This window comes from Vicia villosa, unplaced genomic scaffold (genome assembly GCF_029867415.1).
Source record: "Vicia villosa cultivar HV-30 ecotype Madison, WI unplaced genomic scaffold, Vvil1.0 ctg.000968F_1_1, whole genome shotgun sequence".
NCBI lineage: Eukaryota > Viridiplantae > Streptophyta > Magnoliopsida > Fabales > Fabaceae > Vicia > Vicia villosa.
This window is the reverse complement of record NW_026705435.1, coordinates 29196-101284: the sequence shown is the minus strand read 5'-3', so window position 1 is coordinate 101284 and position 72089 is coordinate 29196. Positions and strand designations below refer to the sequence as shown.

The following is a 72089-nucleotide window of genomic DNA, read 5'->3' as shown; positions in this document are numbered from 1 at the left end:
TGTCAAGTGCCGAAGATAGATGTTGAAAGGACAAAGCTCAAAAGAGGATAAAGCGTGTTAAAATATTTTCATTCCCAAGGAAATAACTTACTAAAACGGATGTATATTATAAATGTAATCAATGAGTTTTAGCAAGATTTCTGGTCAAGATGTAATGATAACTATTAACTGATTTAAATGTCAGGGAGACGTAAGGATTTCCTACTCGAAGACATTAATTCATTTCATATATATACAATCAATGCATAAATAGAGATAGAGTTTAGAAATTCTGACCCGTCAAAGCTTTCCTTTAAACAGCTTGATTCCTTTTTACATTTGATTCTGATAGCTTGATCTTCTGGCTTCCAGATTCAGAACCATACTTGCCGCTTCTTCTTATCCAGAGTCTGATCTAGTCTTTCTTCTACTTGTTAACTCTTCATCCTTCATAAACTTTAAATCTTGGTCTGACAGATGCTTGCGTGCTTTTGATGACAACATCACTTGGGTAATTCTGAATTCCATATCTTTTGATAGTTGAGTTGGAGTCTGAAGTCTTCATTGAAACTATCTTACCAAGATAGCATCAGGCAGTTGGGTTCAACAATAAATGTTGGTTTTAACAGTTTTATAACAACTAAAGTTTCTCTTCCTAGATCTCTCTACACGGTTAAGTATTTGATTCAAAAATCAATATAGAGTCGGAGCTCTGATGCCAATTGAAGGTGGAGAAAAACACAAGAAAGGGGGGTTTGAATTGGGTTTTAATTAATTTCCCTTTCTTTAAAACTCTAACGCGGAAGCTTAAGAGGTTGCTATTTATCAGAAACAGTTTGCCTTCTTAGAGAGTAAAGACTTCTTTGAGCTTCTGATAACTGAAAACATTAAACATTAATAAATAAATGAACACTAGATATATCCTGGTTCACTTGAGAAACACTCAAGCTAATCCAGTCCACCCTTCCGAGGTGATTTCGCCTTGAGCACAAGGACTTAATCCACTATAACCAAACTGATTACAATTGCACGGGCAGCAGCCGGTGACTAACATTTCACAGACAACTCTTGTGACTAACGACCTGCACAGGCAACCCCTGTGACTAACATCCAATGACATGTTCAGTGATCTGAGTTAACAGATATAACATTCATTGTTACCTACACAAACTACCATTTGTGTCTAACACCCTTGCACAGGAAACCCTTGTGACTGACTCCTACACAAGCCACCGCTTGTGACTAACATCCTTGCACAAGAACCACTTATGACTAACCAATAATGAACTATTCAGTGATCTGGTCCACAAATATAACATTCATTGACCCCTTTAGATTCCTGACCTTCACTCGGTCTTCTAAGAGGATTTCCCACACTGACCGCAACCACTGTCTTCTTGAGCTTCTGAATTCACTCGGTCGCTCAAGGAATAATCAACATTCAGTTGATAAACTTGTGTTTACATGAGTGCTTCTTCTAAGCAGATTATACAAAATATTAAGCACAAATTGTTTAACACATTTCCGAGCAACAACTCATGTGTTAGAATAATTTACATGAAATATCCTATACCTAAAACACTATACGAGTAACAACTCTAGTGTTCATTACATTGTTCTATAAAGATGTATATGATAGAAAGTTGGGTAGCATCTTGTAGTGGTCTTTTTATTCATCTTGCTGAGCAAGTTCTGAGCAGCAAATCCTCGCTTCTTTTAATTTCTTCCAAGATGCATATGATGATAGTTGAATGGCATCTTGCTTAATCTTCTTCTTCTGATCAGCTTCAGCTTATCAACTTAGGCTTTAGTAACAGCGCCCAACAGCATTTTGATTGGTATGTGCTTCAACTTCTCATTCTGACATAAGCTTATTGATATCAGCTTGTTAGCATAGTCATTTTCTTCATCAGTGTGTTCATGTTAATCTGTGATGGTTGAGTTCCATTTCAAACCAAAACACAATTAACAACTGCAACGACAACAACCATTATAGTATTATGAACATCAACTGTTACATCTATTTTTGTAGCGATATCGGCGACATCAGAAGCTACTTATAGATGTGATATGAACAACATAGGCGTTGCCAATGTCGTCACCTTTTGTTGGATGATTTGATCTTCTTTTATAATTCTCAAAAGAGAAGTTGAAGGTTAAGAATGTGTTTTGAACAACATAGACGTTGCCAATGTCGTCATCTTTCTGTAGATAGTACTTTCTTTTATCTTGTAGCTTGATACGTGGGAGACAACTTCAGAGAAATAGTACATACACCTGGTTGTAGTGGTTATGATTTACAGTTGCTCTAATTTCTTCTTTCTTTGATCTTATCCTTAATTAATGTACTTCTGATTCTGAAGTAGTAAGCGTGGAGAAGATCAACTTGTATTCTTCTTCCTGATAATGATTCTGATGTGTAGTTCAGAAACTACTTTGAATGAAGAGTAGAATCATTATCTTATGAGAGTCAGAGTCTCGTTTATCAGAATTGATAGCAGTAACTCTTCTAAATGAACAATACTTGACTTCTGATCTAGAGTTGATTTGTGACGATGTAGCTTGTCCATATTCTGTTTCAGAGTCCTCAAAGTTAGAACCTTGCTTTCTAGATATTTAGGCAGCAACCAATCTGAAAACGAGTTCTTCCTTTGATGAAGACACTTCTGATTATTGAAACTTTGGCCTCGGATCTTCAGTATATCCTTGAGTCTGATCTTCATATGCTTGACTTGACGTCTGATGTAACTGATTTATGCTTGAAAGCTCAATCTTGCTTGCTTATTATGATGTTGGAGTACTGGTTCTGACTTTGACTCCTTCTGATTACTTGTGACTTCTGAAGCAGCAACTTGTTGAGAAGTGCACAATAACTACTTCAGCATCAAATAGTATTTCTGAGTTGCCTTGCTTGTTTCTGATGATTCTTTGCGGACAACAATCCAGAATCTCTCTGAACATAATATCTGCACACTCAAGAAAACTATTAGAAACTAAATTGTTACATACAAAATATATGTGTCGTTATCTTCAAAACATAGAGACTTATTGCCTGAACAAATCTTGTTCTTACAGGGTGAACGTCTGAAACGTAGAACTAAATGGTGGATGACCTGATAGTGGAGTGGCCCAATGGATCTTAAATCGGACTTTGATATAATTTTAGAATGTATGGATTGGGCTTAACTCGACCCTAAAAAACCGGCTTTTAGGGTGAGAATTGTCCTCATTTTTAAGCACATGTTCAAACTATATTGTTCGATGTGAGACTTTTAACAGATGCATTAGAAACTCGATGTATTTTTCTCCTTGTTACTAAACCTAATTCAAAACTGATTAGAGCAATTTACTTCATTATCTAATATGAACCATAAAACGAGGGCATAATTTTTTCATTGAGTTTCTTAGCAAGAGATCTCAACATGTAAGTTTACAATCTCAAACAAATCCAGTCGCTTGTGGTCAAGGTTATTTGATATCTAGATTGAACGGCATAAGCTTTCATCTGAGTCTGAGCCTCCACTAAGTTTTCTTTTTAAATCATGGAGAATCTAATTGTAATACCTTAATCCAAAACACTTAATTTTTTAAATAGGCGAAATAATTTACTGAAAGGATGTCACATTTTCTCTGCATAACATCTTTCTTAAATCATATTATAGCAACGGAAATAAATTTTAACACAACTTTCTTTTTCATAACGGCGCACATGTGGGCTATCATAAAAGGTGCCGAGTTCAACGAATTTTGTGTAAGTGTCGTCTATAAGTAAAGAAACTCCTTTGCATTCAATTTATTAGAATTTTCCCGACCAAAAATTGTGTCGACTAATATTTAGCGGAAAACACAAATTGTCGGGTTATGGATTTCAGAGGCCAAGTTACCATTAAAGGATTCGGTGGTAGAACACATTATTTCTTTCCAAAACTTAACATCCTCAATTGCTCATTTTGTGTCTGTCGATGCCTTACACATAACACCTTCCCCGTAAGGAATATGTAGCAACTTTGCAAGCTGGTCAATGGTAAATTCATATTCCACATTAAACATGCATGTAATACGGTGAACTGACTTTTTATCAATCGAAATGTCGCGGTTAAGCATGAGTCGCCACCGACTTTTATTTTATCCAAACAAATTCAGAAAGGCTAAAAGAAACAGAAAAAAACCTTTTAAAGAAATCTAAGTTCGGGGGGTAATTTATGCAAAGGGAAGGTGTAAGGCACCCTTTGCATCCATGGTTTTCCATGGGCTCTTAATTGCTTTGCTTGCTCGTTTTCAGAAAATGTAGATGAAAGAGGAAAAAATGGACTTTAGCTCGTAAATGAGCGTAGCCAGTTTTTTGAAGAATTTTGAGAAAGAATATAGAAAATAGAGCATGGCAAGGCAATTAGGGGCAATTACCTTAAACTCAGATGATAGGTCTCTTTTTAGCCTTTCAGAATGAAAGGGTCAGTCCTTGCCATAAGAGGGCAGGAAGCCTTTCGTTTGGAGGTAGAAGGGTCATCGAAATATCCTTTGCCATAAGACTGTCCCATGCCATAGGAGGGCAGGTAGTCTAAGGTAAGGATCAGAATAAGCCTTATTCGTAGGCAGCCAGAAGATACCTCAGCCTTTTTCGTAGGCAACTTCCGAGGGTCGAGGTCATATTGGTATATCGAAGGCAGCATCATTTAGGATCGCATGACCTTTAGTTATCGAGGCAGCATGGCTGAGGTATCCTCATATTCGAGGGACATGGCTTATTCTGCAAAAAACACAAAGGCAACAGGCAACAAGGCAACAGAGAGGGTTACCCAAAAGCGTGCGTGTGTGCACCAATCACGTGATTATATTCAATTATATTATCTTGTAAATTAGTGAGGCTAATTCAATTTAATGGTTGTCACTCCCTATTTTACTAACCACCCAGTATATAAACAATTATGGGAAGGGGGAAATTGTAACCAGCGGATCCCTTAATAGGGTTTGACATAAGTAATAAAAGGCAAGAAATATTAGGGTTTAGGGTTACCAGTACTCGTAGCTTTGGCAGTCGACAAACCCTGAAAATTGGAAAAGAAAGAAGAGACAGAAAACAGAGAGTGAGTGCATTATCGGTTCGAAGGCGAACTTTATTAACCATAAAAAGGAATGATGAAATTAATAAAATAAATGAATGAAAAGTACTTAGCTTGGCATTTGCCCTGACAGGGTTGGGGGGCAAAGGTTTGCCTGAAGCATTGACTTTTTGTTTGACGTGGCGCATAGTCGGAGTGTATTGGAAAAGCAAACCTGAAAAGGACATAGAAAAATTTTCAGTGTAGGGATGATTCTCGTAAACCCTGATTAGGGCACAAGTTAGCCATGGTTAATAGAATAAAATCAATTTAATTAATTATTGGTATTCTACCTAATTAATTAAATCGATAAAAAAGGATTTTGATTAAATCCTAAACCTAATATCAATGAATAAAAAGCTAATTATAATTTAGTTAAATGAATAATCTAAACAATTTAAATAAGAAAACAATTTAATCACAATTAAAAATATTTTCATGATTTATTATGCCTTTTTAGAAAACAAAGAGAGAAATTAATTTTATGTAAAAAAAAGAAATTTGATAGTTAAAATAAACAGGTAAATAAAAAGAGCTAAAAATAATATAGAAACTTAGCTGAATATTCTGGTGTGGTAGGCTCTTGGAGGTACATGGTGCGTATGCGCTCTCAGGAGCGTTGGATTATCTTTGCCTGAAATCTGATGGCCATTGGTTGGAAGGCGCATGGTGGATCTCGCTCTGACTAACGCACTGGATCGCACGATTTGCAATTGTAAAAAAAATAAGTGACTTTCCTGGGATTCGAACCCAGGTCTTCTCGCTGGCCAACACTAAACGCATTCCTTTGCCATCTGTGCTGTGTTTGTCTCATGATATCATTATGCAACAGTAATTATATAACAAAAACAATTCGAGTGTTTGAATTAAAAAACGCCCAGCCTATCATCCTCTTCGTGGGATTTCCTGGAAGAACAGAGACATTTTAGCAACGTTTTGCATCGTGGTCATGAACCCCCAATCTCAAAACCTGCGAAAATTCATCAATAAACACAAAATAATAGTCCAAATTAATTGTAAACATCATCCCGAGTCCGATTTTGCCCTTAACTTTGCCTAATTTTGCCTCTAACTAAAATTCCTCATTTGAAGAAAGTAAACCCTAGCAATGGCATCTTAGGATTCCTGCATCAAAACTTCAATTAAATGTTTCAAACACTTTGCAAACACGATTATAAACATCAATTATGCAATCGAATTACGTTTATGATGAATGAATTCATGAGATTGAATTTTGAAAGAACATGAGCAAACCGTGATGTTCAGGGGGCGATTCTGACTGCGTGAGACCTTGAGGATAGTCCGGATAGCTTCGTCGGAATCGGAGGGCGTTTGCGGTAGAAGGAAATCCGGTTTCGTCGGCAATCGGAAGGCTTGCGGTTTCGTGTTCTTCTTCTATGAATCCCAATCTCTTTCACTCTACTTTTTTCTCCAGCAAAAAGTATGAACAAGTATGGAATGCTGTTGTTGTAATTTGATGAACAGAAGTGTCGGTTCAATGAATTGAATCGAAAATCCTTTATTTGCCTTCCTTGGAATCTGTAAAAATGTTAAACAAAAAAAACAATGGAAATATAGTTAGTTATCTGATAACCGTACCAATAACTTTGTTGTGGTTTCAAACTCTGGATTATGACTTTTGATGCTTGAAGGTTAGGAATATTGAAATTTTGAGATGATGTTGGTAGAAATTAAAGATGGAATGGTTTGTGTTGGGTATGATTTTGAGTGAAGAGCTTGCAAAAATAATTTGCAGAGGAGGTGAATATGTACAAGGTTTATGTGTGTAGAAAGTCGTGTACGTGAGAGTGATAAAAAATAGGGTTAATTGTTAGTCCCAAAAAACCCTCCAAATGAGGTTTTCGTTGTTGTTATATATACAGAATAATTAGGTTAAAAATGCATGGACCAAAACTAACTAAAATAATTCAAAAGCCCAAAATTATTTGATTAGAGGCTTATGACTATATTTAATCAATCTTTTTCAAATCTTTTATTTTATTTTTGTATATTGTATGAATAAAATAAAAACAAAATTAATATTTTAAAATGCTTAAATAGTAAAAACAAAAATTGAATATTAAAATAATAAAAATGCATTTTTTGTGATTTTTGAATAAATGTGAATAAAGTTAGAAGTAAAATTAAAAACTAAAAAAAAAGAAAGAAATGTTAGAAGTGAGATTCAGACTTGGGGTCTCTCGCTCTTGTACCTTTTACCCGCAAATTCTTACCAACTGTGCTATGTCACTTAATCGAAATAAAATGACATTTGCGATGAGGGCAAATTTTGGGGTATGACAGCTGCCCCTGTTCAATTATCTTAAACCGGAAGATGTAGAGTGGTTTGTATGCCAGTCGGTATCTGAAGGTAGAAGGTGATTGAACACTAGAATACTAAGAAATTTGCCCTAGGGAAGGAGGGACTTTTGTCGGAGATGGGCTTGTAGATGCCATCTGGTAGTTGTTGGAGTATTGATTGTTGCGAGGTTTCTGTTTTTAGTCTTTGAATGTTGAGGAACCGTCTGAGGTATCGACTCAAGTCTGAATTGGATTATTTATGGAACCGTCAAAGGTACCGACTTAATATTCGAAGCATATCATTAAGGCACCGTCAAAGGTATCAACTTAGATATGAAGGTGGATCATTAAGGAACCGTCAAAGGTATCGACTTAACTTCCAAAGGTAGATCATTAAGGAACCGTCAAAGGTATCGACTTAAATCTGAAATGTTGATCATTAAGGAACCGTCAAAGGTATCGACTTAATTCTGAAAGGTCGTTAAGGAACCGTCAAAGGTGTCGACTTAACTTTGAAATGGATTATTAAGGAACCGTCAAAGGTATCGACTTAATTCTGAAAGGTCGTTAAGGAACCGTCAAAGGTGTCGACTTAACTTTGAAATGGATTGTTAAGGAACCGTCAAAGGTATCTACTTAATTCTTGAAAACAGAGACAGCAATATCCTGAAAAGTAAAGGTTAGTTTTCTTATGTCATGATGCATGTGTTATGTAATGAGTACCTCAAAATAAATGAGAGACTTTGTATGTTTATGAGGTGATGTATGCGATGTATGAATATGTTTGTGCCGTATGGTATGCGAAATATGATTTATGTTGTCTTTTTCGAGAAAATAAATCTCTATGTCTTTGTGATTTTGACGTCTGGTCTTGTCTTGAAGATGTTTAGCTGGGGATTTATGATTTCTGCTTGGGGACGATCAGTAACTTGATGTACCCTGATTGGGGATTAGAGATATTAATACACCATGTTGGAGAAGAGCAAAGTGTTGGAGAACCGGTGGCGTTGAAGATGTAAACTTTGTTGGGGAGCCATGTCTTTGTCGAGAGCGTTTGAAGGTATCTTCTTAATGATTACTCTGTGGGGATATGATCTTGTGAACCCGGCTCTGTGGGGAGACATGGGTGAAAGTTGCCCCCAGTATTATAGTAACTACCATTCCTGGATTTGATTCGGACACATCACTAAGTATTGATCAAGATGTCAAAATGGACTTGCATAGATTTGCCCCTGCTGGTAGGGACTTTGGAAAGATTCGCCTCGCGAGGACTTTATGAGATGTGTATCATGGGCGACATGCCCCTAGTAATTATAGGCACAGGACAATGCCCCATGTTGATTTGGGAAATAACTTCAGATCTATTTGGATGCATGCCCCTGATTGTTTTTGCATCCTTGAGAGATTCTCGAAATCTTGACTTGATTGCCCCAGATTGATCGGGAAATAGTTTGAAGTCCACTTGGGATGTATGCCTTTGACTTTTTGGCATTTGAGAGATTCTTCGAATCTTGACTTGATTGCCCCAGATTGATTGGGCAAAGCGTGCCATGCCCCTTGTATACGTAGGAGACATTGCCTTTCAGAGTAATCTTGTCTGTCGGGATAACTTTCAGTCATTAGTTGTACCCTGTGCAAGTTCTTTCTGATGCTAACATTTGAAATTATGTAGCAGAATATGTTTAATAATGAATTCATGAGATGCAATGCATACGTCTGTCTTGAGTTTTTGAAAAAACATTAAAACAAGAGATGTAAAAGCGCGATATTTGTAAAAACATGATATTTGTAACAGCGTGACGTTTGTAAAAGTGGAATATCAACTCAACATTCTTGGTAAACCTTAAGGAGTCAGGATACCCTTTTGGTGACGATATGCTTTTGAACTAACCATGCTTCAATTAGGACTTTCAAGGGTTGTAGTGTGGTTTGGTTCACGGTTTAAGAAGCAAAGGATAAAGGCTCAAAGTTCATTTATACCCACCCCTCTTCGTGATGATCTTCAGTCCTAAACTCAGTTAATTCAACTTATGCATTCGGGTTCCAAGAGATTTCTGGATTTGCGCCTTCAATAATGTTGATGGTTCGTAAACAAAGAGAACATTTGAGATGACAGTCACTTCTTCCTTTTGGTAGTCATAACATCGTGTTGTTCAGGAATTTATTGACTTCTCTTTTTTCATCTTTTTGATATCCCTAACTTTTGCCTGAACTGTCTATTTTGAACTTACAGTCAGCGGGATGCCTTGATTTTTTTTGCCTAAGTCATCTTTTGATTTTTGACTTAGCAGGCTTTTCTTTGTATATATGTTTTTTCATTTTTTTCTTTTTGAAAGATATTGACTGCCTTGTTTAATGATTGACGAAACCTCTTTGGCTCTTGATTGACATCTCCAACACTTCTTTGATGTGTGCGGATGAACGCTTGTGGTTGAAACCTTTGTTGAAAGGTGTACTGAATGATTTCTCTTAAAATAGAATGCAAAGCCAAATTAACTAAGGCCTACCCTGCCCCAGGTTATGATCAAGGGTTTTAGTACGAAAAAAGAAACTTCTACTTCTTAGGCTCAAGAGGGTTGACGAGGGATTAACATCCTTATATCTCCACTGTTTAGGACTTGAAACAATGCCTGTACATCGTCAGCATAGTCCGTTCAAAAGCATATTGTATAAGGTTGCGGTATCGTTTTCGTCCTCCTCCCTCAAAAGGTATACAACTTTAGCAGGAGTTGAATATTACACAACATATGCAAAGTAAAGACATGATTAAACATGAGTGATAACGAAATAATTTATTCAAGACAAACATATGCAATGCACTGATGATGATTATTAAAACAGATAATGTCTATCATAATTTGAATGTTTAAACAAACAGAATAGAAATTGCAAATGAAAGTAAATCTAATGATCTAAAGTTCATCCACTCTGACATTAATCAGTTTTGTCATGACTAGGCGTGGAAACGGTGATCGCCACAGGAGTCTTAGGAAGATTGAACTCAACTTCGCCAGCATCGATCATGTCTTGGATCGTATTCTTCAGTGTCCAACAGTTATTAGTGTCATGTCCAGGACTATTAGAGTGATATGCACACCTTGCATTAGGATTATAACGAGAAGAGGAAGTACTAGGATTCCTCGGAGGGTCCTTCAAAGTGATTAGCCCTTTCTTCAGCAATTGTTGCAACGCTTCGGCCAGAGTCATATTGATCTTTGTGAATTGACGCTTAGGTGTATCTGACTTGCGTCTTTGTTGTGGAACCATTGTAGAGATCAGAATTGTCCCCATAGATTGGTTATGTTCATCGCGACCTTTCCAGTTGTACGCAGCATGAGGTCTCTCAGGTGAGTGGAAATCAATGATCTTGTCATCGATTAAGTCTTGAATTTTGTGCTTTAACTGCCAACAATTTTCTGTGTCATGCCCAGGGCTATCTGAATGATAAGCACATCTCGCATGGTACTTATACCCAGGAGTGGGGTTGGTAGGAAATGAATATGGAGGCAGTAGAGTTATCAAGTTCTGATTGAGCAGTTGTTGGAGAACTTGAGACAATGGTATATGTAATGGAGTAAATGACCGCTTAGACTTGGATCTCTGATTATCTTGACCACCTTGATGCTTATGTCGATTCTTCTCCTTCTCGATCAGAAGTGCCTTCAATTCTTCCTGCCCCTTGGCCAAGTGAAAGATTACTTTTTGGAACTGGTTATTCTGAGCCTGAAGATTTTTGACAGATTGTTCGAGATTCATGATGCTGAAATAAACAGCGAGGAGGTGAGAAACCTGTGGTAGAAACCTGTGATGTGATGTTATGAATGCAGGTGCAATGTTTTTCAAGGATCTTTAGGAATTTAGATAGCAACATTAGAAAGTGATTTGGTCGCGTCTTGTCTGAAGAACGTCCTTCCTTGAGAAATCAAGCTCACCATATCGAGTGGGTCATCGCCTCTGATTCGAAATCCTTCTGAATTTGAAAGTATATGGCTAGAGGAAAGTAAATCCTCTTGCCCCTTGATAGGAACTGTGTCTTTGAATTGTAAGGTATGTGGCTAGAGGAAAATAAATCCTCTTGCCCCTTGATTAGGACATCAACCTTTGATAGAGGTACCTAAAACTGTGCGCCCTAAATCCCTAAGATCCTTGAAAGGGTTAGTTAAATCATGTTATGCTTATGATGTCATGATGTCATGATGTTATGCGGATGCAATGCATCAGGTAAAACGTAAGGTAATAAGGACAAAAAAGTCCTACAAGAAAAACCTGCAAGGAAACGAAAGGGTTAGTAGCACACACAAGCAAGTCACACAAGTGTCCTTAGGTTTAGAGGCTTGCTTGAAGTCCGTAGGTAAGTACCCTCCCCACTGACGTTTAGTTGGTTCAACCTGTCCTAGAATAGTAACCGGGTTCTATGGTGCTCATATCCCTGATCTTTCTCGCAGGCATTGTCTCAACATGGCACTCGATCGGCCAGCCAAAAGCATCCCTAGAGTCCAATCTCAATGAGTGTAGCATCGAGTATCAACCGGCTCCGGTCAGGAATCCAAAGCCAGCTATCTCGCTACTTCCTATAGGCCAAAGTCAAGTTCAACTAAGGTTCTAAGGGCGAATTAGTGCTTGTGACACCACGCGGTAGCCAAATGTCTCCTTGATCATATTCAAAGGCCATCAGGACAAACCAAAGCGTCGCACTAACGGTGGCCACCAGTTCAACCATAACGATACATGTCGTACAGCCTCCCTGGTCTCATGCCACATACCTAAGGTACACTAGATCCGGGTGTAGGATCTTTCACTCAGCAGAATACCCAATACAGCCTTGAAAAATAAAACAAACAAAGCAAACAATAGAAAACATTTAAAGTGAATCCTAAACTTTTAAGGTAACCCCTCTTTTTATTTAGTCCCCAGCAGAGTCGCCAGTTCTGTAATACGGTGAACTGACTTTTTATCGATCGAAATGTCGCGGTTAAGCATGAGTCGCCACCGACTTTTATTTTATCCAAACAAATTCAGAAAGGCTAAAAGAAACAGAAAAAAACCTTTTAAAGAAATCTAAGTTCGGGGGGTAATTTATGCAAAGGGAAGGTGTAAGGCACCCTTTGCATCCATGGTTTTCCATGGGCTCTTAATTGCTTTGCTTGCTCGTTTTCAGAAAATGTAGATGAAAGAGGAAAAAATGGACTTTAGCTCGTAAATGAGCGTAGCCAGTTTTTTGAAGAATTTTGAGAAAGAATATAGAAAATAGAGCATGGCAAGGCAATTAGGGGCAATTACCTTAAACTCAGATGATAGGTCTCTTTTTAGCCTTTCAGAATGAAAGGGTCAGTCCTTGCCATAAGAGGGCAGGAAGCCTTTCGTTTGGAGGTAGAAGGGTCATCGAAATATCCTTTGCCATAAGACTGTCCCATGCCATAGGAGGGCAGGTAGTCTAAGGTAAGGATCAGAATAAGCCTTATTCGTAGGCAGCCAGAAGATACCTCAGCCTTTTTCGTAGGCAACTTCCGAGGGTCGAGGTCATATTGGTGTATCGAAGGCAGCATCATTTAGGATCGCATGACCTTTAGTTATCGAGGCAGCATGGCTGAGGTATCCTCATATTCGAGGGACATGGCTTATTCTGCAAAAAACACAAAGGCAACAGGCAACAAGGCAACAGAGAGGGTTACCCAAAAGCGTGCGTGTGTGCACCAATCACGTGATTATATTCAATTATATTATCTTGTAAATTAGTGAGGCTAATTCAATTTAATGGTTGTCACTCCCTATTTTACTAACCACCCAGTATATAAACAATTATGGGAAGGGGGAAATTGTAACCAGCGGATCCCTTAATAGGGTTTGACATAAGTAATAAAAGGCAAGAAATATTAGGGTTTAGGGTTACCAGTACTCGTAGCTTTGGCAGTCGACAAACCCTGAAAATTGGAAAAGAAAGAAGAGACAGAAAACAGAGAGTGAGTGCATTATCGGTTCGAAGGCGAACTTTATTAACCATAAAAAGGAATGATGAAATTAATAAAATAAATGAATGAAAAGTACTTAGCTTGGCATTTGCCCTGACAGGGTTGGGGGGCAAAGGTTTGCCTGAAGCATTGACTTTTTGTTTGACGTGGCGCATAGTCGGAGTGTATTGGAAAAGCAAACCTGAAAAGGACATAGAAAAATTTTCAGTGTAGGGATGATTCTCGTAAACCCTGATTAGGGCACAAGTTAGCCATGGTTAATAGAATAAAATCAATTTAATTAATTATTGGTATTCTACCTAATTAATTAAATCGATAAAAAAGGGTTTTGATTAAATCCTAAACCTAATATCAATGAATAAAAAGCTAATTATAATTTAGTTAAATGAATAATCTAAACAATTTAAATAAGAAAACAATTTAATCACAATTAAAAATATTTTCATGATTTATTATGCCTTTTTAGAAAACAAAGAGAGAAATTAATTTTATGTAAAAAAAAGAAATTTGATAGTTAAAATAAACAGGTAAATAAAAAGAGCTAAAAATAATATAGAAACTTAGCTGAATATTCTGGTGTGGTAGGCTCTTGGAGGTACATGGTGCGTATGCGCTCTCAGGAGCGTTGGATTATCTTTGCCTGAAATCTGATGGCCATTGGTTGGAAGGCGCATGGTGGATCTCGCTCTGACTAACGCACTGGATCGCACGATTTGCAATTGTAAAAAAAATAAGTGACTTTCCTGGGATTCGAACCCAGGTCTTCTCGCTGGCCAACACTAAACGCATTCCTTTGCCATCTGTGCTGTGTTTGTCTCATGATATCATTATGCAACAGTAATTATATAACAAAAACAATTCGAGTGTTTGAATTAAAAAACGCCCAGCCTATCATCCTCTTCGTGGGATTTCCTGGAAGAACAGAGACATTTTAGCAACGTTTTGCATCGTGGTCATGAACCCCCAATCTCAAAACCTGCGAAAATTCATCAATAAACACAAAATAATAGTCCAAATTAATTGTAAACATCATCCCGAGTCCGATTTTGCCCTTAACTTTGCCTAATTTTGCCTCTAACTAAAATTCCTCATTTGAAGAAAGTAAACCCTAGCAATGGCATCTTAGGATTCCTGCATCAAAACTTCAATTAAATGTTTCAAACACTTTGCAAACACGATTATAAACATCAATTATGCAATCGAATTACGTTTATGATGAATGAATTCATGAGATTGAATTTTGAAAGAACATGAGCAAACCGTGATGTTCAGGGGGCGATTCTGACTGCGTGAGACCTTGAGGATAGTCCGGATAGCTTCGTCGGAATCGGAGGGCGTTTGCGGTAGAAGGAAATCCGGTTTCGTCGGCAATCGGAAGGCTTGCGGTTTCGTGTTCTTCTTCTATGAATCCCAATCTCTTTCACTCTACTTTTTTCTCCAGCAAAAAGTATGAACAAGTATGGAATGCTGTTGTTGTAATTTGATGAACAGAAGTGTCGGTTCAATGAATTGAATCGAAAATCCTTTATTTGCCTTCCTTGGAATCTGTAAAAATGTTAAACAAAAAAAAACAATGGAAATATAGTTAGTTATCTGATAACCGTACCAATAACTTTGTTGTGGTTTCAAACTCTGGATTATGACTTTTGATGCTTGAAGGTTAGGAATATTGAAATTTTGAGATGATGTTGGTAGAAATTAAAGATGGAATGGTTTGTGTTGGGTATGATTTTGAGTGAAGAGCTTGCAAAAATAATTTGCAGAGGAGGTGAATATGTACAAGGTTTATGTGTGTAGAAAGTCGTGTACGTGAGAGTGATAAAAAAATAGGGTTAATTGTTAGTCCCAAAAAACCCTCCAAATGAGGTTTTCGTTGTTGTTATATATACAGAATAATTAGGTTAAAAATGCATGGACCAAAACTAACTAAAATAATTCAAAAGCCCAAAATTATTTGATTAGAGGCTTATGACTATATTTAATCAATCTTTTTCAAATCTTTTATTTTATTTTTGTATATTGTATGAATAAAATAAAAACAAAATTAATATTTTAAAATGCTTAAATAGTAAAAACAAAAATTGAATATTAAAATAATAAAAATGCATTTTTTGTGATTTTTGAATAAATGTGAATAAAGTTAGAAGTAAAATTAAAAACTAAAAAAAAAAGAGAGAAATGTTAGAAGTGAGATTCAGACTTGGGGTCTCTCGCTCTTGTACCTTTTACCCGCAAATTCTTACCAACTGTGCTATGTCACTTAATCGAAATAAAATGACATTTGCGATGAGGGCAAATTTTGGGGTATGACAATGCAGAACCTAAAACCCGAAAGACAAAACCCAAAAGAAGACTTAAAACACTTCGTCCTTTACAAATCCTTTTTCTTTAGGGACTGTATAATGATATATCTGTGAGAGTCTCAAATAAGGGCGACACCAAATCCTCATCTCGTAAGGTAACACATGAGCGCTACCTTTACATGGCATAAATGGCTCGCCCTTAGGATAGACGGCGTGTATAACATCGTTATCTCTCCACTAGTCGCGTAAGTTGAGTCATACCACAACTCCCTTGAAAATAAGTGATCAACATTCTCCCTTAGTCAAAGGGAAGCAATTACCACTTCTTAGGGTTTCCAAACCCTAGGCCTAAGGCCTATATAAATACTTCTTACCTAACTGGAGGGGGACAAATCATTACACCCTGAACATAACACTTATACATAGAGTCTCTCACCTCACGTAATTTGATCCTCTCATACCACAGTAAACACCATAAGCACCACCAAACAAGGCCTCTCGCTGCCACGGGTAAGCCCTTACCACCATCATTTACTAGTGCTTTTGTGTATCCACTACCCGCGTACCGAGTATGCACCCGTACCATACTCTATTTTTTCTCTTTATTCAATTTCGAGTAAAAATTGTGATTTTCTCAAATATCAATATAATATATTTTATTTAAATTTTTTTGTTATTGTATCTTAACCTAATTTTTTCTTTTTAAACTTTTATAATGATGTTTTGTTGTGAGCTTAATAAATTAGTTCTCTAGTCTTACATTTTATAAAAGAAACTCTTAATTTTTTATCAACGTATCGTACCTTTATTTTTATAGAAATATCGTATTTTATACCGGTACCTCGATCGGGTACCGTACCCGTATATATGTATCATATTAATGTAGTTTTTGACTAAGTACTTAATTTATTTCAATATTTTTCGTAAACTTCAAGTGGATTATCATTTGTCTTCGAAGTGTTTGACATAATGAATTACATTACTTCAAACTGAATTTTTTTCTTTGTTTTATATGTTTCTTTTTTCTCCTTAATTGTGCTAGTTTTTCTTTTGTTTTTACTCTTTTATTTATTGTATCATACATAACATTAAAAATCAATTCATTTACATTTGCATTTTTTTTGCCTTATCCTTCCTAATAAAAAACATTGACCGGTAGGTTGATTAATCAAATCCCTCCCTGTCATACAATAGGTACTAATTGTATGAATTTGATTCGCCATTCAAATGCCAATTGGCACCCCAATGATTCAAATGGTCAATTCTAAGGTGTATACGAATTTGCGGTGAACATAATGTTAGAAATTCGGTATAATAATCCTGGATATCTTCGAAGAATCGTGTTCGTTCACTTTCCGAACAAAGTATTTCGACCCTATTGTTGTTTGGGTTCACGAAATCTTTGCGGGGATAATTCTCGAAGAGCAATCTGTTTTCTGACAATAGAGAACAGATCAGAATGTAGAGAGGAAGTATATTTCGTCTTCCAAAATCGAGGCCAAATGACTACTTATATAGGAGACCAATAACAGAAACGAACAGACACACCTTTTCGGAAAAAAACGATCATGTCTGTTGGGAAAGGGTACAACTATTCAAACGAATTTTTCGAACGGGGCGCTGCCCCGCACCCCTCCCGCTGACCTGGCAGCGGGACCCTAGCTAAGGGCGCTGCCCCGCACCCCCGCCAGGGGCTCTGCCCCTTGGACCCTGACGGGGCGCTACCCCGCACCCCGCCAGGGGCTACGCCCCTTGGAACCCCGTTTCTATTATTCGTATTCAGTTACACGTTTGGCTCGACGAGCGTGCACTCCGCACTACCCTAACTCGTTTCAAACTTAACGCATAATTGCATTGGCCTATAGTAAATCACATTACTACCAAAATACATTGATGATACTAAAATCACCAACACATAATTGATTTTAACATAATTGAGTGCATGTTTGGTTTGACTTTTGAAAAGACCAAATGTAATTTTAGAGGTGTATAATTGATTTTGGGTAATTTTAAGATATTTGGTTAAGCAAAAGTAGAATTGACTTTGTCTCCAAAATTGATTCTACTTGAAGTTGGAATTTCTAAATTCTGCCTCTAGAATTGATTTTGAATAGTTTTTCTACTATAATTTATTATTCAACTCATTTTTACATAAATGTATCCAAACATAAATCAATTCTGAAAAAACTCAATTTTGATATAATCAATTCTACCAAACTCAATTTTACTAAAATTAATTATGTTCACCGTCAATTCAAACACACCCTGAGTTTGGTAAAATTGATTCTAACAAAATTGAGTTTAGCAGAATTGATTCTAACAGAATTAAGTTTAGCATAATCAATTTATGTTTGGATACATTTATTTAAAAGTTGGTTGAACAATAAATTGCAGTATAAAAATACCCATAATCAATTCTAAAGATATAAACTACAAATTCTAATTTCAAATAGAATCAATTATGGGAGCAAAATCAATTTTACTTTTGATAAAACAAACACCTCAAAATTATTTAGAATCAATTTTATATCTTTATATTTATAATTGATTTTAGACCTTTCAAAAGAAAATCTAAACATGCTATAAGTGAAATTTCAAAATTAATCAATTTTGTAAAAAACAAAAAGAAATAAAAAGAAAAACGCGCTTCGGACTTTAGATTGTTTCTTCCGTCTTTCATCAAAGTCAAAGTAGGAAACCTGTCCTAATATCTTTTTGTTTTTGGATTCATAGAAGATATAGTACTGGTGCTAACATTTTTATTTTAGTGATGTTTTGATCATGTGTACTAAGTTCTTTCCGTATGTAAAATGAGAAAAGGGGGTCACGCAGCAGTGATTGTGTAAAATATTTTTACACTGTCAACCAATCACCACCATGCATCTAATTAAAATATTTTTTAATTTTAAAAAGAGTTTAAAGGTAGTGCACTGACAGTGTAAACAAACTTTACACATACATTCAATCAAAATACTTACAATTGCCATGTCATATTAGTTTATTTAAATTAAAATTGTATTTTAATTGGATACATGGTTAATATTTTACACTGTCAGTGCATATCCCCTTTTCTCTTTTAAAAAAACTTTAATGACATGGTAGATTGATGACTCTCTATTGAATGATAGTGTAAAACTATTTTACACTCTCAGTACACTATCTTTTAACTCATATAAAATGAATTAACTATTTTGATTAATTTTTTAGTACAAGGAAAAAAACATACTAGTATTTTCTAGAGTTGTATTTATTTTAACAATATTAGTAAAAAGATCTAGTTATACAATCAAACCAAAAAAATACTGAAATTTAGAAATTTTGCTAAAGTAAAACAGTTCCAATAATAAAGTAAAATAATCTAAAAAAATTCATATTTTGCCGATTAAAACAATTTTAAATAATATTTTTTTCAACATTAAATTACTTATTAATAATAAAATAAATATTTTTGAAAATTTAATATATTTATGATTATCTTATACATAAATTAATATATTTATGTATTTTAATTTTGTTGTTGTATTTTAAGACCATTTTTGTTTTTTTTAAGACTATTATAATGATGTTTTCTTGTGAAATAATTTATTTAGTTAGTCATATATTTTGTAAAAAAGATATTTTTTATTAATACCTTTATTTTTTTTTAAAATCCCATACCAATAATAAAACCTGCATTGGATATCAAATTCATATTTATGCATGAGATATTAGATATTATCTTATTTGTAATTTTTTCTTGTAATTTAATTTTTTAATTTATTAGATATTTTATTTGTCATTAAAAACAGAGAGAACTCATATTCGAAATTAAATTCAATAAAAATAAAAATTTTCTGTGAAATTTAGTGCGGATTCTAGCGAGAATATCCACGTGAGTTTTATTGAATTGAATTGTCATTTATTTGAGTTCACTTTTTTTTTGACAAAACAACAAAAGGGAGGGGGGGATTGCAAGGAAAAAGCTTAATATATCCAGAAACAAAAAAATAAAAATAAAAAAATAAAGTCGGTTCCCAATCTAAAATTCAGTGCTATTCTTCGTCTTCCTCTTCTCATCTCACTTTCTTCATTTCTCTCTCGATCGAAATCGCTTCCCAATTCTCCATCTTCTACTTTCACAGGTAAACCAAACTAACCCCCTCTTCTCTTCTTTTCTCTACCGTTCTATCTACCTATAATCGATCCTTTTCAGCTATGGTTGTAAACAGTTCTTCGCCTGTTCAATCTCTTATCTTTTACTCCAATTCGATCTATCCATGCACGATCCTTATTCCCGCGTCTCTTCACCTTCTTCGTTCTCCTATTTCTCCATTTTTCTACTTTTTCAACCATTCACTGTTTTATATTTTACTTCTAGGGGTTTAAGATTTCCGATCAGCTACCAGAATCAATTTTCTTAGTGTCAATTCTTATGCCGATTATTTGACCGTTCCGTTTTTTTTTGTCTGTTTCTACGTTTTGTTTTCTTCATATTGAATTGACTTTCTGGATGTTTGTATTTTAAATTTTAGATTACTTATTAGATAATATGCTTAAAATTGATGCAGTGATGGAGGTTGTATGTTGCTTTATGATGTTATGAGTGGATTTTTGGAACTAATAATATTGTTGATTTGTTTTTGTTTTTTGGGTTTCGATTTGTAGAAGGTTTTGATAGTAAAGGATTTGACTCATTGGAGGCTTAAGTCATGGCTAATAACGCAGCTTCGTGTGCTGAGAGAGCTACCAGTGACTTGCTCATTGGTCCAGATTGGGCTATCAACATAGAATTGTGTGATATCATTAATATGGATCCTAGGTATTGTTTGTTATGCTCATTTTTTTGTTTATGATTGTTTAGACAAGAGTTCTTGGCTGTTTAGATTGTTTAAAAATTTGTATTGTTTGGGACATCATATATGACAAAGTGATCTGTATATCATTTATAGTTTTGTCAACTTTGAAGCTTGTTAAGCCACGGACTTAACTATTTGTGAATAAAATAGCAATATCTACCATCGACATACCCTTTCTTTCAGTTCCTAGGGGATTCATTGAAATTTTTGATAAGATGGGCGATGGGATGGGACAACTATTAACATGTCGCATTTTGAGAATTGAGGTTTGGGCATGTGTGTAGAAGACATATAGGAGTACAATGCTGGAGGGTAAATCATGTGGAAAGTAATCAAATAGTTGGGTAAAGGGAGACTGACAAGATGTCAATCCATTAAGAAGGCTTTGAAATACATGGTCTGCATTAGACATGGTTAGTGCTAAGATAATAAGGTGATGTTTAATCAATGAATCCAACTCCACCTATTGGAGAAATTCTTTGATTGTTGTATCATATTCAACAGACAACAGTGTAACTTGAATGCAAATAGAGTGATGTCAGCAGTAGATGGGGAATTTTTTCTATCAGTTTTAATACTATGGGCATAATATTCTTGAATTAGGGAGACTAAAACCATTTTCTTTTTACAATACGAGGACTAGAAATAAACTGAAGCCATTTTTAATTTTTTCTTTCTTTGCTTTGTAGTTTTGGAACTCAAGTATGTTTGATTTGATTTTTCTCATGGATATTCAATCATCAAAATTTTCCTGATCATTTCTTCTGAGCTAAATTATATTTGCAGGCAAGCAAAGGATGCATTGAAGATACTTAAGAAGCGCTTGGGCAGTAAAAATCCCAAAACACAGCTGCTGGCTCTTTTTGTCAGTGTTATATTCTTTTAATCTTGGATAATTGTTGAATATTTTATCTACTTGGATATACTAGGTTAAAGAGAAACAATAGAAACACATACTCTTTCAAGTATTTATATTTTTTTTCTTCCATGTTCGCCGTGTTGCATTTTAAGCTGCTTGCTACTTGGCTAAATTTGCTATTTCGTCTGGTTCTGATTTTGTTTGGTTTGGATTGAAGAAACCCCTCCTTGTATTTCTGCAGTTGTGGCACTTGATTTATCACCACCTTCTGATTAATAAAATCAGACATTCCAAAAGAAAAAAAAATAGAAACACAAAATCTTTAACACACTTTCTATCAATTATTCTCTTCAAAGTCGACACTCTTTAAAAAAGTGATCTTTTTACGAAGCAACTAAAATGAATTTTTAGAGAACAAACCAATAATAAAGGGTGCATTACTAGCATTACTCATGGGTTAAATCATGTGATATTATTTTTACATTTTCAAACTGTAAGCTATTTAAAAGCCTCAGTCATATTTTATTGTTCCATGGTTAATAAATAATTTTAGATGAATTTGCTGGAGGTAATGAAAAGTAGTGATTACCTGACACGGATACTTTGTATTTGATGTAGGTACTGGAGACCCTTACTAAAAATTGTGGTGAAAGTGTATTTCAGCAGATCATTGAGCGTGATATATTGCACGAAATGGTTAAGATAGTGAAGAAAAAGGTATTTATTGATTTTTGACACTAGATATTTATATTTCACCAATGCCTTTCTGCAACTAAATTTTGCAAGTGGGAGACTTTCTTAATCATGGCTACAATATTTTAACCTGATTGTACAGCCGGATTTAAGTGTGAGAGAAAAGATACTGATTTTAATTGATGCATGGCAAGAAGCTTTTGGAGGCCCAAGTGGAGTTTTCCCCCAATACTATGCAGCATATAACGAACTAAAGGTGATGGCTCGCGAATCTAGACATTAGTTCATTTTCTTAGATTACTTTATACTTCACAACTTATAAGCACTAATTAGATTGTTAAATGATTTGCACAACATTTCTCCTAATGTATAGTTATACTGTAATAAATGTTGCTGTTTACATACCTGTCATATCAGTACTTTCTGCCTGTCTGGAGCAGATTTTTGTATTTGTCGCATTGCATTTATACATGACCAACTTAGCCTTGTAGACATCAGTGTATTTTTCTGGTATTTTTGGTAAGCTGGTTAATGGTTGGTTACATTGTTGTACAAGCTGCATACAATTGTGTACTTGCATTATTGATTATTTGGTAAACAACAATCAAACCTTCACCTCAAACACAATTTATAAAAATTTACAGCTCAAAACTGACGTCTAATTGAGTTGTTACTTTTTGGATTAAAAGGCTGCTGGAGTTGAATTTCCACCAAGAGAAGAAAATAGTGTGCCATTCTTCACACCTCCTCAAACTCAGCCAATTATTCATTCTGCTGCAGAATTTGATGATGCTGCTATTCAGGCTTCTCTTCAATCAGATGCATCTGACCTTAGGTACTTCTTGAACTCCATCATACACTTGTTCTAATTCTTGTGTTTGTTGTGTGGGGTTAATGATTTTATTATACATGTTTCATTATCTAAGATAATAACAGGGTCTTTAGGGACCCCTGTTTTATATATTCGATTATATACAACATTATGACAAATTCTACAATTTCTTTGTATGCTCATACATCATTATGAGAATACAGTAAATTTTTGGTTTTTATATTTTCCATTTACATTTTTTGAACATATCCCCTTTCTTTCTTTCTTTGGGTTCATGGGTTGACCAGTAAGGGTATTTTAGTTCCTCATTGGTTAACCTTAAGGGTTCATTCCTCATATCGGCTTGGTGCATTTAGGAGTATTAGTTTCCCTTGCTATTTGCCCACCTTTAGGGTACATCTCTCATATCGGTCTGGCGTTGGCCCAAGATTTAAGATCTGCATCCGTATTTTGGAACTCCCTTGAGCTAACGATCTTCATTTTTGTTTTTGTTTTTTGTACTCTTCCTTCTGTCAACGTTATTGCTTTATAAAAAAGATCCACTAGTTTTACTTTATCTCTTTCTCTTACTAATTTTGTTTATTATCAGTGTACTAGAGATTAAAAATGCTCAAGGGCTGGCTGATGTTTTGACGGAAATGCTCAGTGCCTTGAATCCGAAAGACCCCGAGGTGATATCATTTTTTTGTTGTAGTTCCATTTTTGTTCAATATGTTGCTTCGCTTTAGTTTTTCTTGTTTATGGGAAATATATGTTTGAACTTAGAAGTTGCTTATTTTGACAACCATGTTTTCAGTTCTGCCAGTCGATGGGTTGTACATTATGGAATTTTGGATCAGGGATTTATCCCATTTTTGCAAAATGAAAATAAGCTGTTGGTGTGAGATTGGAAAAATTCTAGTTAAGAGTTTAAGAATTATGCCTTTTTTCTATGCTGGCTTTGCAGAATTGTGTCTTTTTGGTGAGATTTCATTAAGTTTCTTGATAGATAGGCCTAGTTGGCAGTCAGTGAGTAACTCGGAAATTGCTTGGAAAAGTTAGACGCTTTTGAATATGCATGGAATTGTACACACAGAATTTCTCTAATTAAATTATGTTCCTTCAATCTTTCCCTTGATGCCAGTTGGTTCCTACACGTGAAGAAGTTCTCTAATAAAATTCTGTTCCTTCAAACTTTCCCTTAATACCAGTTGGGGCAGTAGGATCTAGAACATATTGGATCTATGAAAATGCAGGGCTGAGATACGGATAGATAGTACAAACTTGATGCTTTTCCTTTGATATTCAATGTTTTTGTTCCGTACAAATTTGTTGCTTTAAGTTGTTGTTTCTTAACATTCTGAACAAAATATGCCAGGGCCTGAAGGATGAAGTGATTGTTGATCTTGTTGACCAGTGTCGTTCTTACCAGAAACGGGTCATGCTTCTTGTGAGCAATACACTGTAAGTTCTTAATGACTAAACTATATTCTTTGTATAATTAAGAACAACATTAATCGTTACTTGGCTTGCTTTAACCTTAGGGATGAGGAGCTTTTAGGTCTGGGATTAGCACTGAATGACAGCCTTCAGCGAGTACTCAGTCAACATGACAATATTGCAAAAGGAACTGCTAATTCAGGTGCAAGAGAAGTTGAAACTCCAGTTCTGCCGCTTGTAAATGTAAACCATGAAGATGATGACTCAGAAGATGATTTTGGTCAATTAGCCCATAGGTGAACACAAAAGTTCTCGTGTTATATCAAATCCTTCATAGTTGCTTCATCTTTCTCTTTCTTCATAGTTTCGTTGTAGTTATAATATTATTTTTTTAGGATAGTAGCTGTATTGATTTAAATTTAAATACTGCGATTTCAGGTCTTCACGAGATACTCATGCAAAGAATAGGAAACCAGAGTCAGTGAGGACGACCTCACTTATTCCCCCACCACCAGCATCAAAGAGGCCAGTCTATTCTGGTACTGGCATGGTTGACTATCTTAGTGGTGATACGTACAAGGCAGAAGGATCCCTTGAAAACTCAGAACCAACTTCATATGCAGCTCCTCATCATTCTAGCCCTAATCCTACCTCATCAACTATTCCAACAGAGTCTTCACCCCATCCTCATTCGACTACTACCTCATCACCAATTTTTAGCCAACAGCCTATATACGACGAGCCATCTCCCATGAAGTCTTCAGAACAGCTGCCTCCAGCTCCCTGGGATACACAAGCTCCTGTTGTCATTCCGCCCCCACCTTCAAAGTATAATCAGAGACAACAGTTTTTTGAGCAAAAAGGTTCATCTCATTCGAGCAATGGATCAAGTTCGTCTACTGACAGCTTGGTGGGACAAACACAAAATCTCTCTCTGAATCCATCCACCCCAACCAAAGAACAGAAGCCAGAAGATGCACTTTTCAAAGATCTTGTTGATTTTGCAAAATCAAAAACCTCTTCATCTTCTAAACCCAATAGGTTATATTGATTGAGATATAAATATTTTTATTGTTCATATTGCTTGTGTTGGAGTTTATGAATTATGAATGTTCATCTGGCTTTAGCTTGAGGGGTCCATTTTGTGGGTGTGCTTAGAAACATTCAGACATGTGTGTACTTTCTCAATTAAAACACTGTTAGATATACTGCATATACCCATATGTATATGGTTCATATTTATTTTATTGACTCGTGTTTTCAATAATATCAGATCTCTTTTTAGTGTCACAGTTTTCTTCAAATAATCTGATTGGAAAGAAAAAAGGGAGTATATGGTTATCATGTGCAGTTTTAAGCTCTTGCATAGTTCCATCATGGTCCAGCCACTCGGACCAATGCAGCTGATCAGCAAATTAAAACAATATTTTATTTATTTTACATGTTAATTGAAGTTGAATGCTTGTGTCCCAGGCCTCCATGTTTTTTTTTTTCATAGTCTGGTCCCAGTGATTGGTTCCGTCTAATCTGATACTTAATTGAAGTGAATGAATCAGGCACAAATTTTGAAAGGGACAAAAAGGATCTAACAAAACACTTTGCTTTTTTTTGGTAAGATGGAGCAAAGTTTATGTCTATTTTGTCAGTATTTTTTTGTAAGATGGGGTAAAGTTTTAGCTAGTTTCTAATATGTTTGTTCCGAACTATTTTTTTAAGACTTTTATGGGTAGTGGTTTTAAGAAATTTTTTTACAATTTTTAGATTTTAAAGGAGGCAGATCTGTTCTGCCCCAAATTCTTTTTTTTTTTCAGGGAAAAGTTAATGTTAGTCCCGTTTTTTTGAGATCTTTTACAGGGTGTGATAAGACAATTAAGTATATCTCATTGCCGTCAACTCTGCATTGCGAAATTCGTAATTTGTTTGAATTTTGCCATGCAACAGTGTTAAACGCCATTATAGTGTTGCTGTTGCTGTAGTTACTATTTTACAATCCTGGTATACATACACCATTATTATTTCTATATAGATACCATGCATATGCATGGTTATTACTGGATTACAATACATGTGAATATTAACTCATAAATCTGGAGAATGACTTAACTTGAGCTGAACAGAATTGGGTGGCAGAATCTGTACTTAATTTTTCCAAACATAGACACGAACATTCTCCTCTTGATACTTCCTCTAACAGGAGGAAATGAGCTAAATTTTTTGAAGCTCTTGTTTGCTGCTGGCTTATTCGGGTGCACCATTTCCATTCCTGTTTTCTTTTCCATGAAGATCGAGATCCAATGAGTATTATTGCTGGATATGATGAGTAGTGGGATTCTTTCATTTATTTTATGTAGAAAAGTAAGATGTGTGTCTCAAGTATAGTTAGAGTAGGAACCTTCGTGTGTTCGTGCTATCATTACAAAAAATTTGCAATTAGTTCCTTCCTTTTTAAACACCCGAGGACAATAATGCTAGCTTCATGCAAACCCAACTATTTTCCGTACTAGCCTTATTTATTGCTGGGGAGCGTGAGGGTTTTATGGTAAATTAAATTTACTCATGCAAAAACGTACCTAGTACTAGCTTGCTAGAATAAAATTTTGATTCTTGTATGCAGATTACTCTCAACTTCAAGAATGTTATTGGAATGAGTACATAGCAATGCTACAGTCATCTCATCTATATGTTGAATGGGAAATCATTTTGCCTTCATGTCATTGACTTCAAGACCAAAACCAAATGATACTTATTTTAAGCATATTTTTATGCTAATTTTCAAAAATAAAATCTAAAATAGTAGGAGTCCACGCCGGACAATATATGGCTTGAATATGTCCTTATAAGTGAAGGCGATCATCACCCTACAAGCCGATTTTGTAGGGATTAGTTAGGCTCAATCATATTTCTTAACAAAATATCAAGAGTCTCGTTTAAGATTCGGTGGGCCACATGCTATTTGGTTTATGCTATCGGACCATCCACTATTTATTCCCACATTCCAGATGGAATTCTCACCTTACAAGTCAGTTTTGTAGGGATGAGTTAGGCTTAACCACATTTTTAACATAAAAATTTATGAAATTCTTTCTTCCATTCTTAATCACAAATTATTTCGTGATTATTTTTCGAAATCTTGATTGCAGTTGATGTAGTTGTTTGCGTTCCGTGTCGTCTCTTGATTTTGTCTTTGTAATTTTAAATTTTAAGGATTGAGATGGTTGTTGCTCATTTGTGATTTCGAGTTCAGAATTCAGTTGTTGTCTCTTGATTTCGTCTTTGATTGCAACCATGATTTGATGTTTGGTTGCGATCAATTTTGCTTTGTGATCGTGGTTTGGTGTTTGATTGTGATCGATTTTACTTTGTGATTGAGATTCAATGTTTGATTGCGACTTATTATTCTTGATTGTGGCTGATTATGTCTTATGGTTTTGTGTTTGTTTGCATTTGGATTTGGTTATGTGTTTGTTTCGTATTCTATATTCGTGATTGTTTGACTTCTTTATTCCTATTCAATCAGTTGTTGTTTTTAAGAAATCAAATAAACAACGTGCTCCATGTGAGTTTGATTTGTTTTATCTAGTGATAAATCATATTCTAGAGTTTTTCGTGCCACTTGTACTATGACTTCAAAAAATGAGAGAATTTGTTTTTGTGTCTGTTTTACCGGTAAGAATTATCCAATTTGTGAATTTCAATTCAATAACTATGTTAAGAGAAAGGGAGTATGGAGTCACTAGATGACATCTCCAAGACACCAACAAATAAAGTTATATTAGATGCGTGAGAAATAAAAAATGTTCAAATAATCATTTGAATTTTTAATATTATTGATTCTCAAATGATTAATAATTTCCATCCATTTTCAACCGCTGAAAAAATGTGAAACTATTTGAAGAGTATTTCAAATCAAGACAATGCAGCCAAGCTTTTTTTGTTAGAGATAACCAATTACAAGTGATGTAATTTATCCGTTCAACAATATTATTTTGGTTTTTTGAATGTGGATAGAATATTGTACTCTTATACATGTTGATATTCCCAAGACTTCTCTCGTAACTCTCCAAGAGGTCTATAATACTAGTAGTCGAGGTCAGTTTATCATGGAAGAAATCTCATTCCTTCTTTGAATACATGTGTTGGAGAACTTATAAGGTAGGAAGAACATCTCATCACTCAAGGAGCCATGTCTCACGAAGTTATCATTTTTGAGTCTATGGCAGTTGTATATGATGCTTACAGTAGAGGTAAAGGTCGTGATATATTACATGTTCAATGTTTCTCTTGCAAATAATTTGGACATATTTCTTATAGTTGTAATAAGTGTTAGTGCGTGAGGCACTTTTTGTAAGGAGAGAAAGAGAAAGAGAAAGAATAAAACAAATAAGAGTTATATTATTGAATTGAATTGTACAAACTGAATTACAAACTATGTCTATTTATATACAATTAACTTGTATCCTAAGTAGGATAACAAACCCTTATTGGGCTTGAGCTTGGATTACTCAACTTGAATTATATCTAATATCTCAACATACCCTTTATAATCCAAGTTGTAGAACATACACTAATCATATAAATCTGAATTATTCCTAATTTCTTTCTCAAATTCAGGGATTTGTCGATCTTCAACACCAAAGGTTTCTTCACTTCGACTTCGATCTCTTCCAGCACAAATTTGATCCAAATTACTTGACATGCAACATATGATCCTTTTATATATTCAGCTTCACACGATGACAATGCCACCACAGGTTGCTTTCTCGAGCACCATGAGATTGGAGCCCCAAAGACTTGAAAGTAATAACCAGTTGTGTTTCTTCGATCTTCTTTATCTTTACACCATTCAACATCTGAATAACAAGTAATCGAAGCTTCTTTACATTAAGATCTCGTCGAAATAGAATTTCATAGTTTACCGATCCTTTTAAGTATCTTAGGATTCTTCTGCAACATTCATGCGTGACACCCTTGGTTCACTCATGTATCTGCTCACTAATCCGACTGTGAAACCTATATCAAGTCGATTGTTGTACACATACCTCTCAGAGATTCAGCAATTTGTTTGAACAAAGTAACATCGACTTTGTCTTCCTCTTCATGCTTCTCCAACTTCAAATTTAGTTCGACAGGTGAGGATGCAGGATTCGAGTCTTCCATCCTAAATCTCTTAAGTATCTCTTTGACATAATTCCTTTGATATAACATCATACATTGCTTCGATATTTGAAATTCCATGTCTAGGAAGAGATAGAATAAAGCAAATAAGGATTCTATTATTGAATTGAATTATACAAACTGAATTACAAACTATGTTTATTTATATACAAATAACTTAGGCTAACAAACTCTAATTAGACTTGGGCTTCTGATTGTCATGCACGTCATCCACGACCAACACAATGTTTGGTGTAGACATTCCATGCAACTATAAATTCTACACTTGATCCTTCTGTTACTTGTGCATCTAATAGTGGTTCCAATCACATGGTTTATGATCACTACTAGAAAATTCGCTTTTAGTGACTGAATTAGAGACCGAAAAAGCTTTAAAATCAGTCACTAAAACGTTTAGAGACCGATTTAGCGACCATTACTTTTCGGTTGAAAAAGTGCTAGTCGTTAAGCTTTTGCGACGAATTTAGTGACCGAAATTTAGAGACTGAATTTGTGACCGAATTCAGTGACCGATTTTTTTTTTGAGCAAAATTCAGTGACCGATTTTAGAGACCGATTTTAGTGTTCTTTTTCATAAAATAAAATTAAAAATTGTGATACCTAGGAATCAAACTTGTGACCTTTGTGTATTTTAATAACAACTTACCACTACACCACTTAACAACTATTGTTATATTTTATATTTAAACATATATACATATAGTTTTTTATAAATATATTATACGTTAAAACAATAAAAATATGAAAATTTTAGTAAAAATTTAAATTTGAAAGAGAATTAAAATCTTTAAAAAAAAATGGAAAGGAAATAGTAAAATAATAAAGAGGATTAAAAATAGAAAAAGAAAACAAAAAAATATTAGTGACCGACATTTCGGTCTCTAATTTATATATAAAAAATTAAATTGAATATAAAAATATTTTTTGTGACCGATTTAGTGACCACTTAAAATTGGCTCATGAATATTAAATTTTGGTGGCTAATTCGGTCACTATAGTGACCAAAAATTTTTGGTCTCTAATTCGGTCACTAAAAGCGAATTTGCTAGTAGTGGATGTTTCTCATCCATGGTTTCGTGATTCTGATGCTTCCATTCACATGAATGATTCTTTTGAATAATTGCACAACTTACAGTCTTATCATGATAATTAGAAAATTTATCCCATTTAGTACTATTTTTTTTCTAGACTTTTACGAGACGGACTTAAACGGAACGGACATACTCGTTTGCCACCTTAGAGATGGGTAACAAGACTATCAATGAGATTGGGTACCTTGCTTCATAATCACATGCACATGAAGCAGAGAAAGTTCTTTGTCTATAAAGTACTCCAACTCTCCAAGTCACCAAATTAGATTAAAACATACTGTTTTTGATTTGTGTTGTAGGCTTTCAGTGATACAATAAGATGCATTAGAGATGACAAAAGCTTCAATAAATATTTAGCACCCATAAAAACGCAATAAAAGACAAGTATTTGATGGTATACTACTTTTAATAGTTCGAAATGCAAGATAAATAACTCACAACTTAATTCTAGAAGTAACATTAATATTACATTTTCTCCAACATTCTATTAATTACGATAAGTTAATTTGCTGATTAAGTATATAGCAGTGCCGTCAACTCAGCATTGTAAAATTATCATATTATTTGAACTTTGCAATGTAACAGTGTTACATAACCGTTATAATGCTGCTGTAGTTGTTGCTATTTTACAACACTGGTATACATGCACCATTATTAATATTGCTATATAAATACCATACATATGCAAGGTTATTACTGGATTACAATATATGTAAATATTGACTCATAAATATGGAGAATGGCTAACTTGAGCTGAAGAGAATTGGGTGGCAGAAGCCGTACTTAATTTTTCCAAACATAGACATGAACATTCTCCTCTTGATACTTCCTCTAACAGGAGGAAATGAGCTAAATTTTCTGAAGCTCTTGTTTGCTGCTGACTTATTCGGGTGCACCATTTCCATTCCCGTTTTCTTTTCCATGAAGATCGAGATCCAATGAGTTTATATTATTGCTGGATATGATGAGTAGTGGGATTCTTTCATTCATTTTATATAGGAAAGTAAGATGTGTGTGTGTGTGTAAAGTATACCGTTAGAGTAGGAACCTTCGTGTGTTCGTGCCATCATTACAAAAAGTTTGCAATTAGTTTCTTCCTTTAATTAAACACCTCAGGACAATATTGCTACCTTCATGCAAACCTAATTGTTTTCCGTACTAACTTTATTTATTGCTGGTGAGAGAGTGAGGGTTTTATGGTAAATTAAGTTTTACTCATGCAAAAAAAGTACCTAGTACTAGTAGCTTGCTAGAGTATAATTTGATTCTTGCATGCAGATTATCTCAACTTCAAGAACTAAAGAGAATTTCTTTATTAACCCCCCAATGGGGGTGACCCCCAGCGAAAATTCCTAAATACCCATACTTCGGAAATGCATTTTTGAAGTAATTTTTTTTTTAGATTTTTCCAGAGTTCGGAAATGCACTTCCGAAAACATTAAATCGGGGGTGTTTTCGGAAATACACTTCTGAAAACACCCATTTTTGAGAGTTTCGGAAGTACACTTCCGAAAAAAATGCAGAACCTCCATCCACCACTTATAACCTCCCTCCACCACTTACCAACACTCCGAAAAAATGCCGCTATTCGAATATAATAATTATGTGCATCCATGACAGAAGATCTGCAATCTTCTATTCTCCTTTAATTATTTTCCAATTCCAAAATTGTTGCTGCTGAAATTATTTTAATTTTTTGTTGCAAATCTTCGGTTATTTGACTTTTATGAGGCTGAAGGGTTTGATGTTTCTTTTACACCATATTAGCCATTAAAATAAATTATAGATAATTGTTTTGATGAAATAAACATTCCAATTAAATTGAAGAAAAAGGAAACAACATATATTGATGGCCGACAGTGGTGCGTAGGTAGCCGACGATAGGAGATGGCAACAGTGATTTTTTTTTTTTCAAAATGATAGTCAAACACATAGCAGCATTTTTTCAAAACAGACAAAAGTGGTGGATGGAGGTTATAAGTGGTGGATGGAGGTTTGTAATTTTTCGGAAGTGTACTTTCGAAATCTCTAAAAATGAGTGTTTTTGGAAATGCATCTCCGAAAACACCTTCCGTTTGATGTTTTCGGCTATACATTTCCGAATTTTAGGAAAATTTGGAAAAAAATGACTTCGAAAATGCATTTCCGAAACAAGGGGCATTTTGGGGTTTTCGCCACGGGTGACCAAGAAGGTAGGGAGGTAGATAAAGAAATTCTCGAATGTAATTGCTCTGAGTTCGTAGCAATGCTAGAGCCACTTCTTTTATATGTTGAGTGGGAAATTAGTTTTCCTCCATGTCATTGACCATTGGACCAAAACTCAATGATACTTATTTTAAGCAGATTTTTATGTTGTTTTTTCAAAAATAAAATCAAAAAATCTCAAAATTGTTTATTTTTTGAAACCTTGATTGCATTTGTTGTAGCTGCTTGTAGTTTTGTGTCATCTCTTGATTTTGTCATGGTGATTCTCAATTTTAAGAATTGGGATCGTGATTTTGGACGTTTTTCTGAATTGTTGTTCATTTGTGATTCTGAGATCTGAATTTGGCCGCAATCTCTTGATTCGTCTTTGATTGCGACCGTGATTTAGTGTTTGATTATGATCGATTTTGCTATGTGATCATGATTCTGTGTTTGATTGCAACCAATTTTACTTTGTGATCGTGATTCGATGTTTGATTGTGATCTATTGTTCGCGGTTATTACTGATTTCGTATTTTGGTTTTGTGTTTGCGTTTGACCATGGTTTTGGGTTTGTTCGTGATTCCATAATCGTATTTATTTGCCTCGTATGTTCGTATTCAATCAGTTGTACCGTCATAAAAAACAAACAAAAAATAAAAAATAGTATGCACACACTTTTATTCAATGTTTGAATTGAAACTCCAAAATCAGATAATTGTTGATTCATGCAAATGATTGAAGGGGAACTGTCAGATAATAAAATGTACCATGACACTTGTGCATCTAGACAACTATCATTCCGCATGAAAATTCTAAGTCCCTCGAAAATCCTAAATCTCCCTATAAAAGAAGAGAGAAACATCAAATAAATATACACACTTTTTACCCTGAAAACACCTATTACCTCCAATAGAAACTTACTTGAGAAATGGATAACAATTTATTAGTATTGAAAAAATTTCTAATAAATGGAACTCGTAATAATTTGGATTAAAAATCAAGTAGGAATACTTTCACATTTTAGTTGCTTTAGGGATAAAGAGTTAAAGACATACGAGAAAACAAAACTTATAAATAAAATTGATGGATGTTATTGTGAGGCTTATGAATTTGTTCCACATTGAATTATTGTATATACTTTGGCGTTATAGACATACACCAGTAAATAGTATTTTGGTCTCATTTGTTACAACATATGATATCATACTCATGTATTAGGTGAAGTCACTAAACGAATCATTGCCTAACATGTTAATCCACTTTGTTAAAAGTTTTACTCTCAAGTTTTGATTTATAGTTTCTGATTAAGTGACAACCATTAATTATATATTATTTTTGTTCGTTCTTTTCACAATTTTTAAGTTGAAAACCATTATATTACGGTTAATACATTCTATGGTATCATTACTCTTACATTTTACACTTGCTACTCTTACATAGAAAATAGCCAAGAATGACTGCTTAAGCAAGTTTCTACTTGAAAATAATTTTCAAAGAGGAATGGTTTATACAATATTATTTGTAAAAAATATGAGCATGACGTTTTATTTGTGCAAATTTAGGTTGATGATATCATATTTGGTGCTACGGACGAATCTTTGTGTAAGAGTTTTTTTAATATGATAAAAAATAAGTTCGAAATATCATTAATGGGTGAACTTCGGTACTTCCTTGACTTACTAATACATCAAACAAAATCCACCTTCATAAATCAAGCTAAATACTGCAACGGGCAATTGAAAAGATTCAAAATGGAAAAATAAACACCTATATCAACTCCCATGAATACTTTAAGTAACTTAGACAAAGATGAGATAAACAAGCCAGTAAAAGAAATAAAAGATTGATATAAGATCGATTCTTTTCTCTATCTCATTACACCTCTTCTTAATATCATGTTTGTTATCTCTATGTGTGCATGCTTTCAAGAAAACCCTAATAACTCACACATCACTACAAAAAAATGTATTACGAGGTATTTTACTAGCACATGACTAAATGGTGTATGGTACCTTCAAAGGGACTCATTATGCTACGATTGGATACTCTGATTTTGATTTCTCTAATTGTAAGTTGGATTGTAAAAGTACTAGTGGCATGTGTCATTTACTGGGAAATTCACTTGCCTCATAGAACATTAAGAAGTAATTTGTGTTGCATTATCCACAGTTGAAGTAGAATCCGTCATCGTGCACATGTAATCTCGATGAAACAACCGTTAAGACATTATGGTATTAATTTATGATTATATTTTTTTACATGAATAATTTTCTTCTGTCTAAATCTAAAGTGTTTTCTATATTTAAGAAATTTTCCATATGTTGAAACTCAAATTCGAGCAAGTTTTAAAAATTTATGCTTTAATTCTGATGGTGAGTACATGTCTCTTGAGTTTCAAGAGTATCTTCAATAGAAATTTATATTTTTTTCAAAGGTTTTGTCCCAATAACCCAAAAAAATAGGATGGCAGAACACAAGAATCTTCATTTACTTGATGTTACACGCACCTTACTTCTTCAAGCTTCTACGCCATCTTGATTTTGGGTAAAGTCCATGCCCGAAGTTGTCTTTTTGATCAATATCATTCCTTTTTACAATTATTGATTTTGATTCTACATTATTTCATCTATTTAAAACTCAATTTGATTATTGTGATTTACATACTTTTGGATATGTGTGTTTTACAGCTACCTGTGTTTGAAAAACATAAGTTTGGAGCACGGTCTGTTAAGTATGAATTTATGAGGTATAATCACTCTTATAAGGGTTTGTTGTGTTATGATGACTTTAAACATCACTTTCACATTTATAGAAATGTGCCATTTTTTTATAATCAATGTATGTTTCATTGTCTTTCTCATATCATTAATGATATTGCTATTCTTTCCACTATTTCTATTACGCTTCAATCTATAGAACATTATAAATCAGACAATGTATCTCTTAGAAAATACAAACAACAAGTTCCCACTCTCCTTCTCGATATTGATCTTTCACTTGATCTTGTATATGTTGAACAATGTCTGCTGGTTGAATAACTTGAGCACTAATACATATTTACCAAACAAGTATGATTCCTCACATACTTCTTTGACTGCATCACACTCTAGAATATATATTCTACCTATTATTCACAGACTGTTAAAGATGTGCACTACATAAAAGTAATAAACGAGGAGCTTCAGGCTCTTCAAGATAATTTCCCATGGGATTTTGTCTCTTCTCCTCCTAATATTAAACTCATAGGTTACAAATGGGTGTATTTGGTGAAATTCAATTTTTATGGACCCCTCAACCGCTACAAGGCTCGATTGGTTTCCTTTGAAGACAAGCAGAAATATGTAATGTATATTATGATGAGACATTTGCAATGGTTTTGAAAATGACAATTGTTCGCATTCTACTAGCTATAATTGCTTCTAAAAGAAGATATATATATTTCTCAAATGGATTTTAAGAATGTCTTACTTCATGGTTACATGACTGAAGATAGTTATATGACTTTTTCAAAGTCTATTCTCTCCATCTAAGCATGTGTGCAAGCATAAACACTCCTTATACAATTTGAAACAGACGCCCATGGCATGATAAGAAAAAATTTGTTTCACTCTACTTGGACTCTCCTTTACTCAAATTCAATATGATTCCTCACTATTTATTCATAGCACAACTAACAGTATTCTTCTACTTCTTTTGTATGTTGATGATATGGTTATCATTGGTTCTGATCATTCTTCCATTCAGCGAATTAAATAGCAGTCACATGCCTTATTTCATGTGAAAGATATTGGTAATCTATATTATTTTCTTGGTCTTAAGATTTATTATACACCTAAGGGCATCTGTCTCCATCAACACAAGTACGCTACATATTTGATTTCAATGGTTGGTCTCCAATCAAAAAATTGATGGATATTCCTCTTGATATTAATATTAAATATCATAGTTATGATGATGGTCTTTTTTTGGATCCCTTATTGTACCAACAACTTGTGGGTAACCTTAATTAATTAACTAGTACTCGCTCTAGCATATCTTTTGTTGTTCGATAAGTAAATTGAATCATGTATTATCCTTTTCGTTTTCACCTAGCAATAGTTCTTCGTATAATTCACTACTTGAATGGAACATCACATTATGGTTTATTCTTTCTTTCTTTCCATTAACACTTCTGGGCCTCGCTCCCCGAACTTCCCAACAGTGGTATCAGAGTTAGGATGGCTTGATGGGGTGGCAGAAGTGGATCCTAGTGTGGATCAAGGCTAGTGATGTGGGTGAATCACACTTGTGGGGGAGATTATTGGGTTTTAATTATGAAAGTGTTAAAGTCACATATCGACCAAGAATGTATGAAATGTTGGTTTTATAAGAGAGGTGACCCATATCCTCACTGCCTTAAGGTTTTGGGTGGATATGTGGCATCAAGGTCTCTTATGGGAGGGCCTATATGCTAGAAATCACCAGTTTAATCCATAGTATCTATGTCTACAATTGAGGCCGAATACATGGCAAGTTGGAGTTGTCAAGGAATCGTTATGGCTTACAAGGTTAGTGAAAGAGTTGAGTGTTAAGCAAAGTGGAGTTCAGATGCATTGTAATAGTCAGGGTGCTATCTATTTGAAGAAAAATCAGGTGTATCATGCTAGGACCAAGTATATTGATGTGAGGTTTCACAAGATTAAGGAGTTGGTGGTATCCAGACATATATTACTTCAGAAGGTTCACACTTCAGAGATTGCAACTGATATGTTGATCAAGCCAGTCACCAGTAACAAGTTCAAACATTGTTTGAACTTGTTACATGTTTCTCAGTGTTAAGTAAGAATTACACGCCACAAAATTGCTAGGATATGACATTATGTAGTTAATCTTCATAGGGGTTTGATATCCGCCAAGGGGAAGATTGTTGAGTTTGGCTCATAGGTAATGTCAAGTGAGCAAGGGCCGGAGCCGCAGAGTAGTTTAGGGGTATTATTGTAATTTGGATAATTATAATCCATATATATATATATATATATATATATATATATATATATATATATATATATATATATATATATATATATATATATATATATATATATATATATATATATATATATATATATATATATATATATATATATATATATACTTGTAACACTGAAACCTTAAAGTATGTAATTTATAACAAATCAATAAGACAGAACTATAGATGCTCTATAGTCGCAGACGTATGTAATTTGGCCGAACTGTATGAACAAAGTTTTTGTGTGTTTCTCTCTACTCGGATCTGTAATCGCGTACTTGTTCCAACATAAACAAACAAGAGTTTATACATCTTCCATTGAATTAGGGTATCATGCCTTGTCTATTGCTTTTTTGGAAATAATTTAGCTTTCCGGTATTTTGACTCAACTTGGACTTCCTCAAATAGAGCGTATGTCACTTTACGTCATTTGATGCTAACAATACAAGCATCATCCAAATTGTTACAAATCTCATTTTTCATGAAGAGACCAATCATATCGAAGTCGATTGTCATTTATTACCTGATGTCTATGATGATTAACTAATATCACTTCTTAATCTCAATACACAATTTTAGGTTGGAGATATACTTTACAAATCTATTGTGTGTCCACGTCATCAATTTCTTGTTAGCAAATTAATGCTGCTTAATAAGCCATTTGTTGGGAATGTTAATAAACAATAATTTGTTTGTTAATTGTTTATATTTTTCATTCTTAAAATAGATTAGAAAATTTGTACTCCCAACGGGTATATAGAATACTAAGCAATTATTATATATAGAGGCAATGTCGTGAAAGAAAATCATCAAGCCAAAATTAACAAATATATGTATTATGCAATCTTTATCCGACTGTCACTAATGTGGTAATGTGAAAGTGGTACTTAGCCAACTACGGGTGATCCGGATAAAGTGTCTTGCATTTGAAACAATTGATAAGTGGCACATCAATGAATACAAATGTTAAGCACAAATCAATTATAGAAAATAAGACTGAAAAACTAAAATCAAGGCCATATCTTTGAGTGGGATTGAATCCAATCTGTTAATTCCTTTGCTTAATAATTACATAATTCATAAAATGAATTTTCCTTTATTGCACAAGTAATATGTTTTTGTGCAATTTTACAATTTCCTCTTACAGTCATTTTTGCAACCTGACTTCTGCTTCGTCTAAACCCACCCAAAGCTCTAGCTGAGGAAAGAATCGGGATATAAGCAAATCAACCAAGTTACCAGTAATACATTTGAAAGAAGAAAAGCAAAAAGAGCTTGGAATGTGGACATTGGACTTCTCCATTCTTCAGGAGGACGATCTCTGTTTATCAACCCTTGTAACTGATCGCCTCGTCTTCCCTGAAAGCAGAAGAAACATAATCAGATGACAAAACAAAAAGGCAATGTAAAAAAGAAAGTAAAATTACTCATTTCAGAAATATTACCTCCATTGCATCCCTTAAAGGCCCCCAACATTCCATTCTGTTGTATATTTTTGAGCTAGAATGGAAATATACTCGAACGATAGAATCCAGCAATTCTGGATGCTCGTGGAAAAGTGCAGAATCTCCGCATTGAATTGCTTTGAGTACCTGGCATGCTCAAGACAACAATCCAACCATGTGTCATAATACATTTAGGCATAGGACTGCCATTAAAACATAGAAAAAGTGAGAGATTCATCCTTGCAAGACTATGGGAAGAAAATATGTTAATAATTTTAAACAATGATTTGGATACGCTGTTCATGAAAGAAAGTCTTCTCGAGAATTTACTACTAATCCAGTAATCTCCAATTGGAGGACCAATTTACACATTTACCAGTTATAGTATATCACAAGTTCACTAAATTAGGACCCATATATGCAATTTTTCGATTAAGTTGCAATATAGAATACTACCTCCGGACTCAAATGTAAACAATTTCTTGTTCTAGTGGAGAGGGAGGGACATGTTAGAACATATGATTATTTTTTTGCTTATATTTGAGTCAAGAGGGAGAACATGTTAGAACAGTCCTAGTTATAGTTCTCGGATTATTTCTGTTTTGATAGGAATCAGATGCATTAAGGGGATAATATAAAGTAAATACAAACATACCAAAGGCATTTCCTTGGAGAAAATGTGATATCTAAATTCAGCAGTGAGATCTAGGAAGGAATTAGGACCACTAACAAAGCAATGAACATGTAGGCACATTTCATTTTTCACTTTCTTCCATTCAGCTACAACATCATCCTTCTGGTACCACCCTCTCAACTGCCATTTCACACAAGGAATAGAAGACATCAAATATGCGCCAATTAAGCAATGCCAGACAATGCGTCCAAATGTCTACAGGCACTCGTTAGCATTGCCTTCGTTCAAAAAATGCACTAAAGACTAATTTCCACTCGAAACCAGGAAAAGCATAAAGACACAAACCTGCTCGAGTTTGATGACATTGGAAACAGCTAAAGTGAGATTAGCTGTTAAGTCGCAGTGGGATAGAATGTAGGTTCTTGGAATAATACTTGCATATCTGTTTATCTGATCTTCCAATAGAACAACCTTCAGTTTCGAAGCTTCAAATTTCGCTGGAGGACCCAATAGCCTAACAGTCTAAGATAAAAAAAAGGTAAATCTTATAAAATGAACATAATTGATACCAAATAATATTTTTTATGTGAAACAAAAAGGTCCAAAGATGTAAACCCTAATTCAGTCACAACTTTCAGTGCATCAAAGCAGACATAAGAAAACAACAAAAGTGAAAATCTTAAACAAATCTACAGATCATGAAGTAAAATACAAGAAGCACAATTCATTCTACACATTCACATATGAGTAATTAGGTTTCTTATGCATATAGTTTATAGATTGGAATTTCCTACATTAAATTAAGAATGAATGCATAATAATAAGAAAGTGAAAGAGAGAGAGAATTACCTCAAAAACAAGGGAATTGTAGGAAGGTGTGGAATGAGTAGTAATGGAGGAGCATCTGAAAGATGGCTTTAACATGATAGGGAAAAGTTTTGTATGTGAAAATGAAAAGGCATTATGACATAATGATGCCATTGAAGATGCATAATAATAGAATCCTCTTCATGTTTCACATGCCACCACCATTATCTTCTTTCCTTGTTCTTCTATTGTTAAAGAGTGATGTGGGAAATTAGTGTTCTCAGTTTGGTTTGTTCATGTGGACTGTGTGATTCTGTTCAGAAGCCACAAGACTCCAAAATCTCTATCGTTCCATTTCTTCCACACATTTTCTTTCTTTCTTTTTAATTATTTATTTATTAAATTAATCATCAGAAAATTTAAAACACAAACACATTGTACTGGAGAATTGGTGGGATTGAACGTGCTGTGCCACGTCATCAGACAGTTCAAAATTTCGATAGCGTTTGGTGGATGGATAATGTAATGACGTGGCTTTATTTGGGTCGGCTGTTCGGATTCAGAATAACCCAACCCGCCCGGACTTGATTTCTCTATTAATTACTTTTACAAATCTCTCTAATTCCTCAATAAAAATATGTTTTTTAATTTAGCAATTCTTTAGATAAATTAATGGTAAATGATATTAACGTGCGCACAGACACACAAAGTTTTGTGTCCTACACTGACTAGAAGAGCCCGCAGGTCCAATCTAGATAAATTAATAATTCGTCCAAATCACTTGCAGCGTAGGTGTATTATCTTGAGAAAGAAGAAAATAGATTTAGGATCAAGATACATCTAACATCCCTCCATCGTCACAACTCAAAGATAACAAGTGGTTATAACTACTCCTCTATATAAATAAAAAATGTGTCATTCACTTACTCTCAAGTATAAAATTTTAAATTCAAACTTCATTCAACTCATTTATATATTGATTTAAGCGTTGAAATTTTAACCTTACAAGTAAACTCCTCCTTCACCGCTTTATAACTTCAAGTCCGTTATTGCACATTGCAACCGCCGTTCTCCAATTGATTCTGGTTTCATAACGGAAGAGTGGCGCAGTCTATAGGAATGGACTTTTGATTTACGCATTTTCCATGATTATGCATTCTCATTTTGATTCATTGATTTGAAACTCTCTAAATTTATTTGATCAAAGTTCTTGAGATCGAACGTCAGATCCACCGTTTTCAATTTATTCCGATAGCGGATCAACTCTGGTTTCCATAATTTATGAATCAATGATATCTAAATCTTCCAACAATGGTTGGATCTGAAGCCATTTGCTTCGTCGCTCTCCGTGAAAGCAGCTACCTCTCAAACTGCAAGAAATCAGTCGCTTTCTCCTTCTCAAGGCAATTTGGATCAGATTGTTGTAAAATCTCTATTGTATCCATATCTGCTCTAACCTCCTCAGATCGCACGATCTGCTCCGTAGCTTCGACGAGGCGATCATTCTCCCATGCCTCTAGTACCACCATCTGTCTCAAGACCAGAAACCTTGCACGATTTTTTGCTGCGGCAGGCAAACCTCGGAGTACAAGGTGCTAATGAGTTGTTGAATAATATGTATAACATAGTTCGGTAGTAAAAGTCGTAGGCGATAGAAGAAAGATTGCTTCGTCGGAAGAAAGCTTACTCAATGTGCCTCCGAAAGGGAACACCGTGCAAGAAACCATTTCTAGAAGAAGCTGAACTATCGTTCCTGAGTCGTCTGTATCATATAGAGACGAAGATCCACAATCTCATAATCACTAGAAAATCTATAGATATTGAACTTATTCTCAAAGCCCCATAGGAGTCGAGGTAGCCATGTTTCTCCTCGAGAGCATGTAGAGAAACCACCGAAAAAGAATCTGCAGACGCATCCTCTCTGCGCCCTCATCTTGGACAGATAAATATTGAAGCCACTAGATAAGCCTCTCAAACTGAAGGATTACGACAGGAAAGGAAATCCAACGAAGATGTATAACTCGTTGAAGAACGTTTGAACTAATTCCACGCTGATGAAGTTGTCAAGTGCAAACTATTTGCACTAACTTTGACGGGATCGACCAAACTTTAGTTCATAGTTGTATATGATGGGAGCATTGAGTCGTGGACCGACCTGTACGAAAGCTTCACCACTCATTTCACACCCCAAAAAGGAAGCAAATGGCAATAGCTTCCCTAAGCAAGATAACACAGAGAAAGAAAGAGAGCTTATGGTCATACATCGTCTATTTCACGCAAGTAGTTGTTGAAGTAGAAGGAGTTAAAGATGACCTCAAATGTTGGATATTTGAGGACGATCTATTACATGATAGTTTATTCAGGTAGAAACATGGGCGCATGGTGGCCCATAGTGTGAAAGAGTTGTTGAAAAGAAACAACCTTTCATCAACCTAGAAGAGAAACTTAATGCCTGATTAAACAACCTGATTGCGGCAGATATAACTCACAGTCAATCATTCGTAAAAGACTCCAACAGGAAGAGAGATGAATCCGACCTCGGAACCTGTGACATTCACATAAATTATGTTCCTTAGGGGACAGATGTTGCACCTGATGTCTTAACAATTGGTTCAAGAAATTAAACTAGAACCACCACAATTTTCTTGTACAAGATGATGGAACAAAAAAGCAATAAATAACTCAATCAATTGATGACTCAGTTCGGTGGAACCTTCACAACCCAAGAAAGGAAATTCACTATTTAGTAGTTTAGAACAATTATTTTTCTGTATGAACTTTTTCGGTTCAAAATCTTCAATGCTTTCAAAATATCAATCTTTTTGGATATAGCGATTTTAATTACTCTATTTGTTGATGTTCTCTGATTTTAATTACTATATGATTTTGCACGTTTGAGATGCCTCTTTTATGATCCAAATGTGTTATTGATTATGATTGGTTAAGTAACAACACAGAAAAATTATGAAATATGACATTTTAGACCTCACACCAAATGCCAACCATCATATATTACGACAACAAATCTGCTTTGCACATAGCTGTAAATCCAATTTTCCATGAGAGAACAAAAGACAGAAAATTGATTGTCATGTGGTAAAGGATAAAGTAGTAGTTGATGTAGTACATCTCATGCGTGTCACTTAAAAGGAGCAAGTTGCTATATACTCACTAGGTCATTATAGCCGGGTCCATTCAATAATCTTCAAGCCAAGCTAAGAATGATTGATATACATTCTAGCTTGACGAGGGATGTTAAATGTAATGGAGAGAAGAGAGTGTAACCGAACTAATTGATAGAGAATCAAAATTGAAAAAATAACTAATTTCAAGTTAGTTATCAATTAGTTAGTAGTTAGTTACAATTGCTTGATATATAAGCATCTGCATACTCTTGTATCAAGTGAGATTTTTTAGTTATGAGAAGCCTGAATACCATTTCCTTTCATTCATCTTAATGCTTTTGACTGTTTAGCTTGAGTTTTAACATAAACTACTAGACAACAGCTACAAACTATGAATTATCAGTTATCGGCTATCAACTATCAGTTATCTTTATCAAATAATGTCATAGTGTATTAGAATTAAACTATTTGGTATATAATTATCATATTTTTTTATGGAAAATGCTAACCAGTGCCCTTGAGGTATTCTTTAAGTGATTAAAGTAGTAAATTTTTATAAAAGTGCGTGTATCCAATGCATTGAAAATGCATTGGAAATTGAAATATTGACTTTTATAAGAATATTTTTTTATTTAGTATGCTTAAATAGTGCTCAGACCTGAGGGCACTGGTTAGCAAAACTTCTTTTTATTAATTAAAAATTTGAAATAAAACTGTCTCTCTCCTTTATTAAACTAACCACCCCATGATGACAATTAAAAACGAAATTAAATTTTAAATAATTTTTAATTTTTTTATTATTTCTTAAAATATAAATTTAGGTTCGTATCTAAGTATTTCTTAAATTGCAAACGATTCGTGTTGATTGAAAATAAGAATGTCTCGTTTAAAACTTGAAAACAAAAACAACCAAAACATTATTAACACAGGAATGAAAGAGGATGAGATATATTTGACGTAAATATTTTTATATTATTATATAGATGCCTAGTTGGCTAGTTATATCTTTCTCATGAAAGAAATATTCGACCATGGTTAAGCAAGAAAATTCTATAGTATTCATAAAAAAGCTGGATCTATATCGATAAAGCAAAATTAATATAATTAAAAATATTCAATAAAAATATTAAAATAAAATAAAATATCAAACATTCAATCATAGTATCATAAATTATTAGACCATTTACAATAGGGGTGTTGAATAATTTTTTCAATAGTTGAATAATTTTTTTAATAGTTGAATGTTTTTTTTTTTGGAAATAAAGAGGGCCGAAGCCCAAGAGAGAGAACTACACTGGAATCAATCTAGGGATGGAGATCCCTAAAGAATCTTCCTCTAAATAAAAACAGAGAAACTCTGGAGCAATAGTATAATAAATACAATTGTCTTGTATCTTGCAGCCCTCGTTAGCTAGTGCATCGGCACACTTGTTTGCTTCTCGAAAAGTATGGCTGACTTCCACATCCTCATGCATTCCAATTAGCCTAGTAATCTGTCGAATCGGTGAATGTTTTCAATGGTGTGTTGTATGACATGTTGAATATGATGTGAATTAATTGGTGTTGAATATATTCAACATGTTGAATGAGAAGAGAGTGAGGACCACATCATATATTTTGCAAAATTTTATTGGTTGTTTTTATTATTTAGATTTTTATTTTATCATAATCATTTAGAACAATATTTTATAATAAATTAATTTTTCATTTATCTTTATTTTCACCAAAATTCATAATTTTTTGTCTATAAATAGAGATTTGGTTCATTTGATTTGGACACAAAAAAGATTCGACCTTTTACTCTCTAGTTTTTTTTATTTAGCCTCCAATAAATTCTTGTCTGTAGTTCTAAACATCTTTCTAGTAAAATGATCCCAACAATAACCTTTTTAACATTAAAAATTCTATTTTACTGTATTTTATTTTAAATTTTGTAACTTTATTTGTTTTAATAATGATTATCTCTATATCCTCTCTTTATTACTTGCAAGAAAAAAATTAATTAAAAATTCACAATTAAAAAAATAAAATTCAAATAAGTTATTAAAATAGAAAATAAATTAAAATAAATTAAATTAAATTTTAATTATTTTAATTTAATTTAATTTAATAATTGTTAATATATAATCACAAAAAATAAAATACAAAAGAAAGTAAGAATATGAAATAAAAGTGATGGGATAGGAAATTGAATTAAACAAAATTATTGTAGTGAGTTAAAAAGTAGATGATGTGGAGTGTAAAAAGTAAAAAAGAAGAGTGTTGATAGCCTTAGTATTATTTTACTAGTAAAGTTGTTGTAATTATCCAAAAACAACAATTTAGAGACAACAAACAACTGCTATCACAAATGACAATCAACCACAACAACAACAAACAACTGTTTCACTTTCACATACACTCTCACTCTTGCTTTACCCAAACCGCTCCACCTGCTTCATAGCTAGCATCACATTCATTCTCAGATTTGCTCTACTTGCTAAAATTGCTGATGAAGGTAAGCAAAGCTTACGCTTCTTTACTTCATTTCTCTTTCTTAGTTTCTTGCTTTTTCAATTTCCCTATGGTTTCACTTTTCCTCATTAGGTATCTGCTATTATTGACATTTTCTTCAGCTTTGGATCATACACCATTTCATTATTATTTGTAGAAAGTTTCAGTTTATTTTTTCTTAATAAAGTTTACCTTTTTTGACTGATTCGTACAAGTTTGATTTTTTTTGGTTGTTAACACTTAGCATCAAGTTAGTACTTGTCAATTCCTTTCTTTTTCTGTCTTACTTCATCATCATTTGAAACTTCCAATTCTTACTTTCTAACCCCTTTTTGTTTGTTACTGTTGGAAACACAATGTTTGATTTGATCTATGTTTGATTTTAACTGATTTGCATGGTTTTCTTTTTAATAGATTTGCTAATGCTTTGTTCCATTTTCTAGGTGTGTTTATCTTGAAATACAAGTAACTAAGAATCATGGCACTAGGGAAGAATTCCCGAGGCGACGGGAGGAACTCGTCAAACTACTGTTCGACAGTTCCGGTAGCTGTTTTTGTTGCATTTTGTTTAGTTGGTTTATGGATTGCGATGTCGTCCATTGCTCCAGATCAGGATCCAGTCATGGAGGTATCGGAGACGATTAATGAGGTAAAGAATATAGCTAATCAAACTGTTTCTTCGAAATTCGAAGACAGTTTGGGTGATATATCAGTGGAATCGGCAACAAGAGAGAGCCAAACCTCAAAATCTCAGATCGAAAGCCATTCTGAATCTGCAGAAACAGAAACAACGAATGGTCAAATTGATGATAATCAACTCAAAGGATTGACGGAAGCTTTAGATGAAAGTAAATCTGACAAGAGCTTAGCTGATAGCAAGTTAGGGACGGAAAATAGTCTCGGTGAGATCACGCAACAAGATGAGATTGTTGGCGAGTCTAAGGAGGAGAAGATCAATGAAAATATACAGTCAATGAGAAATCAAAGTACCGGAGATAGTAACGTTGAAAGTTTAGTTGAAGCTAGAACCGAAAATGGAACTTGGTCAACTCAAGCTGCAGAGTCTAACGAGGAGAAGGTCAATGAAAATCAGCAGTCAATGACAAACCAAAGTACTGGAGATAGTAAAGTAGAAACTTTAGTTGAAGCTAGAACCGAAAATGGAACTCTGTCAACTCAAGCTGCAGAGTCTAAGCGTGACAAGGAACCAGAAAAGTTTTCGATATCTATTGATAGCAGCAAATATGACTGGAAACTTTGTAATACAACTTCAGGATCAGAATACATCCCTTGTCTTGACAATTGGAAAGCAATTAAAAAACTTCGAAGCATAAGTCACTATGAACATCGAGAGAGACACTGTCCCGATGAAGTTTCTACTTGTCTAGTTTCTCTTCCAGAGGGCTATAGAAGCCCGATTAGATGGCCCAAAAGCAGGGAAATGGTATGTAACACACAAACTGGATTTCTGAAATTCGATAACTGACCCAATATAAATATTGAAATTCAATATTTTGGTGCCTATTGCAGATATGGTACAACAATGCCCCTCACACAAAGCTTGTAGAATCTAAGGGTCATCAAAACTGGATCAAAGTTTCTGGTGAATACCTTTCTTTTCCTGGCGGGGGAACTCAATTTAAGTATGGCGCTCTTCATTACATTGAATTCATTCAAAATGTAAGCCTTTTGCAGGTTTCTGTGTTTTCAACCTTTATTTTCGACAAGTCAATATAGCACATCCTTCTTTTTGATACATATGCTTTTAAATTATGACCGTTAACTACTTAATGCAACGAGTTAAGCAAACTTGCAAATAATGGTCTCGAAACTTTAATCAGCATGTTTTCAATCCTGCTTGATATGTCCATTTTCCACCCTAAAATGGGTGCTTGTTTAATAATGCAGTCTCTTCCTAATATTGCATGGGGGAAGAGAAGTCGTGTGATATTGGACGTTGGGTGTGGGGTAGCTAGCTTTGGTGGCTATCTGTTTGAAAAAGATGTTCTGACCATGTCATTCGCTCCTAAAGATGTCCACGAGGCACAAGTTCAATTTGCATTGGAACGTGGAATTCCTGCAACGTTAGGCGTCATGGGAACGAAAAGATTACCATTCCCTGGTTCTGTCTTTGATCTTCTCCACTGTGCTCGTTGTAGAGTCCCTTGGCACATAGAAGGTGGTGCTAACATCTTGACTAAATTTTTCCGTTTCCTTGAATATGTTTATCTTTCCACTAATGTTTGTACAATGCAGGTGGCAAGCTACTCTTAGAGCTGAATCGTGTCTTGCGACCTGGTGGTTACTTTGTATGGTCCGCTACTCCAATTTATCAAAAGGATCCAGAAAATGCTGGGATTTGGAAAGGTAAAACCATTAAATCCAAACTAGTTTCACTCTAAAGGCTTGTTTGGATAAAAGAATTACATAAGGACTTATCATATAAGTGATTATGTATAAGCTATTTGTATAGCAAAAGATAAAATGAAATTGATTTATATAAGATATCCCAGGGAGCTTATGGAAGTACGCTCAAGTTGTGGACATGTCATATCATATCATATGTTGTTTCCATAAGGGCTTATGCGAATAGATAGACTCAAATAAGTCAATCCCAACAGGCTTTTAAGAGATACTTTTTTTTATTCGAGATGAACTTATGAGTTGCTTTTAAACATAACCATTTTGTTGCAGACATGCGTGCAATCACGAAGTCAATGTGTTGGGATCTGGTGGTTATTGCAAAAGACAAATTGAACGGAGTGGCAGCGGCAATATATAGAAAACCAACCGACAACGAATGCTACGAGAAAAGACCAAAAAATGAGCCACCAATGTGTAGCGAATCTGATGATCCAAATGCAGCCTGGTACATCTATTGATAGTGCTTTATTTATTGAGATTATTCGAGGTTGATTGCTCTAATTTTTTATTTTCCAACTTCCATATCTTCACAGGAATGTATCATTACAGGCTTGCATGCACAAAGTGCCAGTAGGTGCATCAGAGCGCGGAACAATCTGGCCGGAACAATGGCCGCTGAGGTTAGAGAAACCACCTTACTGGTTAAACACTCAGACCGGTGTTTATGGAAGATCTGCTCCAGTGGAATTCACCGCCGATTACAAACATTGGAAGAACGTCATTTCACATTCATATTTGAACGGAATGGGCATCAATTGGTCTTCAGTAAGAAATGTCATGGACATGAAAGCTGTTTATGGAGGGTAAGTTATTCTTTCTACTTCTCTATATTTTCCTTGGTCTCTAACCAACCTTGTCGATTGTTACTAAGTTTGCATTCTGTTGTGTTTTTAGATTTGCCGCGGCACTCAGAGCGCTGAAATTGAACGTATGGGTAATGAATGTAGTTCCGGTTGATTCTCCAGACACATTGCCTATAATATACGAGCGTGGATTAATCGGTATTTATCACGATTGGTGCGAGTCATTTAGCACCTATCCTCGATCTTACGATCTTCTCAATGCCGATTCTTTATTTTCAACCCTTAAAGAAAGGTATGTTATGTTATATGTTCACTATCCTTAATCATTACCGTTTAGATTTTTCTGAGCCGATTTTATTTTATTCTCGGATTTAGGTGCAACATAGTGGCGGCGATTGCAGAAGTCGATAGAATGTTGAGACCAGAAGGATATTTGATAATAAGAGACAATGAAGAAACAATTGGGGAGATAGAGAACATGGCAAAATCTCTACATTATGATATTCGTTTTAGTTATGCTAAAAATGGAGAGGGTTTACTTTGTCTTCAGAAGACATTTTGGAGACCAACAAAGGTTGAAACTCTTGTGTCAGCCATTGCGTAATTTATGATGCTTCACCTTCACTTTCCACTCATTGTTTTGACAGAATGGTTATTTTCTTATTCTTTACTTCTATCCTTGTATTACTTATTTAAGAATGTCTCTTGTACAACAACTCTGTAATATAATATTTATTTATTATTATAATGTAAATACCTGTGGTTTATTTTTCATTTAACTACTTAAATCTCACATCACATCTCTGATACTATAAAACACAGACACGATACAGACACATCAACACCAATAATAATTAAAAAACTAAATAAACAGACGCAATTATATGGTATCAGTGTCGTGTTAAACATTGAAACATATCAAACATAAACTAACGCATCTATATGTAACTGAGTCGTGTTAAACATTGAAACATATCAAACATAAACTAACACATCTATATGTAACTGAGTCGTGTTAAACATTGAAACATGTCAAACACGACATGCCTTAGTGTTAAACATTGAAACATGTCAAACATAAACTAACGTAATTATATGGATCAGTGTCATGTTAATTATTGAAACATGTCAAACACGACACGCCTTTGTTTATACGTTGTCTAGATGTAGTTCCAGTCAGGGCACGGTTTTCGAGAGGTGTTTAGATATTGAAATACATGCCATGATTATGTTTCACCATCATAGAATTACTAATTCTTTTTATTAACTTAGAAAATAAGTTTATGTTGTTCCTTGAAAAGTTCCGATTTTTCAGGATGTTGATAAACCTGAAGCAAAGAAACAAACAGCATAGCTATGAAGCTACCTAGTAGCCACTAATCAAAATTGAACCACCCTAAAACACCACTTTCATTTTTAAATGCAATTTTCAACCTTTTTAAATGCATATATCCCTTCAATAACTACATGGCCTTTAAGCCTTAAACAAAGAGATGCTATAAACTATACACACTTCACTGACACCTATTACTTATATACACTGTTGTCGGAAAAACAGCATATAAAGTCTCCAACACACTTATTCTAATCATCCAACTTTTTTCATTAACCACTCAAAATCACCATTCTCCTCATGTTTGCATGATTAAAATTCAACTAATTAGGAGTCAAACAGAAATTACTATTATTTTATTCAACAAAAATTTCTCACACATGCACATTCAGATTCTATATTAGTTTATGACACAATGAGAGCAACAACAAGGATTGCTTCACAGTTTAGAATTATCAAATACCTCTTTGTCTGCCATTTACACTTCTTTTTCCAACCAAACAACTTGGCATTCTCCCTACATTACTGAACATGTCAGCTTCCAAAAGTTCTCTAAACCTCTTTCTTTTTAAGTAGGAATAATCTCTACTCTTACACAATTCATCATCATCATCACCATCATCATGTCATGTTTTTCGAGGAACCGGTTTTTGTTCTTCATTCTGCTAACTATTGTTGTTGTATCAGAAGGATCAAGATTTCCTAAGGATTATTGGGAACAGATGCTTCCTAAGAAACTACCGACTCCTTCTTCTTCTCCTTCCAAAGGCACAAACTCTGCGTCTTCGTCGTCTTCCACAACCTTGAAAAAAGATAGTATACCTTCTTCGTCAGATGGAAAAGTGTAATGTAAATCAAAACTCATACAGTTATTGTAGAGTGGTGATTTCAAGAAAGCATCCAAATTTTGTAAAGGAATCTCTTAGATGTTTCTGACATGCTGCTTATAATTCAATCACGTTCTTGTAGATTTATTGATCTGTGTTTGAAGATAGTTCCTTGTAATTTGTAAAGACAAATGAGTATCATAACTCTTTACTGGATAAGATAAGTTTAGTGATGACAATAATTTAGCATGAATAAATATTACTTGTAATTGTAAAATCCCTTTAGAAACATTTCAATTCTGAGAAATCATCCTTATCATGTTTCCTTGAATGCACAAATACTATTTTGCAAGTTCGATGTGTTATTCACAAAATCATAGTAATTCATTTATCATTATTCCTTGTTCTGAGATTTCTGCTATGTGAAGTATTGATACTCCGTTTTAGACAAAGTACTAGTACCGGGTTATGCATCTGGTATCAGTACGCGTACGGTACGCCTATGGTACGTATCGAGTACGTACTTTTTTTTCCTGTTTGGTACGCGCACATGTACAATATATCAATCTTTGGCATAAGTATGTACATTGTACAATAAGAACACTCTGTAAAAGCACTTACAATAACATGAAACATCAGTATTTATTATGTCTCCGATAATGTTCCTACTTTTTGATTGCTTTGCTGTGCCACAAAGTGAAAGTAATCAACAAGGCTTACAAATTAGTATCAACTAATCATCTTCCACCAACGAACGACATTGAAATCTGATCTATGCTATACGAGTTAGAAAACTTAATGCCACTTCCACCGACGCCATTTTCAACATTGAAATCAGATGGTGAAGCTTTCAGCAAATTATCAGTCTCTTCTAAAGACAAATTCGAACTTCCCCATCTATGCTCTTCCATAACTAACATTCCTTCTAATTCCATCGCCACTTCTTTCATGGTAGGTCTATCCTCTCTCTTCAACCTTAAACACCTTTTTGCAATGTTAGCAACTTCCTTTATTTGCTCAACATTAGCCTCATCTATTATCTGTCTCTCCACAATATGAAGTAACTGACCGTCCTTCATCGAGGAAACGAAGTAAACTCCAAGGCTTCTATCGTCCTCTGGCCTATCAAAAGAGAACTCTTTTTTACCGGTAAAAAGCTCGGCTAAAACTACTCCAGAACTATTAACATCACTCTTTTCTGTTAAAAGGCTTGTCTGGAAATATTCCGGATCAAGATACCCTAGTGTCCCTTTCACCAAAGTTGTTATCTGAGTATGATCAAGAGGAACAATCCTAGAAGCGCCGAAATCAGAAACCTTTTGCAGTGAGATTATGATCGAGAAGTATGTTCGAAGTTTTCACATCTCTATGTATGATTGGTGTAGAAGCAGCAGAATGCAAGTAAGCCAATGCTCCAGCAGTTTCTGTTGATATTCTCAACCTCGTTCGAAATCCAAGTTCTAAAGATTTGTTTTGATCATGAAGATGCTCAAAAATAGTACCGTTCGAAATGAATTCGTAAACAAGCAACGGAAATTCAGTCTCTAAACAACAACCTAAGAGCTTCACCACATTCCTATGGTTAATTTGAGAAAGCACAATCACTTCAGTGATGAACTCTTCAACCTGATTTGGATCACTGATTTTAGACCTTTTTATTGCTACAGTTCTGTTATCTTGTAAAACTCCTTTGTAAACTGTTCCTTGACCACCTTGGCCTAGGATCTTCTCTTCATCAAAATTGTTTGTAGCTTCCTTTAGCTCCTCAACAGTGAAGACTTTAGCTGTTTCGGTTGAACCTCTATGTTTTGCTATCTGTTGCTGTAACAACAAGCCACCATTTTGTTCAAAGAAATGTTGTTTAAGTTTTGTGAGATTTCTTCTCTTCAATGACCAATATGCATAAAAGCTTCCAATTAGTAGTGCTATGACACTTGCACTCACACCTGAACATAATCATTATGTATGAGATGTGCTGATTGGGAATCTAACTGATAACATATTGAGTGTGATGTGATTTGAAGAGAAAAATAACAATATACTCACTTAGAGAAATTATGAGGGTGATTTGATTTGTTTTGGTTTTGGGACTGCATTTTGTTCCATCATTTTTTCCATCTCCTTCATAACCTTTTGGACATGTGCAATAGTAGCTTCCAGGAAGATTAACACATGTTGCCTCATCAACACAGTTGTTGAATTCTTTGCATTCATTAATATCTAAAAATAGTATAAATTAAAAAAAAAATACAGAAGTTGCCGCCTTAACTAAATCAGCAAATAAATGATGATAAATGTAAATATCCTAAGTTCTTAGATGAACATAACATAAGACACGTCCATGTCTTTGACTCTATAATATGTCACATATCTAACACCTGTACTTGTATGAGACAAGCACATAGGACCATGCTTTCATGCAAACCCATTTCAGCAATAAAGATATATAACCAAGGTTATAAAAAAATTGTCTGAAACAGCCGCGACAAAACAATATCAGAATGTGCTGATACCGTTACTGTTATTTCACACCCTGATGACGGTAACTAATGTCACAATTATATAACATAATTAAGGCGTAATGTTTTAACTTATCTGGTTAATTAACATTAAAAAACAGGAATTAACATTGAACACTAACCTTGGCAACCATGAAGAAGGTAAGGATTTCCTCTAAATCCAAGAGAGCAGTTGCGAAGGTAACCAACCATCTTTATGATCAGCTGGATTATAACACTCACTGTTTTCAGCCTTACAAGCATAACCTGAAACATCTTTCTTAGCTTCTTGACAGGTTTTCTTCCCTACAGCCCAATTCAACACAACAGGTAACTCTTTCTTCTCTAACTTGACTATATCCATAGAAACAAATCTATATGCTCCATCTTCAACTACAAAAGCATAACCACAAGGATTAAAATCATCCACACCTGCATGGTTGGCCACAGCGTCTACAGAAAGATAACCAACTTTGGATATCACGTGGCCTTGTGGTATTGGTGCTTGACAACAACCAGTACCAATACATGAACCATTAGTGATTATACCATCAAGTTTGTTACACAGAGAAACACATCCAGTTGTGTAGTTTTTATCATTGGAATCAAATACTTTAACTGCTCCAACAGTGTCACAACCTACTGCGGTTAACTTGTTTCGAGTTGAAGAGAAGTGGAGGTTGGTTAAGTTGAGTTGATGAATTGTTTGGTTTATGAGTTTGCCTCTTTTGGCGTAGCAGTCACTGGCTACTGGCCATGATACACGTAGCTCTCCGTTGAGTGAGATGTTTAAGATTGTTTGGTTAGTGTGTGGTAAGGAAGGTGTTGCTTTGTTGCAGTTGATGAGAAAAGTGTTGTCTAGGGAACAATCTTTGGTGGTTCCAAAGGGGAAGGGTATGGTTATGGAGCCACACTTTGTTGGACAGTTAGGTAGTGATATTGGTTGAGTTGTTGCGTTTGTGTAAAGGACAGCAACAATTACGATCAGTAGCAGAAGTTTTGATTTCACATCCATGTAGTTTTGTTGAATTTTCTGGTTCATAAGGTTATATCATTATATACCAATCCTAGGATTTTTTTTTTTGGTATTTTGACCATGTTACATTTTTTTTATGTTGACCATATTACATTATATTATATGTTTTTCTTTTGACACTTATTTTTTTTAAATTTTTTTGATATACCCATTAATTTAAGAGGATTAATCTCACTGACTATTAGTGAGGATCCCGTTTAAAGTTAGAGCAAAGATCTGTTGAGACTGGTCAAACACAAAAACTATTGACATCTAACCGGATTTGAATCTAAAATCTTGAGAGGAGCACATCCTCAAAACTCAGACCTTTAGACCAACTCTTTTGACACAGTATTACATCATACAAACAGATATGCATGGTAATGGAAGAAATTCTATGTAGTTGAGATATGCATAATATGGCTTCCATGTCTCTTTCACTAGAATTTTTTGAACAGGGTGCAAATAGAATAAACAAATCACTTGTATATTGTCTTCTCCTTTATCAACTAATTTTTCTTCTCTTTCATTTTCCTCAACAACAATTGTTTATACTTCTTTTATTTTTTTCTTCCTCTTCTATTTCAACAACACTTTTTTTTGTCTTTACTTTTTCAAATTATCTCTTCGCGTGGATTTTGTATGATGTGTTGAATTGAGTTGAAAGTTGAAAGCTTTTGCTTTCTTGCATAGTGTAGCCAAGATCAATTGTCTAACAATAGAAATAGCTACCTATTATGGAAAATTTGAAAAAGAAATGACTGTATTTGGACAGTCTATCCACCACTACCAGCACTGCTTCATATCCCTTAGACTTGGGACGTCCTGTGATGAAGTCTCAGGAAAGATCTTCCGCATTAGGAATTAGGAGAGGTTGTAACAATCCTCTTGGAGTAGTTGCTGCATACTTCTCTCTCTGACAGATGTCACAAGACCTCACATGGTCTCTAACTATCTTTTGCACTCCCATAGGGGTTTCATGGAATTCCTTTAGTAACAAGGGAATAGAAGGAGAAGTTCGAGGTAGAACCAAGCGACCATGATAAAATAGTATGTGCATGTTTGGTTTGGCTTTTGAAAAGGCCAAAAGCAATTCTAGATGTGTAGAATCAATTCTGGACAATTTTAAGATGTTTGGTTTGACAAAAATAGAATTGATTCTGTCTCCAGAATTGATTCTACTTGAAGCTAGAATTTGTAGCTTCTGCCTCCATAATTGATTCTGGATAATTTTTACACTGTAATTTATTATTCAACTCACTTTTACAAAAATGTATCCAAACATAAATCAATTATGCTAAACTCAATTCTGTTAGAATCAATTCTACCAAACTCAATTCTACTAGAATCAATTCTATCCAGCTTTAGCCTCAGGATCTCGCTTCAATTCTGCCAGCGTTCTCTGAATGTCTGCATCTTGTTTTACTTCCTGTAAGAATTTGTTACTGCCCAACCAATTAGGATAACATATTAGAGTTGCCAAATCCACTTCATCATAACATCTTGAAAGCATCTGCAGCTTTATTTTCCAACCCTGGTTTATATTTCACTTTAAATTGGTAGCGAAGAAGTTTGGCCAACCAGCATTGTTGACCGGGGGAGAGGAAATTCCCTGCTGCAAAAAATGTTTCAAACTCTTATGGTCGGTGTAAACCATAAACGGTTTACCTAATAAGTAGTGGCGCCAATATTGGATTGCAAGGACTAAGGCCATCAATTCTTTTTCATAGACAGATTAGGACAGGTTATTGCTAAAGAAAGCTATTGACTGTCTATTTTGCTTAAGGACAGATCCAATTTCTCTTCCTGCAGCATCACACTTTACTTCAAATGCCAAAGGAAAATTAGGTAAAGCCAACACCGGAGAAGTAGTCATGATCTGTTTCAATTGATTAAAGGCATCTGAAGCTGATTGTCCCCATGAGAAATTGTCTTTCTTTGTCAATTCAGTTAGAGGTTTGGCGATTTTTCCATAGTTTTTTACAAATTTCCGGTAGTACCCCGTGAAACCTAAGAATCTGCGAACTCCTTTCACAGTGCGAAACTCACCCATGCTTCCTAGGAGTCCAATCACCTTTCACCTTTCATTCTGCTTCGATTTCTTCCTCCTCCTCCTCAAATTCTTCCGCCTCCAAGGTAACAATCTCCCCTTCCTCGTTCAACACCTCTCCATCACCCAAAAGTAGCACACGTATGGCCTTTAGCTCTCATTTCCGCCACCTCTTCACTGTGTAAGCTTCGAACTCTCTTTCATCGTTCTGGTGGCCCACCGTGACGGTCGTTCTCCATTTTTTCCCTGTCCAACTCAACGATGTTGCAGGATTAGGGCTTGACCCGATAGAGCCCGTTTTCTGGGTCGGGTTGGACCAACCTGAGTTTGAAAACGAATGGGATCTTTTCGAGTCGGGTTAGATCCACTACGGGTATTGAATAGAGGCCCATTTTAGTCACTACGACCCACACGCTTACCCACGTATTTTTTTCCATAATGACGTTCATATCGTCATCGTCTTCCTCCTTCAACTCATCTTCTACGTCTTTTGCCATCCTCATCATCTGTATGTAGGGGTGTTCGCGGTGCGGTTTACGCGGTTTAAACGAAAAAAATCATCCGAACCACAAGAGAAAAAATCGTGCGGTTTGGTTTGGTTCGGTTGGCTTTTAAAAAAAATCCGAACCAAACCAAACCAAACTAATGCGGTTTGGTTCGGTTGGTTTGGTTATTTACAAATATTTTATTGAACCATACCTATACATATAGATGACAACACAACTTTGTATTTAGACATTCATACACTATCAGATAACAAAAAACCTCGTCATATTTTGACAACAACTTTCTATTTAATATGTAAAAATTAAATTACTCAAAAGTGGAATAATAAACATAAAATAATAGTATAAAACAATATAAAAATTATTATAATGAAACAAAAAAGTAGAAGAGACGAGAGATTAGTGAAGGTGAAAAAGAAAAAAACAAAAGAGTTGAGAGATTAAAGAAGAAGATGTGCGATAAAAATGAAATTGAAATAGGTAACATTTGCATAAAAATGAGAAGGTGAAAAAGAAAGAATATAAGAGAGTAGAGATTATAGAAAAAGAAGGAAAATGTATGTGGCAAAGAAGGTGCGATAATGCTATTAGAGATTTGAGAAGATCGGGACTAAAATCATATGTGTAAGGATGGGAAAATGATTACAAAATTATTCGTAATCATAAGGTTAAGGTATAATAGATTTAAGTTTGGGTTGGATGTGAATTAAGTAAAAATTAGGTTGTAACATAATGCGGTTTGATTCGGTTTAGTTCGGTTTACAAAATACAAACCGCAAACCGAATCGAACCGTGCGGTTTTGTTAAAAGATGGCCCAAACTAATCCGAACCAAATGCGGTTTTTTGCGGTTTCGGTTTGGTTTGGTTTGGTTTGCAGTTTTTTATTGGGTTGGTTTGGTTTTGATCACCCTAATCATGTGCATACAATTTTTAGGGTTTAGAGTTCTCACTCTCCTGGGAATTTGAGCCTTCACATTCAACTAGGTGTGAGCTTTCATAACAGAATTCTTCCTACCCATTCTCTCTCCCTCCTCCACTATTTATCAACTAACTTGCAAGTGCTTTTCATTCCTCCTAGTGCCAACTCAGCCCCCTTGACATTCTTTCCCTTTTTCCTTTTGTACACTCTCCATATCAAGCCCACTTCCTAATCTAAGTCTCTAACATTCCTACTTTCTGGCTGCTTTGTTTTGTTTTGTTATAATGGGGAAGTACTTGAAATGCATGATATAAATATAAATTAATATTGATATATCACACTATTGTAAATGAATTTTATGTAATACTCAAGAGAAACAAAATCACTATTACATTATAACTCCTGCAAACAAAATCAATATTACATTATAACTCCGTTTATGACATGCCTATTGTTTTCGGTTTATTTTCTTAAACTCTAAGATAGCTTATGAAAATAGTTTGACTTTATTTTATCTTTTACTATAGCAATAGTTTATAAGTCCTAATTTAGCTTAGAAGATGATATCCTTCACGACAGTCACTTAAAAATGATAGCCTATCAACTAATAAACTTATCATCTTCCACCGATCACTGACATCGAAATCTGGTTTATGCTATATGAGTCCGAAGAATTAATTCCACTTCCGCCAACGCAATCTTCAACATTGATAACAGATGATGCTACGTTGAGCATGTTTTCAGTCTCTTCCGAAGGCAAATTGTCACTTCCCCAACACTGCTCTTCAATAACCAATATTCCTTCTAGTCCCATTGCCACTTCTTTCATGGTCGGTCTTTCCTCACTCTTCACCCTTAAGCACCTCTCTGCAATTAGGGCAACTTCCTTAAGGTGCTCAACATTTGGCTCATCGATATTTTTGTCCAGAATATGAAATAACAAACCTTCTTTCATTGAAGAAACAAAGTACAGTGCAAGGTTTCTACCTACCTCTGGCCTGCCAAAACACAGTGCTTTCTTTCCTGTCAGCAGCTCTGCTAAGACAACCCCGAAGCTGTAGACATCACTCTTCTCTGTTAACTGGCTTGTTTGGAAGTATTCTGGATCAAGATACCCCATTGTCCCCTGCACTAGAGTGGTTATCTGAGTTTTATCAAGAGGAACTATCCTCGAAGCTCCAAAGTCAGAAACCTTTGCAGTGAGATTCTCATCTAGGAGTATATTTGTAGATTTCACATCTCTATGTATGATTGGTGTTGAAGCAGCAGAATGCAAGTATGCCAGGACTCCAGCAGTTTCTTTCGCTATTCTTAGTCTTGTTTTCCATGTAAGCTTTAAGGATTGACTTAGATCATGAAGATGCTCGTAAACAGTACCATTCGAAACAAATTCATAAACAAGCAAGGGAACTTCTGTCTCTAAGCAACAGCCCAAGAGTTTTACCACATTTCTATGGTTGATTTGAGAAAGCAGGATCACTTCATTGATGAACGGTTCAACCTGGCTTGGATCATTGATTTTGGACTTCTTTATTGCTACGGTTCTGTTATCCTGTAAAACTCCCTTGTAAACTGTTCCCTGACCACCTTGGCCTATGATATTTTCTTCATCGAAGTTGTTGGTTGCTTTATTTAGCTCCTCAGCAGTGAAGACTTTAGTTGCTTCTACTGATCCTCCGTGCTTCACTAGCTGTTGTTGTAAGAGTAAGCCACCGTTTTGTTGAAAAAACTGTTCTTTAAGTTTGATGAGCTTTATTTTCTTCAATGCCCAATGTGCATAAATGCTTCCCATTAGTAGTCCTACAACGCTTACACTGACACCTGACATAAACAAATGAAAAGATAATCATTTTCTCTTACTCATTGATTTGGAACCGTGATGCTGTAATCTCTCTTTGCCTAACTTGTTGATGTTCCAAATCAACTTCATTTTGTCAAAAACATTAGTCAAAATCTTACAAAATGTCACTGTTCTGGTCTTGAAGGACTCAATTTCTTGGCAATGATTTTGAGTTCAGAACAACAATTTATAACATGGATTAAAATTGCTGATTGCAAATGAAATATATTTCAAGTTTCAATAATTTTCATTGTGAACGTAAAGATGGTCGACATTATCTTGTTATGAATGATTCCAGAATAGAATGTACTCACTCAATGCAATGATCAACATGAGCTCTTTTCTTGATTTGAGACTGCATCTTGTTCCATTATTTTTCCCGTCTCCCTCATATCCTGCTGGGCATTTACACTGATAGCTTCCATGAAGATTTTTGCATCTTGCTCCCTTAACACAATCATTGGATTCCATGCATTCATTAACATCTAAAGAACAATTTGTCAGTTTCAATTTCTGTTTTCACAAGGCAGTGGAGTTTACAAAGAACAATAGTTCTTCCTATGTAAAACTATAAATAAAAAAAAAAATCCAATTTAGCCAGAAAAACTGAAATTTATTCCAAACAATACAAAGACCAAATTTAAGTGTAAGTAATTTGAGACGGAGGATAGCAAGCAGATGGTAAGTAAGTATAATATGTCACTTGAGAATAATACCTAGGCAACCATGATTGAGGTAAGGATTTCCCCGGTATCCATTAAGGCATTTGCAAAGGTAACCGGATTTGTAGGTTTGTGCATGGTGACATGTACTTTTGTCAGCCTTACATGCATAACTTGAAAGATCCTTCTGAGCTTGCTGGCACGTTTGGTTCCCTATTGCCCAATCCAACACCACTGGAAACTCCTTCTTCTCCAACCTGAGGAGGTCTTTGTTTGCAAACTTGTATCCTCCATTTTCAACCAAAAACGTATAACCACATGGATTGAAGTTATGCACTAACGACGGATTGTGGAATATGCTTTGAGTTGCATAGACTACATCCTTAAACACATGACCGTGGGGTATTGAAACCTCGCAACAGCCAGTGCCAGAACAAGATTCATTGGCGCCAATATCATGAAGCCTGTCACACAAAGCCACACATCCACTGGTGTAATGTTCTCCACCAGAATCCAATGCAAAGAATACTCCAAATGCGTCACAGCCAACCGCTATCAACTTGTTTCGACTTGGCGAGACGGGAAAATAAGTCATTTTGATATCCTGAATTGTTTGGTCCACGAGTGTACTGTTTTTAGTGTAGCAATCGCTGGCTACTGGCCATGCAACGCGCAGTTCACCATCAAGTGAGATATTTAGGACCCTTTGTTTAGTGTTTGGCAAGAAAGGTACAAGTGCTGTTGAATTTGATGTAGTTGAAAATGTTTTGTTGCAGTTGATGAGAAATGTGTTGTCTAGGGAACAATCCTTGGTGGTTCCAAATGGAAAAGGAATGGTGACTGAGCCGCACATTGTTGGACAGTTTGGACGTGACATCGGTTGATTAGCTGCTTTTGTATGAAAGACAGCAACACCAACCAGCAGCAGCAGCAGCAGCTGTTTTGAGTACTGCAAAGCCATGGCTTAACTTGCTATTTTTTCAGGTTCATTCGTTATACATATATATACAAATTCTTGGATTTTGTTCATTTAGTATTTATTTCTTCTAATTGAATTTAGTGCTATTTAAAAAGAGAAAAGTTAAAATGGCTGATTCTTCTTGTAAGGAATGGAATGATCAAATTAAACATGGTTTTGTCTAATATTAATCATTAGTTATAATGAAAAAAATATATTTGTATATGAAAGGTGACCCATGCTATTAGACGTACGATTATTGTGGTTAACTGCATATATGCAAAGTGGTCCATATTTTTCCATTATTGGGAATATATATGACTCTGAATTTTTGTATATATCATCTCCATCTAATGCAGGACATTTTACTATTCACGCTTAAATTTCCAACATGCAGTTTTAATTGGGTAGTTTTAAACCAGTTAATTAATCCATGTGCCATTAAGAATAGTGAATTATGATTTGTACATGTAAATCATGATTTTTGTTCTCCTTTTAATAGCTACTCCATTGTGAATAGAAAAAGTGATAAAATGTCGCATAGCTATAAGGTATTGTAAAACGATATTTGATGGCTTTGAATTTACACTACTTCTGTCTCTCTTCAGTGACCTCTATAAACTATTTGAATGACAGATTATACTATATTACCAAACAAAATACTAGTACAATTGGTTAGATGTAGTATCAGGAGTATGTTTAATATTATAATAATACTAATCAAAAGAGAAAAAAAAAAACAAAAACATACGTCTAACCAAACCACAAGGCCGAAGACAAAAACTCAACAAAAGGCCGAAGACAAAAACTCAACAAATTAATAAAGAAATCTGAGAAGCACCAACACCAGTCATATTCCAACACCAACTCCAACAGCGGCAACAGCTAAATCCACCAAAGAGGAAAAAGCGACCTAGCCATCGGTCGGCTGCACAAGACATTATCAGGCCAAATGCAAAATGGAGTCATTTCCTATTCGGGATGAGAACAAGAATAACCACCCGATCTAATCAGAAACCACTTTTTTGAATCTTCTCCAATAGGTATATAGGTCATAATTATGTCATATTAGGAGCATTTACATGAGGAGGAGCATCTATTAAATACTCCATCATATTTTAAGATCAGTGGTAGAATGATTTATTTTTAAAAATTCACACATCTCTTTTAATTTTAAAATTTAAGAAAATATTTTGTTTGAGGTAATTGTTACTGTTCCGTTCGAGAATCAGAAGTAGATGCAGTTGGAAAAGTGATGATCTTGAACAATGGCTTCAATCTCCTCTACAGTGGTGCGAGGTGGACCTGCATGATTAAAATTTCAACGCCCAAGTCAATTTAAGATTCAAGATGAGTGTAGTGAAAAGTGGAGATCAGAGATTGTACATTGCTCTTTGCTTGTGAACTGATTTATACCTTGAGGCAAATGGAGATGATTTGAGATGGATTGAGCATTAGCCATTTAGACCTTTGGGAAGTCCATAACAGTTGCCCCCAAAACTTTGTCAGACATTGAAGGTGTCGAGGAAGCCTTAAGTGATGTTAACCGGCCTCTAAGATGTGGTCAGAGGTGAAAGGAAACTAAAACATTTAGAATCAACTTAAAAATCAGTGGAGAACAAATGCATTAAATGTTGTCCCATCATTGAAACACTTCATAACCTTTTTCTGGCACGTGTAGCGACGTAACAAGCCTGGGTAAGACACAGTTTATAGGGCACTCGAGTTGGCGTGTATCCACGAGGAGAAATCTAATCGTTGATCTTATGACTTCTTTCTCTAGTTGGTCTAGACCCTTCAGCTGTCGCTGCTTATGAATGGGGTGAATTGAGTATTTGAAACTTTTCGCAACCCTTGATATTTAAACTTACAATCACTTTCTTATAATGCATCGTCATTTCTTCTCAACCAAGAGTATTACTAAAAGCAATCTTTAATGTTTTTCTCAAAGCTTTTTCATTTCTTCCTCTTCTCTTGCTTCATCAATTTCACATAACCAGATATCATCATAATTCAAGCTTTTATCTTTAGCATTTCTTGTTTTTCTAGTCGGGATGAGTGATAATACAGTTGACTTAATGAGCGATTCTAAAGTTGAAACTCCATCTGCCTCTATAATAGAGGAATCCTCTGATTCTCATCTCCTTTCTCTTGGCATCAATCATTGAGGTCCCTATGCCCCTCTATGTCTTAACATAAGAGAAAATACAAGCCAATTTGCAAAGTAGAAAACATGCTAAGGGTTACATTCAACTTCACGTGAAGATAGATGGTTGTTGCAGCACCCCTTTTCTAACCTCAAATATTCAAATAAATATACATAGAGTAAAATAAATGCATAAACAAAAGGGCGCCGCATGTTGTTTGCATCGCAATGAAAACCTAAAATAAAACATACAAACACGCACTATCACCTTACAATACAATTTGAAATTTCATGCTTTCATACATTATGCATATCGCACGCGGAATAATAAATCTAAAGTAATTTCAACGAATATATCCCATACTATATCCATCTACCAAATCATATAACATAACCAACTCTTATATATACATGTCATATGAATTCAACAACTAGGCAACATAGTCTTCAACTTCAAGTATCCAAAATATAAAGTTAAACACCATAAAGATAACAATACCCAAGCATTAAAACATGAGTTCAAACCCCCCAGTATTACATGATCAGAGCATTTGACTCACTACCTAATCAAAGCGATAAAATTGAAAGACTCATCGGCTAAATCCTCGTGCAAGCACGCTACTCGTCGGAACCTCACGATGTCACAATGAGCATCATTCAAACAGAATGGTGTGAATTCACATCATAATGAATACATAATATATGTACAATGAACATAACATACCATAGCATAATCATTCATCACTCTTCATTATTTGAACAAGTTTCATAAGTATTGCACATAACACAAATACAATTACCACACCAAACAAATACATCAATTTAAACATTCGCATATCAACAATGTGACTCGAAATGCAAATTAATGTGACTTATACATGTGGTACTATGTGAGTATCAAGCTCACCGCTCCCGATTAAAAACCAGAGTCACGCTTCAGATCCGGACAAGATCAAAGCCCTCAAAATATGAACATATAGTTCACCGCTTCCGAATCCACAAAAGGAACAAAGCCACTTATGTTTCCACACAAGGATCAAAGCCAACCGAGATACAATCTACCCATAAATGCATGTACAATTATCACAAAACATATGCAATTAAGATTATCCATACAATCTTAACATACCGCATACCATAATAATTCCACACATTAAATTATCCACCAATTGTACAAAATGCATCAAGTAATCATGATCAACAAACACATCCAAATAACATATACATATTTACACACATCATGTATATCATATCACATAACATGCCAACAAATGCTATACACAATTCACCAAATCAAAATACACATAACGATAATCATATGTCATTCATACAACAACATCTTAATTAAATCATTAAGTGCTTACCAATCCAATCATATCATATAGACAATTACATTAGCTTCCTAATGCTTCGAACGACACATAAAACGGAGTTACGGATCAAAAGTTATGCACATTATAATTTTTACCAAACACGACATATTTGCCCGGCGGAACCTTGCTCTCGCCCAGCGAAGCAAAACAGAATGGGAAAAATACTGCTACGATTTTAGCACTTTCAACATAAAATCTAATATGATTTGACCCAACCAAAATGCATTCAAACAGAAAACTATCACATGTTAAAAGTTCCTATTCATGTTTTTAACCATGGATTCACATAAAACCATCATCAAGCATGATTACTACCACAAATTCTATGATTCAACACAAGCCCTAACATGTGAAAATTTATGAAATAAAGAGAATGAAATACCTAGTATACTACTACTCATTACATACTCATACATTCAAGATAATGAAAATTCTCCCATTACCTCAAATAAAAATCCTTCTTCTTCAAGATTACCCCAATTTTCTTTTTCTCCCTCTTTCTCTTTTCTTCTCTTATTACCAATGCTAATGTTATGAAATGACCTAATTCAACTCTTACTATCTCCTTTCTCTCTAATGAGCTTAGCTACCTATTCTATCTCAACTAATTAGGCCCATTAGCTATCATTTCATTATTCCGCCAATAATTATAATAACTCAATTAGCCAAATTAACACAACAATACACATTTAAATAATTATCACCCAAAATAATAACTAAATAATTAATAAAAACACCAAATAAAATAATTAAATAAATAACTAAGAAAATCGGGATGTTACAGTTGTGAGTCCAACGATGCTGATGTGAAAGTCCACATGGATCTTCGAGATCATTCGGATGTGCTGGAGTACCAATGGATGGATACAAATATAGTGGGTGTCGCCGCGCAAAAATATCCAAGCGTATCACACACTCGAAATACAACAGAGTCGCCACCGAACTTTATTTATTCCAAAAGAAAATGGAAATATCAATAAAACCCTCAAAGAACGACGATGTGGTCATCGCTACTGTAGCAACCTGCCCTAAAAATTAAGATTTAGAGTCGCCACCTATTCTACCAGGGCGAATAGGAAACCCTATGCAGTCTTAGAGAGTCTGGGTAAGTTATTATAATTAGGTCAAGGGAAGGTGTTAGGCACCCTTAACTATTTCCTAAGGTTTTAAGTTTAAGGCCAAGGTTTGTGGCTAAAGATGTTAAGGTTTAGGGTTTATAGCTAAGGAAATGAATATGGTGAAAAGTGAGATTTTGGGGAAGGGGACTCGCCTTGGTTATCCAAGTGCCTACGTACCTCCTTATGGAGGATCAGAGTCTACGTAGTTCGGGACAAGGTCGTACGCCTTAGAATTAGTATGAAGTTGTTTGAAGGTATTTTGAATTACCTTATCGTAGTTTTTGAAATTCGCAGTTTACAAGGTACTTTGAATTACCTTATCGTAGTTTTGAAAATCCGTAGTTTTAAAGAGATGAGTTTTGAATGGCGTACAACCCTGATTATAATATGTTCTATTAATCGCGATGATTAATAGATTTAATCACCATAATTAACAGATTTAATAAAAATTGCTAATTATTCTAATCGATTGATTCGATTATCACCGTTAGCAAATTGATATATTTTAATTATTTTAATCGTTTCATATAAATTATTTTGAAGTAAATTATTCATCGTTAATCATTATAATCAATAGGTTTGATTAGAACGAATAATCGAATTGATGAGGATTGCTAATCATCGTAACCAATAGAATCGGTTAAAACCCTTTAGCAAATAAACCTTATTTAAATTACATTATTTAATTAATTAAATAATTAATTATTAACCATCGCGACCGATTAATTCGATCAAAACGAATGATAAATAAAATCCTAATATTAATTTTATTATCAATTTAATTTTTAAATCAAATTATATATATATATATATATATATAATATTAAGTTTAATTGTATAATTATGTAAATAATATATAAAAATAAAAAAGAAAAACAAAACCTGGGCGTGTTATCCTGTGTGGTGGCTCTCTGAGGCTCCATGATGCACCTGCGCTTCCAGGGCCTTTGGATCTTCATTAACCACTATCTGATGGTGAACAATTGAGGGTGCATGATAACCGTATGGGGGGCACATGCATTGAACCTGCGAAATTTGCAAGTAAAAAAAATATTGTCTTCAGCCAGGTTCGAACCTGGGCCTTGTAGCTTGCAAGTAGAAGTCTTATCCCATTATGTTGTGTAAACTTAGTTGTTAATATATGAAACATAAAAATAAATAAGGAAAAGCGTGTGAATAATTGTTAGTCAAAAAGTAAAGTCAAAGTGGGGCCCGGATCCCTTGTTTACCGACTGGCCAATCCCGCGACGACATGCAGGAAGTCTTCTTCATGGGAAGACAAAGTGGATCTGAACCACCACCATGAATCGCAGCTCCACCCTCCCATCTTCACATGTCCATAACTCCATCAGTTCTCCACGAAATCAAATGAAATTTAAACCAAAATTGTAGATCTAAATGCCATGAACACAACCATCATTAATTTGAAGCAAAAAAAAAGGCTATATCATGTATAAAATCAACCTCAAAGTCGCGGATTCAATATGTTTCAATAACATAAACACATAACGAAACTCAAACAAAACAATGTTATTCTAACAAAGAGATCACCCAGATCTCCTAATTCAAACATGGTGAGTCTAATGGTGTGATTTGTTTGACTCAAAACCGGCTATAACCATGAAAACGAAAAGGGAGACCTCTATGCCCTAACAATGGCAAATGCTTGTCCAACCATCAAAAATCGCGAGTGGATAGTCAATCCAATTCTAAAATACCATATGAACACAATAATGATGTTAGTTTTGATTGAAACAAGCTGTTAATTAAAAACGATGATGAACATAATTTTAAAAATATGAATGTATATGCAGTCACGTGGTGTGCATGGGGGCTGTACAAGGGATCCTTCTTACCTTTCCTTACCTCAAGAACAAGATCTACTGGTTGAATGGCTCCGAAGAAGTCTGCCCATTAGGATTTCAAAATTACAAGTTTATGTGTAATTTTGAACTTGGAAACCCTAGCTCCTTTGCCCAATTTTCGTCCCCCTTTTTATGTGTTATTGTTACCCTTATATAGTAGGTTATATTAGGTCAATTAGAATGGCAATAATCAAATGATTGGTAGCTTAAATCTTTGATTGAAATTTGCATGGAATCTTTCCATTTTGAGTCCAATATCCATCTCTTATTTCCAATCTCCTTTGCACGTTTTTTGATCCATATGATTGATATATTGGACGATTGAAACTAATTGTAGAATCAAATCTTTGACTATTACTTGATTTATTTGAATTTAATCACCTTTTTAAATGATAAAAATTCAAATAAAATCAAACATTCTCCAATAATTCGTGGGAATTGGATTTGATGCTTTAGATAACTTGAGTATCAAGATTGGGTCATAAAAGGATAGGCCCATTTGCAAGAAAATCCATTTTGAACCTTATTTGCTTCACATTTTCCATCCAAAATTGACCAACTTTGACAAGGTATATCTCCCTTAATTTTTAAGATATGGAAGAGATCTAGGACTTTTTGGAAACCTCAAGATGTCCTCTACAAGCCACTTTGGAACATTTTTTCCATTTGGAGATTTTATCTAGATGATATGGCCTTTGACAAAAAACTGCTTTTGGCGAGCTTCTAGAAGGACCTGTAATGTATTAGACCATATCTCTTGAATGAAGCATTTCTAGCCTTGGCCTGTGAGAGACAAAGTTGTAGAGAATCCAATTTCCTTCAAAAATAGGCTTTGGTTGGGAAATTTTTTATACTCCATGTGAAAGTTATGGCCAGTGAAAGTACAGTTGACTTTCTCCTATAAAACCCTAATTTGGCAACTTTGAATCTTGTTGATTTTGAAGCTTCCCTTGATAAATCATGATCAACCCTTGATCAAATGATGAATAATATTTCAAGAGGTTGATGTTAACAAAAAAATCAGGAGTTTTGACTGTGATTTGACCATAGTTGACTTTTAGGTCAACCTAGTCGACTGTTGACTACCTGAGCAATTGAATGAGCAATCCTTGGAATTGAAGCTTGACTTTTGACATGGAGATACCTTGAACCCTAATAAACCATATGAAATCCATTGGGACCCTTGATACATCTTTTCTCCTTAGCAAATCCAAAACACTAATTTGAAAACCCTTTGATTAGGAGAGAGTGACTTGAGTTTAACCATTGAACCTTGAACCCTCGAAGATGAAATGAGATGGGAAAATTTTGGGGTATGATAGCTACCAAATTAGGGTTTGGGAGTCGGTTATGAAAGGGGAACATATTAGCACTCCTCACATCCGTTATACTCAACGGGACCTATTTAGTTAGTCTTGTGAACGAATGTTAGCGTGATGTTTACTTGCGATCTTCTACTTATTATGCGAAAGAAAGAAGGAAATGTTTTTTTAGGTTTTTTTTTATTATTGTGCTCACTAAGATTTCCGAATCTTGTGCCTACGTATTCTCAAGAGCAATGGGAAAATCATATCTTTGTAGTTCATGGTAGAAAATCATGAATGTGTTGATTGATTTTAATTGCGAAAAAGAGTTTAGTCGCACTTGGGAGAAAAAAGGCTCAATGGTTGAGAATGGGTTGTAGTTGGGCAATGAAAGGTTTGTTGATGAAAAATTCGCGCTTGGGCAAAAAAGTTTTAGAAAGGACTACTGCTTGGACGTAAAAGATAACTTGATTAGTTGAATTGATTTTACGTGGAGACGAGTATTTGAACAAAAAAGTATACACCTTGCATCCATTTACTCGGGAACAAGATGAAAGTGTATCCATTCGCCATTTCCTCTAAGATGGAAGTATTTATTTGCGTTAAATTGAAAATTGGCTCGAGTATCAAATGAATTTGAAAAGAACTTGGTGGTGATCTAGTGTTTGATTGATTTATGAATTGAAGATGATTTGAGTGTAAAACGGTATTGTAAAGGTTTTTAAATGGCGATGCAAGGATCGATTTTATTCATGAAGTGAATGGATGCGAAAACGATCAACTTATTAGTTTTGGAAAACACCATTGATGTTGATCAAGGTTTTTAAGCTAGAAATACATGTGTTTGTTTGTTTTTTTAACATGGCTTGACGTTGATCAAATGTTTTTATTTTGGGAAAAAGATTGATTTTAGTTGTTGTATTATTCGATTATGCTAAACTAAACTAAGTTAAAACGAGAATCAAAATGAAATAACGTACAAACAAGGGGAGGGGATACATTTTGTTATATGGGGGATGATGAAACAAAATAAATTTTTAATGTACACATGAAAATGTAAGGGATAGTGTTGTGATAGATAATTGCTCTAACTATACTAGATCTAAGTTTCTAAGGAAGAAATAATAAAACACTTCAGAATTTTCATAACATTAATGAGGAAGATGCATACAATATATAGTTAGGGTTTCCCCTAATATTAAAAGGGCCATGGGCCAGCAATAGTAAATAAACATGAAATATAAAACTATTACTAAAGACACCCCTTGTTAATGATAATAGTCTTTAAGAAAAGCTGGTTCTTTCTTTTCTCTAATGGGCCTTTTAATCTTCTTAACAATACTCATTGGCCCATTAAGAACCTTGTCCTCAAGGTTCATAGGAAAGTTGTTGGGTGGCATTGAAGAAAATGGGCCGAGATTTGGTGGAAGTGGGCCGGGTTGGATTGAGGGAGAGATAGGGAAATCATGTGAAGGATAAAAAAACACGGGTGATGTGGCCACCGAGTGTTGATTAGGATTAAGGATATTAGATAGGATATTTTGTGGTGGAGAAGGATAAGGGAGAATATGGATGGAGGATTCTGATTGGTTGTGGGGAGATAATGTTTTTGGGGAAGTGGGAGGCGTGTAAAAAGGAGAAGGGAAGTTTCCTTGGGCAGTGCGAAAAGGCAAGTGGGAGCCAGCTGGTTGTACTTTGGTCTGCAGCATTTCACGTGAAACATGCGTGAGAGAAGAACCAACGGTCACATGGTGGGGCCCAGCCAGCTGTTTGAGTTTGTGTTTGGTACTTGAGTCACTAAGTGGGTCTTGGAAGTCATTAAGTTTGTCACTTAGACTTACATCTTCAGAATACTTCTGTGTTCTCTCTCTCACTTGCGCTTCAAATTTTTTTCTTTCACTTGCGCTTCAGATTTTTTTTCCATCTCTTCATCGTTTTGAATAACACTCTTCTCTTTGCTCAGAATATGCTTCTTACCTTCATGAGAAAAACTCAAACCTTCTAAGTCTTGCATGTTCTGTAAAGTCTCATAAAATCTTTTCTGTTCTTGAAGAGAGAAAGGGTGAAGTGGCTGTGTTGGTGGGGAACCATGATACTGCTTAAGCAATGAAACGTGAATAACAGGGTGGATTCGAGAGGATGACGGAAGATCCAACATGTAGGCTACCTCCCCAACACGTTTAATGACGGTGA

General features: G+C 34.8%; 4 protein-coding genes and 1 pseudogene across 5 annotated transcripts; 2 read left to right on the top strand and 3 right to left on the bottom strand.

Annotated features, from left to right (window-relative positions):
• Positions 1–19615: 19615 nt before the first annotated feature.
• Positions 19616–25581, top strand: LOC131632596 (TOM1-like protein 3). 2 transcript variants are annotated; one of them, XM_058903334.1, is made up of 10 exons: positions 19616–19772; positions 20296–20449; positions 21273–21351; positions 21964–22062; positions 22181–22294; positions 22728–22873; positions 23460–23541; positions 24228–24313; positions 24394–24585; positions 24728–25581. In XM_058903334.1, exons 2-10 carry the CDS (start codon positions 20340–20342, stop codon positions 25338–25340), a joined length of 1521 nt encoding a protein of 506 aa, XP_058759317.1. In that variant the 5' UTR covers positions 19616–19772; positions 20296–20339; the 3' UTR covers positions 25341–25581. The 2 variants fall into 2 exon arrangements, with proteins under 2 accessions (XP_058759317.1, XP_058759318.1); XM_058903335.1 differs by having other exon boundaries at positions 19620–19772; positions 20299–20449.
• Positions 25582–38747: 13166 nt separating this feature from the next.
• On the bottom strand, positions 38748–40998 carry LOC131632585 (magnesium dechelatase SGRL, chloroplastic-like). The gene is made up of 5 exons (XM_058903322.1): positions 40679–40998; positions 40175–40351; positions 39851–40009; positions 39196–39342; positions 38748–39109 (listed from the first exon to the last, which is right to left on the bottom strand). Exons 1-5 carry the CDS (start codon positions 40808–40810, stop codon positions 38945–38947), a joined length of 780 nt encoding a protein of 259 aa, XP_058759305.1. The 5' UTR covers positions 40811–40998; the 3' UTR covers positions 38748–38944.
• A 5103-nt stretch (positions 40999–46101) lies between these two features.
• Positions 46102–50266, top strand: LOC131632600 (probable methyltransferase PMT25). Its single transcript, XM_058903349.1, has 9 exons — positions 46102–46258; positions 46698–47698; positions 47785–47934; positions 48163–48433; positions 48511–48621; positions 48949–49123; positions 49212–49481; positions 49573–49773; positions 49857–50266. The coding sequence occupies exons 2-9, from the start codon at positions 46733–46735 to the stop codon at positions 50083–50085; spliced, it is 2373 nt and encodes a 790-aa protein (XP_058759332.1). The 5' UTR covers positions 46102–46258; positions 46698–46732; the 3' UTR covers positions 50086–50266.
• A 1998-nt stretch (positions 50267–52264) lies between these two features.
• LOC131632602 (wall-associated receptor kinase 2-like) lies at positions 52265–55154 on the bottom strand (annotated as a pseudogene).
• A 3865-nt stretch (positions 55155–59019) lies between these two features.
• On the bottom strand, positions 59020–62093 carry LOC131632591 (putative wall-associated receptor kinase-like 16). Its single transcript, XM_058903330.1, has 3 exons — positions 61187–62093; positions 60785–60955; positions 59020–60451 (listed from the first exon to the last, which is right to left on the bottom strand). Exons 1-3 carry the CDS (start codon positions 62091–62093, stop codon positions 59247–59249), a joined length of 2283 nt encoding a protein of 760 aa, XP_058759313.1. The 3' UTR covers positions 59020–59246.
• Positions 62094–72089: the final 9996 nt, after the last annotated feature.

Excerpts from the sequence above, each read along its gene's own strand:
- LOC131632596 (XM_058903334.1), top strand. The coding sequence starts at position 20,340 with ATGGCTAATAACGCAGCTTCGTGTGCTGAGAGAGCTACCAGTGACTTG. Across the intron at positions 20,450-21,272 it reads ATCATTAATATGGATCCTAG|GCAAGCAAAGGATGCATTGA; the intron begins GTATTGTTTGTT and ends TTATATTTGCAG. Across the intron at positions 24,314-24,393 it reads CTTCTTGTGAGCAATACACT|GGATGAGGAGCTTTTAGGTC; the intron begins GTAAGTTCTTAA and ends CTTTAACCTTAG.
- LOC131632600 (XM_058903349.1), top strand. The coding sequence starts at position 46,733 with ATGGCACTAGGGAAGAATTCCCGAGGCGACGGGAGGAACTCGTCAAAC. Across the intron at positions 48,434-48,510 it reads AGTCCCTTGGCACATAGAAG|GTGGCAAGCTACTCTTAGAG; the intron begins GTGGTGCTAACA and ends TGTACAATGCAG. Across the intron at positions 49,124-49,211 it reads GATGATCCAAATGCAGCCTG|GAATGTATCATTACAGGCTT; the intron begins GTACATCTATTG and ends ATATCTTCACAG.
- LOC131632585 (XM_058903322.1), bottom strand. The coding sequence starts at position 40,810 with ATGGCATCATTATGTCATAATGCCTTTTCATTTTCACATACAAAACTT. Across the intron at positions 39,343-39,850 it reads TCTCCAAGGAAATGCCTTTG|GTACTCAAAGCAATTCAATG; the intron begins GTATGTTTGTAT and ends TGAGCATGCCAG. Across the intron at positions 39,110-39,195 it reads CTTTAAGGGATGCAATGGAG|GGAAGACGAGGCGATCAGTT; the intron begins GTAATATTTCTG and ends TTCTGCTTTCAG.
- LOC131632591 (XM_058903330.1), bottom strand. The coding sequence starts at position 62,093 with ATGGCTTTGCAGTACTCAAAACAGCTGCTGCTGCTGCTGCTGGTTGGT. Across the intron at positions 60,956-61,186 it reads CCTCAATCATGGTTGCCTAG|ATGTTAATGAATGCATGGAA; the intron begins GTATTATTCTCA and ends ATTGTTCTTTAG. Across the intron at positions 60,452-60,784 it reads CATGTTGATCATTGCATTGA|GTGTCAGTGTAAGCGTTGTA; the intron begins GTGAGTACATTC and ends TGTTTATGTCAG.